General features: G+C 37.7%; 1 protein-coding gene across 6 annotated transcripts; it reads right to left on the reverse strand.

Annotated features, from left to right (window-relative positions):
• Positions 1-26,341: 26,341 nt before the first annotated feature.
• On the reverse strand, positions 26,342-52,288 carry LOC131158129 (pentatricopeptide repeat-containing protein At1g79490, mitochondrial). Of its 6 annotated transcripts, none has more exons than XM_058112752.1 (5): positions 49,654-52,288; positions 41,480-41,615; positions 41,362-41,389; positions 40,895-40,977; positions 26,342-26,829 (listed from the first exon to the last, which is right to left on the reverse strand). In XM_058112752.1, exons 1-2 carry the CDS (start codon positions 52,107-52,109, stop codon positions 41,576-41,578), a joined length of 2,496 nt encoding a protein of 831 aa, XP_057968735.1. In that variant the 5' UTR covers positions 52,110-52,288; the 3' UTR covers positions 26,342-26,829; positions 40,895-40,977; positions 41,362-41,389; positions 41,480-41,575. The 6 variants fall into 6 exon arrangements, with proteins under 6 accessions (XP_057968735.1, XP_057968739.1, XP_057968738.1 ...); XM_058112756.1 differs by having other exon boundaries at positions 26,342-26,797; positions 49,654-52,276; XM_058112755.1 differs by lacking the exon at positions 41,362-41,389 and adding an exon at positions 41,141-41,264 and having other exon boundaries at positions 41,467-41,615; positions 49,654-52,276.
• Between the last annotated feature and the right edge of the window lie 19,801 nt (positions 52,289-72,089).

Genomic DNA, 72,089 nt, shown 5'->3' on the forward strand with positions numbered 1-72,089 from the left:
CTTCTCGCCTTACTCTTAAACAAGAAATTGAGTTATTGCAGGTATTAGGGAAACATCGAGGAGTGATAGGATGGACCATTGCAAACATCAAGGGCATCGACCCTTTGATTTGTACTCACAACATCTTCCTGGAAGAAGACGCTACACCAGTTCATGATGCATAGTAGAGACTAAATCCAACCATGAAGGAGGTGGTAAAAAAAGAAGTACTGAAATTATTAGCTGCCGACATCATCTATTTGATCTCCGATAGCAAGTGGGTAAGCCCGACACAAGTTGTTCCAAAAAAAATATGGTTTAACTGTCATTGAAAATACTAATGGAGATTTGATCCCATATAGGAAAGTATCGGGTTGGAGAATGTGCATTGATTATCGTAAATTGAATTCACTTAGCTGAAAAGATCACTTCTTGTTACCCTTCCTAAATGAGATACTCGTAAAAGTAGCTGGTAATACCTTTTACTATTTTTTGGATGGATTTTCTAGTTATTATCAAATTGCTATAGCACTTGAGGATCAAGAGAAGACTACCTTCACTTGTCCCATCAGTACTTTCATTTTTCGTAGAATGTCATTCGGTCTATGTAATGCACCTGCTACCTTCCAGCGCTGCATGATGAGTATTTTCTCTTATATGTTAGATGATATGTGTGAAATTTTCATGGATGACTTTTCTGTGTTGGTAAGTCCTTTGATATTTGTCTAAAAAATTTGACTGTTATTCTAAAAAGATGTGAAGAAAAGAATTTGCTTTTGAATTGGGAAAAGTGTCAATTTATGGTAAGAAGTGGTTTAGTATTTGGTCATTTGATTTCTGAGCATGGTATAGAGGTTGACAGGGCCAAGGTAGAGCTGATTTCCCAGTTACTTGTCCCTAAGACAGTTAGGGATATCCATTCTTTCCTTGGTCATGTCGGCTTCTATAGGTGTTTCATTGAGGGCTTTAGTAGTATTACTAAACCATTGTGTACTTCATTGCAAAATGAGACTGAATTTTTGTGGCCTGATGAATGTCAATAGGCTTTTGAGACACTAAAGAAATATTTGACTATTGCACCCATTATGCAACCTTTTCGGTGGGACTTGCCATTTAAAATCATGACTGATGCTAGTGACTTCGCTCTTGGTGTCGTTCTAGGTCAAAGAGTCGATAACAAGCCGTTTGTCATCTATTACGCAAGTCGTACTTTGAATGATGCTTAGAAAAATTATACCACCACTAAGAAGGAATTGTTGGCTAGTGTTTGCATTAGAAAATTTTCGTTCTTATGTCATTAGATCACCTGTCATTATTTTTACTGATCACTCTGCTTTGAAATATTTTTTGGCAAAGAAGGATGCTAAACCCAGGTTAATTAGATGGATTCTACTTCTTCAGGAATTTGACATCACCATTCGAGATAAAAATAGAGTAGAAAATGTTGTAATGACCATCTCTCTCATTTGCAGCTACTTGATGTGTCTCTATATTTCTCTCCCTTAAATGATGATTTTCTTAATGAGCGTCTTTTTGCTTGCAGTGTCACGCACTCCGTAGTTTGCTGATATTGTGAACTACCTTCTCACCGATCGAATGCTAAAACATTAGTTAACTCAGGATAAGCGTAAGTTCCTTGCAGAGGTACGACATTATTATTTTTACAACTCATATCTGTTTAAATACTGCTCTGATTAGTTGGTTCATAGATGTGTGCCTGATGATGAATTTACTTCTGTAATGCATTTTTGTCATAGTGGAGCATGTGGAGGCCACTTTACTGCAAAGAAAATTGTTTCAAAAATTTTGCAAAGTGGACTCTACTGGCCTACTATGTTCAAAGATGTTAAGATTTTTTGTAAAACTTATGAGGTCTGTCAGAAACTAAGGAAAATCACAGCAAAGAATGAAATGCCTATTTCTCCCATTTTGACTCTTGAAATCTTTGACTGTTGGGGATTTGACTTTATGGGAACTTTCCCAAACTCTTTTGGGAATTCTTATATTCGAGTTGTTGTGGATCATGTTTCAAAATGGGTGGAAGCTATACCTTGTAATACAAATGACCACAGGGTTGTCATCCAGTTTCTCAAGGAGTTATTTGCACGTTTTGGCATGCCAAAGCGATCATTAGTGATGGCGGGTTGCACTTTTGTAACAAAACATTTGAAAAACTAATGCAAAAATATGGAGTTAACCATAAATTCTTTGCTCCATACCACCTTCAAACTAATGGTCAAGTCAAGCTAGCCAGCAGAGAGATCAATATCATACTTAAGAAAATGATTCGTCCTAATCGAAAAGGCTGGTTAGAAAAGCTAATTGATGCACTCTGGGCCTACCGAACTGCTTTCAAGACAAATTTAGGGATGTCTCCCTATAGGTTAGTGTACAATAACGCATGTCATTTACCTATTGAGATTTAACATCGTGCATTATAGGCTATTAAACAAATTAACTTTTCACTTGATGATGCCAAAGGTTTGAGAAAGTTGTAGGTATGTGAGCTTGAAGAATCTAGGGGGAAGCCTATGAAAATGCTCGCTTAGCGAATGAATGAATGAAGTTGTTGTATGACAAGAAAATCAGGGATAAACATCTTTTCCCGAATTAGCAAGTTCTTCACTACGACTCTAGATTACATCTGTTTCCTAAGAAGCTGAAGTCCGGGTGGCCCGTACATCGTTAAACACGTTCATCCTCACAGCGCAATAGAAATTATGGATCCAAATAATGGTAATGACTTCATAGTCAATGGACAGCGGCTCAAGCCTTTCATGACTCCCTTCGATCCAAATGAAGAGGTTTTACTTCTGCAAAACCCTAGGGGAGTTTTGTGACCTTTCTCTCCTATTACTTTTCTTTTTCTTTTCACTTTATTTGTTTCTTTATTTGCATTTTTATTTTCTTTTTCTGTTGCCTTAGTTGGTAGTGATTTTCTGTGTTTTTTTCATTAGCTTGTTTCCCTCATGCATAGTTTTTTCCCCCTATGCTTTTACATTGAGGACAATGTTCCACTTTAGTTAGGGGAGGGGTGAGAATTTGCATGTGACACTGTGCACTTCCACTTGCTGAGTTTTTTATTAATTAAAAAAATAAAAATAAAAAGTATTGAAGATGGATGATTATGTCATGATTAGCACTGACTTATACCCTTCACATACTTGCATATAATCTAATATTTACACACTCGAGTTATTTATGTGTAGTTTCTCTTTATATGGCTTTGTAACTCCATGAAGGTTGACTGGTAGTTCATTCGTGTTAATCTGACTATATAAACTCTTGTATTTACATGGTATCTCATGAGGTAGAATATACACATTCACGTGATTCGTAGTACTTAGGGTTCTTTGTGAGCACTGAGAGAACACCTGTGACGACTATGACACCTTGTGAGGTATTCTTGAGCTATTTATCATTCTTTAGACTGTTAACATCAAATCAAAGTTCATGAAACTCAGTTCTCTTTTCTTCTAGACAATTCTTTGTACAGTAGTCTCTGTTTTTGACTTGCTAGCCTAGAGGTGACATCTAGTGGGGAGATAGAAACCTAGGTCATGTAGCCTAATCAAGATGTGAAGGCTGAGTCACCCCTAGAAATGGACTTAGTTCATGGATTACTATTAGAGTTTAATTCACATGGGTGGTATAAAGATAACAAAAGAAGTGTAATGATTGTCCTAATTGACAATGAAAAGGAAGAAATTGAAAAATGAGCAGAAAATAAAAAATAGAAATAGAAATGCATACGAATGAAGTGAAAGATTAATACCTACTCCACACAACTACCACAAAAATTCAGGGACACGACACATGTTCTTCATATATGAAGACTCTTAAACCGCCTAATGCCTCAGAAATATTCATGTCTGGTTTGTGAATAAGTTGATCTATGGTGGTCTTGGTTTGATATAGCGAGTAGGTGAGAATATGCTAGGGTGAAGGACCCGACACCTCATGAATAGGCTGGATCCATTTTAGACTAGTCCACTCTGTACATTTAGCATTGTTTCTTACAATATGTGGGATGTTTGATCACAACACTCCTCCTCACATATGACAAGTGAACTCATCCTTTTTAAGTGTTTTTTAGGATATATTAGTTAGGCTGAGTCAAAATGACCGTTCTGTAGGTGTCCACTGGTATCTTGGGTGTAACAAGTCATACACATTACACATGCCCCAAGATTTCGCCTATTTATACTCGAATTTATATGGCTACATTAACTCTGAATTGTAATTGCTGGCTAACTTTATGTGAGTGTACTGTTCTTAATGGCAATGTAATGATGAAACTTGCATGAGTGACTTGCTTCAGAGTTACATGAATTATGTATAAATGAGCTCGTGTGTAATCTGGTTACATTCCTATACGTTAAATGGTATGGTTGTGTTGCATGTGCATTCGTTGGAATTGGTATCTGTGGGTATTGCTTTGAATTGCATTCACCTTATTTACTAAAGACTAGCAAAACGTTAGTTGAGGGGTGTGATTATACATCAAAGTTGCATAATTAGGCATTTAAATTCATTCATAAAAGGTTATAATTTTAATTAAATGCCTAATTATGTTCAATATTTTAACATTGAGGTCGAATTACAATATTTGGATCTTTACTCCATATTTTATGAATTTTTGGTAACTTATTATTACAGGATAGTTTTTGGACATTAAAGTCAAGATTAAAAATGTACGTGCGTGTAAGTGAGCCGTGTATGTGAGTTGGAGTTCAAATCAAGGTCATGTGCATGAAGCCAAATATCAAAAACTGGACCGTGAGCCACATGCATGCAAATGACGAGCCATGCACGCAATTGTTTGAAGTCGTGTGTATGTGTTAAAAAAAAAAGAGACCGAGCCATTCACGAGAAGCATGGGGGGATAGAAGAATTTGAAGAAGAAGAGTGCAACTGGGTCGTGTTGTGAATGGATGTGATTACGTGAAGACCCATGTGTGAACCGGTCCATGCGTACGTGAAGAACTTAAGAGGGCGGCTGGAAAGGGAATAAAAGGAGCCATGCGTACGTCGGCTAGCTGGACTGGCCATGCAAGAGTCACGTGAGTTGGTAGATGAATTGGAGTGGGCTGAGAAGAGAGGCTGGGCTAGGAAAGAAAAAAAAAATAAGAAACAAGAAAGAAAGAAAAAAAAGAGCTAGATGTGACGCAGCCATGCAAAGGAGCACTGGGCTGTGTCTGGAGGGGGCAAGAGGGTAATTTAATTTAAATGGGGAGGAGCAGCCTTAAGGGAAAAAAAAGTAGGGTTTGGGGAGTGTTTTTTTTTAAGTCTCTCTTCCTTGGGAAGCCGTGTGGCAGTAGGGTGCTTAGAGGAAAGCAGCAGTCTCAGTTTGATCCCTCTTTCCTTCTCATCCCTTTCAGCTCTCTTGTCTTCCTCTTCTCTTAGCTCTCAGTTTTTCTCTGTGCTGCTGGTGTGCCGTTGTTGCTGCTGCTGCATGGAGGAGGACCCAAGCAGCACTGTTTTTGCAGTTTTCCACACCAACCCAACAACGGCTCTCTCTCTCTCTCTCTCTCTCTCTCTCTCTCTCTCTCTCTCTCTCTCTCTCTCTCTCTCTCTCTCTCTCTACTCTCTTCATCTCTCTTTACTTTCTCTTTCTTTAGCATTTAATTACTTGTTCAAGTTTCAATATTGTTACTTTTAGTTTTTTTTTTTAATTTAAAGTTTTTTATTTAAATTTTAAATTCTGTTTGGGTTATTCGCATTATTAAATTCAGTTTGCCTTTTTTTTTTTTTTTATTTAATATCATCTTCGAAATGAGTTTTGATTTGAGTTATTTTCCAGTGTCAAGCTCGGTTTGCTTTTTTTAAATCTTAAGTTTGGTTGGATTTAGTTTAATTTTGGTTTGCGTTCTTGATTGTGTTAAAGTTTAGTTTTTGTTTGAGTTAGTATCTGATTGAGGTTTTTAAGGTTAAATGTTTCAATTACGTGATAAAGTTTTCGTTTTTATGCGTTGTCCAAAATTTCATACGTAGGATTTATTTATTATCTGAATAGGATTTAATTAGTGTCATTCATTTCGAGTTATTTTATGCGTATTAGGTTCTTATTTTAAGTTTTAATTTTAGGTTCATAAATAAAATTTCACGTTGTTTTAATTTCATTTATCAAACATCTTAGGAAACCAAATCTGAACTGTGTTCAGTAAACTTTACTCTTCTTATTTTCTTTTGGAATTACACAAAATTTAGAACTAAACTGCATTTTCTAAGGAGACGATCTGGCTCTTGGGCTAATTATTACACAACTGAACTCCTATACGTGGGATAGCTTTTGCACTGCTCATTTTTAGAGTGAGTCACTTAATTCTGTGCGTACTCTTATTTCTTATGCAGTCAATTGAGGTTGGGTCTTTATTTAGCTTGATATCAAGAATGCATTTTTACATGGAGATTTGTAGGAAGAAGTTTATATGGAGATTCCAATTGGTTTTTCTAGCCCTTCTACTGCTAGCAAAATTTGCAGGCTACACCACTCTTTGTATGACTTAACGAAATCTCTAAGGGCTTGGTTTGATCATTTTAGGCTTTAAGTAATCTCCAAGGGCTTGGTTTGATCATTTTAGACGAGTTATCCTTTCCATGAATTACTAATAGAGTAATGTTAATCATACTCTATTCTTTCGACACAACTAGGGGAAGGTATCTATCTTGATCATGTATGTATATGATATTGTGGTAACAGGTGATGATCTCACTGAGATCACATGTTTGAAGAAGAGGTTGTCAAAAGAATTTGAAGTGAAGGACCTTGTAAAACTCCATTATGTTACTGGAATTGAAGTTGCTAGGTCTTCACAAGGTATTTTCTTATCCTAGACGAAGTATATGTCAGATCTTCGAGCTAAGAATAGTATGTTGGATTTTCGCCTTGTTGCTACACCAGTTAAATATAATCATCACACTATTGCTGATATTGGCACCCTAGTTGATCATGAGCAGTACCAACGTCTAGTAGGGAGATTAATTTATCTTTCCTATACTTAGCCTGGCATTGCTTATATGGTTAGTGTTGTTAGCCAATATATGCATGATCCACATACACGTTGCTAGAGAGCAGTTTATCGTATCTTAAGATTTCTAAAGGGCTTACTAGGACAAGGTTTATTGTTCTCCAAGAATAGTCACTAGAAGGTGGGTGGAAGCATACATTGATGCTGACTGGTATGGATTATTGGATGTTCGTAGATCCACCTATGGTTACTATACTTATGTTGGTAGTAACTTGGTTACTTGGCATAGAAAAAAATAAGATGCTATTATGCATTCCAATGCTGAAGCTGAATACCAAGCCATGGCTCAAGGTGTGTGTGAGTTGTTGTGGTTACAATAATTGCTCAGCAAATTACAACTTCTCCTACCTTCTCCTTTACTCTTGTTTTGTAAAAATAAGGCGGCAATTAACATTTCTAATAATCCAGAACAAAGCATATTGAGATTGATCAGCACTTCATCAAAAATAAGTTGGATAGGCAAAAAATTTGCATTCCTTTTATTAGCTCCTGTGACCAATTTGCTAATATCTTGACCAAAGGACTTAGTTATACTGTGTTTTCTTCTATTTGTAGCAAGATGAGTCTGTGTAATATATTTTTCCCATCTTGAGGGGGAGTGTTGGATGAATAGTTAGATAGTTAGTGTGTATAGTTAGTCCCACATTGGTTAGGATTTAGAAATCCTCCTCATTCCATCACTTATAAATAAGGTCTTATGTTGTATAGAAGAGGCAAGGAAGAAATATTAAGAAATTTGATATTTCTCTTTCAAAATCATCTAACTTGTACATCATTTGCTTCCACTTAGTTGAGATGCACCTGTTAAAGAATAACTTCAATCTCGATATATCTTAGTTAAACATACATAACTTTGACCTTATATTTGAAGTTAACTTGATAAAAAAGAAGAAAAAATAAGGGGAACAATGTTAGGGATTTTTTGTCTCAATCTGAAATGTTGGGGGTTGGAGGTTGTGGATCTCTAAACATGATCCCACTATTCTCAAGTTAACTTATGCAACTTATGCTTTGGTTAATATCAAAACCACATAGCTAGATCCAAACCACTAAACAAATCCTTGACAAATTAGTTTATTATATATGTATAAACAAAAAAATTAAGCTCTTTGTGCTTTGGGGAATTACACAAAGCAAAAAATTTAATGAATTCTACGCACTAGAAATTCAACCTTCTTCTGTGTCTATAAATAGATGCTTCGATGTTGTACACACAATTAATTAGTTTTAGTTGTGAAAGAAACTACAAATTAGTCTCCTCCAATCCTAATACCCATCCCTATGTCAAGAATAGTATTTGCAAATGCCTTCTCTAGTTTTATTTATAGTTGATTTTGGAGTAGGAAATAGGAATAAGTCTTTGTCAGTTCTTTTTAACATTAAGCTTGCGAGTAGGAACTAGGGATATGCCTTTTCTTGTTCCTTTTACCATTAGCATGAGTTAACTAATCAATGTAAATATCTTGATGAAAGTATGTGCTCCAATTTTTACAAACTAAATGTAAACAACACCAAGATCTGCTAAAAGAAATAATTGAAGAGACAACACAAAGTTTTATTCCAACAATCAGATTACAACAATATGTCCAACCATGCACTCACCAGATGAGCTTCAATGGTGAAAGGACAACAAGTAGAGAACCAGAAGATAACACGCCTCGCAATTGAGGTTGTGTATTTAGCTTCAGTGGGGGGGTCATATTTATAGCCTTTGCCTTATGGAAGAATCACATGGGTGGCTCACCTACCATGGTAGGTGGCAGAGGTTCACTAACCATGGTAGGTGGCAGTGGCTTAACAACTATGGACAGTGGTTGTCTTTGCCAACCATGGAGGGTAGCTTCCATTCACACTACATAGGCTATACCGTAATTCTCGCACCTACCTGCAGTTCCCAGACCTCGCTGTCTAGGGGGACGTTAGCCCCAAACCCCCCACCAGTGGCGCTGCTTAGGTGATATGTATGTATAAACAGGTAAATCCCTAGTACCTATGGGTCCGAGTTGACTTTGACTATAGATTATGGTATCAAAGATTTATTAGAGTAATAATATTTTTTAAAAATGGTTCAAAAATCAGGGCGTTACAGGCGGTCCACCATCTCCCAAGTATTATTGTTAATGATACTCATATTCATCTTCCATCGTTGTTCTCCTTTTTTGGATTAGTCAAAGCCTCTTCTAGGCTACTTGGTTCCTTAACTGTGCTGATTATTTCAGCCATTAAGGTCATATTTACCAAGTGTTGCACTAATCATCGTTGCTCCTCTATTCTCTTTGACCTTTGAGCTCCATCAGGTTGTGAACTTTGACTCATAGGTTGTGGATTTCATTATTCAAGGATTTGTTGCACCCACCTGTAGTGTGGCTTCTAAGCAGGCGCTACTAATGCAATAGGCTAGTCTTGAATTCCTTGAGTTCCTTCCAATCTACTACTCTATCTCCCACTGAGTATTGTCCTTTATCAAATACAACATCTCGGCTGGTGACAATCTACTTTCCCTCTACATTATATAGACGACATACCTTTGAATATGTACTATATCCTATGAAGATGCACTTTCAACTCACGTTTACTAACTTCCTTCATCTTTCATTAGGAACATGCACAAAACAGCTGCAACCACATGTTCTACAATGAGATACCAAGGGTTTCTTACCAAAGTAGGCCTCATAAGGTGTTACATTCCCCAAAGCTCTAGTGAAGCATTGATTGAGAATATATACAATTGTATTAGTAGCTTCTTCCCAAAACGAATTTGGGAGTTATCGTGCCTTCATCAGCACTCTGGCCATCTCCATCACAGTGCAATTTTGGCATTTCACAACACCATTTTGTTGTGGACTATTTGGTGCCATCAATTGATATCTAATGCCAAACACATTGCAATACCTGTTGAACTCCTCTGAGATGAACTCGCCTCCTCAATTTGCTCGAAGTTTCTTTAGCTACAGCTTGTCTCATTTTCAACAAGTTAACCACACCATAAATAAGAGCCTCAACCTTATCACGAAGAAAATACACCCACATCTTTCTACTATAATCATCGACTACCAACATAAAGTAAAAAGATCCTCCTAGTGCAGGAGTAGACATTTTACCACAGAGATCTCCATGTTCCAGCTATAGAGGAAACCTTGACATATTGTTGCTCTCTTGTGTAAATGTCATATGTCAATGTTTGCCCATCATATAAGCTTCGCAAGGCTCTATAGTATCAACTACTACAGGAAGATCAACCACCATTTCCTTTTTCTGTATCTCCCTCAAAATTTCTTAGGACATGGTTCCAAACCTTTGGTGCCAAAACCTGCTAGTTCAATTGCTAGCAGATGCAGTGAGTGCCACAAACTCATACAAGTTATTCTTTCGAATATCTTCGCCCACTACGCTGCCATTGCTATCAATGATCTCTGCTTTTGTTTTCATGAATCGTACTTCATAGTCATTGTCAGTGATAGTAGCTACAGAAAACAAATTCCTCCCAATTCGAGGAACATATAGCACATTCAAAAGGGTTTTACCTTAACCATTTGTGTTCTTAAAGGAAATGGATCTAGTGCCCTCCACTGGACACTTTGCATCATTCCCAACAATCACGTTCATAGGTTCATGTTAAGGCATAAGGGAACTATACCATTCTTTTTTGCTGATCATGTGTTGGGCAGATCCACTATTTAGTGCCCATAAGTTCTCTTCTAGTACTGTATGAGCAGTTGAGCTCATCTCTTCTATCACCATGAAGAGATCTAATTCTGGTTCAACACAATTTTCTACATCTCTGAAATTCCATGTGGGCTTCGGAGTGCCATTCTTTTCATCATGGAATGGCTTTCTACAATCCTTGGCCACATGCCCTTGTTTGTTGCAGTAGTAGCATGAACCAAAAAACTCTTCTTCTTTCTATCATTGTTGTCCTTGCCTTTCATCGTCACAGTGAAAGCACTACTACTTTCATGTTCTTTTGTTCTCAACCTCATCTCCTCCTCTAGCAGTAAGGCACAAAATTTTTCAAAGGTTAGTGCAAGCGTTCTAATCAGCGTGTTAAGTGCAGTTACCAGACTGCCATATTTTGATGTCAGCACTCGAATACATCTTCGAGCTAACTCCTCACTAGTCTTTCCTATGCCAACTGCTGCCATTTGATCACACATATTTTATGATTTTGGTGATGAATACTTCTGCCAGTTCTCCGTCATATAGCTTTTCTGCAGCAAGTTGATTCTCCAAGTTATGGATGCGTGTCTAGTTCCTTATTTCATATAGATTCTTCAGACCACTCCATGCATCTACAGCCTTGGATATGTGTTGGATCAACAAAAATACAGAATTGGATACACTTGTGACAATAGCACAAAGTGCATCAACATCCTGCCTCTTCTATGCTTTCATGAGGGCAGCTTCTGGAGGGATGATTACCTTAGAATTGGTGGGATCAGGTGTGCCAACTGGTTTTGGATCCATACCTTGAGTAGTATCAAGTAGTTCATATGAATACAGAATTGCACTCATCTTGAACTTCCACAAAGTAAAGTTCGTGCCGTCTAGCTTTCCTTCTGTGAATGCTAGTGGATGTATGCGAAGTGCTGGTGGAGATGCAATAACTAAAGATGATGCTCTTGCCATTGCAATGTCTTAATAGTTATAGTCATTTCTTTTTACTAGCCCTCATCTCTGATACCATGTAAACAACACCAATATCTGCTAGAAGAAACAATTGAAGAGACAACAAAAAGTTTTATTCCAACAAACATATTACAACAATCTGTCCAACCAGGCACTCACTAGATGAGCTTCAATAGCGAAAGGACAACAAGTAGAGAAATAGAAGATGACACACCTCGCGATTGAGGTTGTGTATTTAGCTCTAGTGGGGGGGTCATATTTATAGCCTTTTTCTTGTGGAAGAATCACATAGGTGGCCCACCTACCATGGTAAGTGGTGGCGACTCACCTACCATCACCTACCATGGTAGGTGGCGGCCACTCAACAACCATGGACAGTGGTTATCTTCACCAACCATGGAGGATAGCTTCAATTCACATTGCATAGGCCATACAATCCCAATACCTCACCGTCTATGGGGCATTACCCCCCAAACCTCCCATCAATGGTGCTGCCCCCAGACCCCCATGTCTCGGGTGCGCTGTCCCTAAACTATCTGGAGGGGAAGTCTTCTGTCTTCACTGTAACGACCTGCTTAATTTGCTATATAATTTATTACATAAACATCCTGATACCACTAAATAGCCATAAAATCAACCCAAACCTATGGGTAGCGGGGATACACATGTCATACACAGCGGAAACCTAAGTAGCAGTAAAAATAAAATTACAATCTCCAAACCATAAAGTGCATAATACCAGAGTTATCTACAGTCCATCATAATACTGCATGTATACACATATGCAATCACCAAAAACATCAAAAGATACATCTAGGGTCTGATATCAAAACCCACGACCCTAGTTCAAAAGACTCCCTCCTAGTGGGGTGATAAATAATTCCTCAGTGGCAACCTCGGTCCGCCGGTCTATTTGGATTCCCTGAAATGATTTAAGTTAGGGTGAGACACCTCTCAGTAAGGGAAATAAACTAAATACGTTTGTGTGAGAACATGAATATTTAATGCTATAATAAATATACTATACATGTTACATACTTGAAAACACTGTTAATAACATAACTGAGTAAACATATAAGTTCATAATTCTACTAAATCATACAATTCATAAATCGTCTGATATAACTAGTAATTTTGAAATTTACTCAGGATGAGTAGTTAGCTGATCTCATATATTACCCCCCATGACAGGTTGTGCAGCCCAAAAGCGGGACCCGACAATGGCTGGCCGACCTTTGCCGAGTCAAAAATGTCTGTAAGTACGATGGGCCCACCACACCCTGGTTCGGACTACCAAGTGGATTTCTACAACTCTAAACTGAAAGCCACATCGACTATCCATCTCCCACCCCCTCTACTAGCAGGGGCAGTTAGCACAAGTCGAGACTAAGCTGAACTTTCATATATAGCTATGGTATCGTGCTCCTTTAACTGATCTAAACTATCATCTGGGTTCTGATAACATATAATACATGATAATGTACTATTTAACGTAAATAGATTGATAGCATATTCTGATTTTTGTAATAACGTAAATAAATACGGCCTTGCGCCGATTACATTCATATATGTGGCCTTGCGCCAAAACATTCATAATTACAGCCTTGTGCCGAAAACATACATAATCCACGGCCTTACGTCGGCTATCAATCACGGCCTTGCGCCAAACATAACATACATACTGATCTGAATAAATATATCATTTGTCATGTATTCTGAAATCTTAATGTACTGTATTATACTAAAATAACTACAAATATGCTTTTCTTGTAAACTTGATTAACATAATACAATTTGAGTAAAATAATATTCATGCCATACAATGTTGAATAAAACCATAACTTCCATTCCAAAAATTATATTTCCTGTATAACAGCAGTATTTTCCCAAATATGCATTTTTCTATCAATATACTCATAAATATAATACAAGCTTTCTGAAAATTAATTTTCTAATAATTAATAATAATTTTCATGGAAAATAACTGTTTTAGTTTATTCCCTTACTTAGCTTCTGAAAAGCCCCTAAAATAAACCAGTCATGCACCAGCAAGGTTTTCCGTTCAACAACCTGAAATCAACATCTCCCAGAACAAAACTTCAATATTTTCTTAACTACTACAATTTCTACAACTATAGGAAAGTCAAATATTGAATATAAAACCTTACCCTAAAATTGGGATGAAATCCAAGGCAGCCCCACCAACGATCCACTCTAATAGATTTGAAGAGAACTTTCCCAGGAGTGTCATGGTGGCCTCGTATCATCAAACCAGCAAGAATTCGGCCCGAAAACTTAGTGGGAAAAAGGATGGGTCGAATAGGAGAGAGGAGAGAGAGAGAGAGAGAGAGAGAGAGAGAGAGAGAGAGGAATTTGTGCGTGAATTTCGGCCAAAATTGAAGTTTAGGCTTATTTATACACTGGCCTTCGTCGACGAGCCACGTCACTTCGTCAACGAGGTCAAAAAGGAAATTCGTCGACGAATGCTTACTCCTTATCAATGAAATTCAGAACTAAAATATAGTCTCTCAGTATCTTCTTGTCGACGAGACATGTCCCCGTCGACGAGCCCCTCATGTGTGCTCATCGACGAATCCCTTGTGTTCGTCAACGAGACCCTGTTTAATTTCCTTCTTTAATTCCTTCTTCCTTCTCCTCTCCTATTATTAAATTATCATAATTATTCAAGTCTCTAAATTCTCCCTTCCTTATAAAAATTTCGTCATCGAAATTTACTATCTATATGATTCATCATCCCTTAAAGATAAACGGTCTACTTATTTTATTACTTACCCTCACTTATGGCGGAGGAATACCATGGTTACATTCCAAGCTCTGGAAGATTACATATATAAAATAATTTCTCCTAAAACTAAAATACTACTCACTAACTAAACTATTACATGTACCTGCAAAAGAAATTTTACATAATCACTTACATTTTTCCTAGTTATAATTGAACTTCCTGGAACAATTGTGAGTATTTTTGCCTTATCTGTTCCTTAAGCTCCCAAGAAGTTTCTTTTATTGCATGATTTCTCCATAGAACCTTTACTAGAGGAATCTTCTTATTGCGCAATTCTTGCTCCTTCCTGTCCAGAATCTGTATTGGTACCTCCTCATAAACTAGTGAATCACTGAACTCTAATTCACCATAACTGATTACATGAGAAGGATCTGGGACTTATTTCCTCAACATGGAAATATGGAATACGTTGTGTATCCTGGACAACACAGGTGGTAAAGCTAACCTGTAGGCAACTAGCCCCACTTTCTCAAGAATCTCAAATGGGCCAATAAACTTAGGGCTAAGTTTACCCTTCCTTTCGAATCTCATAACCCCTTTTAACTCTTCTGTCAGCTCTAAGCTGCACTGATTCTATCTTTGATGAGTCGAACCTTATCACATGCTTTTTGTACTAGCTCTGGTCCCACAACTCACCACTCATCCATCTCATCCCAATATAAATGAGAACGACATCTCCTACCATAAAGTGCCTCAAATGGGGCCATGCCAATGCTGGCCTGATAACTATTATTATACGCAAACTCCACCAGTGGCAAAAACTGGGTCCAACTACCCCCAAAGTCTACCATGCATGCTTGAAGCATATCTTCTAATATCTGTATCGTCTTCTCGGTATGCCCGTCTGACTAAGGATGGAATATCGTGCTAAAAGATAATTGAGATCCTAGAGCATCCTGCAAGCTCCTCCAAAATCGTGACGTGAAATGCGGGTCTCAATCTGACACTATAGACACTGGTACTCCGTGAGAATGGACTATCTCCTGGATATAAATCTCTGCCAAACGGCTAAGGGAGTAGCTGATATTGATAGGAAGGAAATGGGCAGTTTTAGTCAAATGGTCTATAATCACCCAAATCGCATTCTAGTCATACAACGCCGACGGTAGCCCTGAAACAAAGTCCATAGATATGTGATCCCATTTCCACTCTGGGATGAAAAGTGGCTGCAACTAACCCGTCGGCCTCTGGTGCTCAGCTTTTACCTACTGGCACGTCAGACACTGTGCTACATACTTGGTAATCTCTTTCTTCATACCACTCCACCAATACGACTCTCGTAGATCCCTATACATTTTCGCACTACCAGAATGAACTATGTACAAAGATATGTGAGCCTCCTCTAAGATGGTCTTCCTAATGTCAGCATCAGTAGAAACACTTAATCTGGAATGGAACCGCAAAGCTCTGTCATGTATAATACAGAATTCCTCTTCCTGACCATCATGTACTCTAATCATTACCTTTACTAATTCTTGATCTTCCTTCTGAGTAGCTTTCATCCTTTCTTGCAGTGTAGGCTATACCACTAAACTGGAAATACGTGCCTAGGGATCACTCTTAACCAATTCTATGCTAAGTCTCTCCAGATCCGTCAAAATCGGACACTGAATTTCCATAGCTGCCAATGCTGGTCCCACGGACTTCTTGCTCAACACATCAGCTACCACATTCACTTTCCCTGGGTGATAATTGATGGTCTAATAGAAATCTTTAATAAGCTCCAACCACCTTCTCTACCTCATATTCAGTTCCTTCTAAGTGAAGAAGTACTTTAAACTCTTATGGTTAGAGAAAATTTCACATCACTCGCCGTACAGGTAATGCCTCCAAATCTTCAATGCATGTACTACTATAGCCAATTCAAGATTATAGGTAGGGTACTTCTTTTCATATTCTTTCAACTGCCTAGAAACATACGCTACCACTCTACCATGCTGCATCAATACACAGCCAAATCCCTTCAGAACGCATCACTGTAAATAACATAACCCTCACCCCCTGATGGGATTATCAGCACTGGTGCCGTGACAAAACTCTACTTTAATTCCTAAAAACTCTACTCACAGCTATCGTCCCATTCAAACCTAATGTTCTTCCTAGTCAGTCATGTTAGAGGCCCTGATAACGCTGAGAATCCCTCAACAAAATTACGGTAATAACCATCTAATCCCAAGAAACTCCTAATCTCTTAGACGTTCCTCGATCTAGCCCAATTCACTACCGCATCAATCTTATTAGGATCCACAGAAATTTCATCCCTAGAGATGACGTGCCCCAAAAACACAACCTTATTGAGCCAAAATTCACATTTATTGAACTTGGCTTACAACTTCTTTTCCCTGAGCATCTGCAAAACCTGCCTCAGCTGCGTCTCGTGCTCCTTATAGCTACTCGATTAGACCAGTACATCATCAATAAAAACAACAAACTGGTCTAAATATGGTTGAAAAATCCTATTTATCAAATTCATGAATATCGTAGGAGCATTTGTCAGACCAAACGGCATAACAAGAAACTCATAATGCCCGTACCTAGTTCTGAAGGCCGTCTTTGATACGTCTTCTGCCCTTATCTTCACTTGATTATAGCTTGATTTGAGCTCAATCTTAAAATACACCTGTGTATCCTAGAGCTGATCAAATAAATCATCTATACGGGGTAGAGGATACTTATTCTTAATTGTCACCTTATTAATTTTCCTATAATCTATACACATCCTCATAATCTCGTCTTTCCTCTACACAAATAATACTGGATCTCCCCACAGAGATACACTAGGCTGTATAAATCCCTTATCAAGCAAATCTTGCAACTGATCTTTTAATTCTACCAACTCTACTGGCGCCATTCAGTAAGGTGCTTTAGAAATCGGCGCTGTACCTGGAAGTAGATCAATAGGAAAATCTACCTCACGATCAAGTGGCAAACCTGTTAATTCATCTAAAAACACATCTGCAAATTCTTTTACTACTAGTGTACCAGTGAGATTCAATCCATTCCCTGAAATTTCCTTCATAAAGTCCACGAACCCCTGACAACCACTCAGGAGCAATTTCCTCGCCTAAATAGCTGAAACCAACTGAGGTAAGGATTGCACTCACGACCGTATGAATCTGAATTCTGGTCATCCTGGAGGTCTGAATATCACTTCTCTTGAATGGCAATCTATATTGGAAAAATTAGCTGCTAGCCAATCCATGCCAAATATGACATCAAACCCATGCATGTCCAGTACTATCAAATTAGCAAATAATTTTTTTTCCTGAATGTCAACTAGACAACCTCAGAGCACCCTACTACATCTCACTGCTAACCTAGTCGATGTAGTCACTAATAGTTTAGTGTCTAATAAATGTGTTTCTTCCCCACATAATTTAGTGCACTCCATAGACACAAACGAGTGTGTAGCTCCTGAATCAAATAATGCAATAACTTTAAATGAAAGCATACTAACCATACCTGTCACCACGTCGCCAGTTATCTCAGCATCACCCGGCATCAAAGCAAAAACTTTGGTTGGAGCCATATTTCTCTGCTGGCCTCCACGTGGCGTCTAATAGCCTCCTCAAGTAGGTCTAGGATCAGGAGCAGCACCAATATGAGCCTAACAATCTCTCATCACATGCCCTGGTTCCCTAAGTCGAGCAAGTTGGAAGTGGTTGCATACCTTGAAAACCACGATTCCCTATCTCCTGCCTCCGATCTCTGTAGTAGCCACCTTTCTTCCACGAACCACAACTGAACCCTGTTAGGAACTAGAAAGCGCAGATCTCTTCTTTTGTCTTTACTCCTCAACTTCCAATCGCTCTTCAACCTCTACTATAGTTGCTCGGTCTACTAGCTCAGTAAAATCTTGCAATTTCAGTATCGATACCTGCTTATATATCTCTCTCCTTAGACCTTTTTCAAACTGTCTTACCTTCTTCGTCTCATCTGTGATAATGTATGGAGCGAAGCGAGATAGTTTAATGAACCTCGCCACGTATTACTGCATTGTCTGCTGTCCCTGCTTCAAATTTAGGAGCTCCTCTATCTTAGCTTCATTGGACAAGGCTGGAAAATACCTTTTGAAAAATATCTCCTTAAATTGCTCCTATGTCATCTCTATAGGCACTATCCTTTACTGCTCCAGGAGTTTCACTACCTTCTACTATCTTTCGACCTCTCTAGTCAATTTATATATGGCGAACAACACCCTCTGCTCTTCAATACACTGCAGCACCACAAACACTTTTTCAATCTCCTGCACCTAGTTTTCAGTGATAGCAGGATCAGTTCCTCCTAATAAAACTAGAGGATTCATCTTAATAAACTTCTCAATCGAGCTGTCGTGGCCTGCAGACGGACCACTATGCTCTCTAGAGTTCCTTGCAATTTCAGGCATAACTTGTTGAGCCACGCTACGCAGTACTGCATCTGAATCGCCACTCGCAGCGCCTAAGGGCCCATCTCCCTCATTACCACTGGCATAGGCGCTACTACCTCCAGGGTCCATCCTGAAAAGACAATAAACTTAATTTAGGACCCTATCTCCATAACATATCATCTAACTAATATATATTATATCCTTAATTGACTCATCATCGTTGATCTTAATTCAAGGTTCAATCCTGCAACCTAGATACCCAACCCGACAATAGTTTACCATGGCTTTCCTGAAGTCATCACCCCAAGAAAATCACACAAACCATCAGGGAAATCCTGCATCTAGATCACAAAACTAGACCTCGAATTTCTTTATCCTATACTTTGGTAATATTACTGTTGCACTCTAAAATCTACAGAACCTAGCATCCTAGGCTCTGATACCAAACTGTAATGACCTGCTTAATTTGTTATATAATTAATTACATAAACATCTTGTTACCACTAAATAGCCATAAAATCAACCCAAACCCATGGGTAGGGGCGATACACATGTCATTTACAGCAGAAACCTAAGTAGCAGTAAAAATAAAATTACAATCTCCAAACCATAAAGTGCATAATACCAGAGTTATCTACAATCCATCATAATACTACATGTATAAACATATACAGTCCCCAAAAATATCAAAAGATACATCTAGGGTCTGATATCAAAAGCCACTGACCCTAGTTCAAAAGACTCACCCTCCTAGCAGGGTGATAAATACTACCTTAGCGGCGACCTTGGTCCGCCGGTCTATCTAGGTTCCCTTAAATATTTTAAGCTGGGGTGAGACACCTCTCAGTAAGGGAAATAAATTAAATACAACTGTGTGACAACATGAATATTTAATGTTATAATAGATATACAATACATGTCATATACTTGAAAACGCTGTTAATAACATAACTGAGTAAACATATAAGTTCATAATTTTACTAAATCATATAGTTCATAAATCGTTTGATATAACTAGTAATTCTAAAATTTACCCAAGATGAATAGCTAACTGATGTCATGTATTACCCCCCCATGACGGGTTGTGCAGCCTGAAGGTGGGACTCGACAATGGCTAGCCGACCACTGCCGAGTCAAAAATATTTGTAAGTATGATGGGCTTGCCACACCCTGGTCTAGACTACAATGTGGACATCTACAACTCTACACTGAAAGCCACATCGACTACCCATCTCCCACCCCCTCTACTAGCAGGAGCAGTTAGCACAAGTCTGAACTAAACTGAACTTTCATATATAGCTATGGTTTCGTGCTCCTATAACTGATCTAAACTATCATTCGTGTTATGATAACATATAATACATGATAATATACTGTTTAACGTAAATAGATTGATAGCATATTCTGATTTCTGTAATAACGTAAATAAATATGTCCTTGCGCCGATTACATTCATATCTGCAGCCTTACACCGAAACATTCATAATTACAGCCTTGCGCCGAAAACATACATAATCCACGGCCTCGGCCAGCTATCAATCACAGCCTTGCATATAACATAACATACATACTGATCTGAATAAATATATCATTTATCATATATTCTGAAATCTTAATGTGCTGTATTATACTGAAATAACTGCAAATATGCTTTTCGTGTAAACTTGATTAACATAATACAATTTGAGTAAAATAATATTCATGTCACACGGTGCTGAATAAAACCATAACTTCCATTCCAAAAATCATATTTCCTGCATAACAGCAGTATTTTCTCAAATATGCATTTTTCTATCAATATACTCATACATATAATACATGCTTTATGAAAATTAATTTTCTAATAAGTAATAATAATTTTCATGAAAAATAGCTGCTTTAGTTTATTACATTACCTGGCTTCTGAAAAGCCCCTAAAATAAATCAGTCCTACACTAATAGGGTATTCCGTTCAACACCCTGAAATCAACATCTCTTAGAACAAAACTTCAGTATTTTCTTGACTACTACAATTTCTACAAGTATAGAAAAATCAAATACTGAATATAAATCCTTACCCTAAACTTGGGATGAAATCCAAGGCAGCCCCACCAACGATCCACTCCAGTATATTTGAAGATAACTTTCCCAGGAGTGTTGTGGTGGCCTCGGATCATCGAACCGGCAAGAATCTGGCTCGAAAACTTAGTGAGAAGAAGGATGGGTCGAATAAGAGAGAGAGAGAGAGAGAGAGAGAGAGGAATTTGTGTGTGAATTTCGGCCAAAAATGAAGTTTAGGCTTATTTATACACTGGTCTTCGTCGACAAGGTCAAGAAGGAAATTCGTCAACGAATGCCTACTCCTCGTCAACGAAATTCAGAACTGAAATATGGTCTCTCGATATATCTTCTCATCGACGAGACATGTCCCCATCGACGAGCTCCTCATGTGTGCTTGTCGACAAATCCCCTGTGTTTGTCGACGAGACCCTATTTAATTTCCTTCTTTAATTCCTTCTTCCTTCTCCTCTCCTATTATTAAATTACAATAATTATTCGACTCTCTACATTCACAGTACCACTACGGTCTACCACTTCAACCTCATCTGAGTCATATGTCAGGTAAGTGTGCCTATCAACTCCTGGGAGATGGGCATTGCACACACATATACCAAAACTAAATAGATGCTAACATAAATAGGATTTCATTAATCCTACGACAAATGAATGATAAAATTTTAGACATAATACTTTAAAATTTTATAATCCCAAGTTCTAGGATTGGCATTGCCCAACATATCCTTTGGTTAGTAGGTCGGTGAGCTTATTTATAACCTATCTTCTTTTTTTTTAGCTATTTTAGCTTTTCAAACTACTAGGTCTGCTAAAGAAGTTAACTTTGTGATACCCATTCACTCGTTATTAGTACTAGAAAATCCATGACCCCACTATTTGTCTATTTTCTTCTAGGAAGTCCAAGTTCATGAAGGAGATCCTTCTTGTGCTTTAGGATAATGATATAGTACTAGTGTGTAGGCCAACCTCCATAAGGGCAATAACTTCTATTCCAAATACAACACAAGAGGAGATTCGCGGCAAATAATCTATGAGTAGTCCTACAACCCAAAAAATGCTTACTACTCTGTCCATCTATATGGTCTGAAGTTGATCAGTTTGACGATGCAATACTTATATATTAACTTATTAGTGACTTCTATCTATCCATTTCCTTGGGCCGTCAACTAATTAGAACTAGAGCCTTATGTTGAGCTTCTTATAGAAGTCCTTGAATATATTACTATTGAATTATGTATTTTTGTTAATTATTATTATATATGACACATTATGATAATTCATTTCCAATTGAAATCTTCTACTACTTTTGCAATTATAGTTGCCAAAGGTTCAAATTCCTCCCATTATGTAAATTTGTCCACTAGAGCAATTAGATAAATCTTTCTACCATTTTCCTTTTAGGGTCTAAATAAACCCATTCCCTCTAAAATAAAGGACTAAGGATCCTTTATAGCACTAGTATTTGTGTGCGGCTTCTAATGGATGCTTATAACTTGCTGAAAGCAATCTTATCTCCTTACAATCAATGCAAAGTGAATAAATTTACTAGTGCATGACATGCTACAAATTTGATAGAGGGTTACCTCCAAGAATATGGATATAGGTGGTGCATGGATGCCATTAGATCATTCTACAAGATATTGTCATTTCGACAAGTCACCCCTTATAAAATCAATGGCATCACGATGCATGGTAGCCAATAGTATCCTTGCCACAATGAGTTCATGGAGAAGGCTTTGCCGTTCAAATGATTTCCATTGAAAACATTATGAATCTCCCTTAGGGAATACTTGGCCTTTTCTGGTCTTAAGAACAAGTATGGAAGGTCATAGGACCGCTTATAGAGAATCTCCTAGTGATTACATATCTAGACAACCTCTTTCGATGTTTCAAAGCTTCTTTTTTTATCCTTAAGGAGATACTCATCTCATAGGTAAGAAGTCATGGGATCCATCCATCAAGGTGCCACTCCCATACTATTAAGTTTGTTCGATTCATCTATATTCCTTTGAGCCACTGTTTCAACCTTTACCTACCTATGTAAGTTAGAAAAAGGCATAGTGTGAAGCTTCAAATTGATCTATGAATTGTTTTCTTGAAGTATTTGAAGGATTAAAAATGATTGCAAGGACAAAATTAGGGCTTTGAACATAGGTAAGTAACTCTATATTTTTTCTTATTATGACTCATTAGCTCTACTAACTTGGTAAATTACAAGTTGAGAATTATTGTATGCTTTGAGGTGTGAAACCTGCAAGCCAAATGCTAATCTCAAGCTTGAGCCTAGGGCATCATACTTAGCTTCATTTTTTGTGGCTATTGATGTCGGGCTTTGGGGCCCATTAACCAACAATATTGTGGCTAAATTTTAAAAATTAATTAATTAATTAAAGAGGCTAAGCAAAGGAAACCATTTTACTAAACCGCCTATTCTATTTTAAAATAAAAATGGAGTCGCCACCTTATTTTTATTTTATAAAAGGTAAAAAGTAAAGTAAAAACCTTTTTTTCAAAAAAAATGTTTGAGTTTAGGAGTAGATTTGTCAATAATGAAGGAAATTAATTAATTTCTCAAAAGAAAAATTAATCAATTATGCACCTTATTAACTCCCATTCGAAGAATGGTTGCTCAATTATATGTGTCTAAAATATTTTTAAAAAAATAATCTTTAAAAAATAAACAAGAATAAGGAAGAAACAAGAAGTGATTGGCTACCTATAGGGTCTAATAAACCGTTCATGCTCTTAGGAAAACCTAGCTAACCAGCATCATAAGGGCAGTCGACCACCTGCAAAAAAGTGTAGAATCTTATTTATTTTCAAAAAATTAATTGTTTTTTGTTGTCCTGACTTATAATGAACTATCTCATAGGATTTATACAGGGGAAGGAATCTCATGAAGACTACTAATTTGTTATTCTTCATTTCCTTTACAAACATGAACACAAAATTTTTATAAAAAAAAAAATATTTAAATACATAAAAGGGAAAATGTTGTGTTCTAAAATTTGGGCTAAACTTATTCCTTTTCAAATAATTGAGTACCTCCATACCTTTATCAAGAATCAAGCCTCATGCAGTCCCAAAAAAATAAATAAATAAATAATTTTTTTTAGAATTTTGGAAAAGAAAAATTGATTTTGAAAACCAAAACTAAAGGGCCCATTTAGTCGTGGAAAATATTTTCTGTTTTCTAATTTTTAATTTTCCAAAGAGTTATAAAAATTTTTAGCTTATTTTTTTAACTCTTTAGGTTTCATACTAAAATTGTAGCAAATAAAGAATTTGTTAAATGTACAAAATAATTTTTCATCTTTCATTTTTAGATTTCAAAATAATCACAAAAAAGATAACTTGTTTTTCAATTTTTCAAAATTTATATAAGGTAATATTTGGAATCATAGATTTTGGGATAGAAGAAACTTCTCTATACATAACTCAAATAAATGAAAGTCAAATATTTGAATTCTATACTCCCAAATGCAAAGCACGAGTTAAAAAATTAGAAAAATAATAAGATGTTTTCCAAATTTTAAAATAATGTAGCATTTTTGTAATTATTTAAAAAATTAAAAATTAAAAATAGAACTATTTTCACAAGAAAAATAGAGCGAAAAAATGTTTACTTTTGTTCATTTAATTCATACGAATGTTGTAAAAATGAAAAATTAGCTAATTTTTTGTGATTTTTTCAGAAAACTAAAATGAAAAATGAGAATTATTTTCCACAACTAAATGAGTTCTAAATTTCTTTTGAAAAACATAATTCTATGAAATTCTCAAAAATGGAAAACTTTGATTTGGAATTAACCAAAATCATCTTGGAAAACACCCTTGAAAATACAAATAGATTTAGAAAACAAAACTTAAGTTCTTTTTTGGAATAGTCCAAAATTTAGAAAGAACTATTTTGATTTCTAAATTATAAAATTCGGACTTACAATTAACCAAAATCAACTTAGAACACCCACTGCAAAACACAACCTTTAATTTAGAAAAACCAAATCCTTAAGTGGTCCAATTTAGGAAAACTTTTCGACATTTGAATTTCTAAATTAAAAGAGAACTCTGATTTTGTAGAAGCAAAATTAGCCTGAAAAATATCCCCAAAAATCACTCTAGGAAACTTTAATATATTTTTTTTTTTAAATAATGAAGTTTCAAAAGCCCAATTCAAAACCAATTTTTTCCTTAAAAAAATAATTTGTTTTTTAAGAAAAAATTACAAAACCGGAAAAATTCAATATCCAAAAGACTTGATCCAATCATATATATAATTTAACAAAAGGTTAAAAATAATACCAGGGTGTGATTCAGGTGGTAGTGCGGGCTGCGAGAGTGCCTCTCACGAGGTCAGGTGTTCAAACCTTCTCGGGTTCGTTTCCGCTCCTGAACTCCTGAATTTACCCTCCCTTTGGAGTTGTGGGGTCAACTTCAAAAAGTGCGGGATTAATCACGTGGACCGTAAAACGGATACGTGGATACCCGGTGCGTAATCCAAAAAAACGAAAACAAAACAAAAACAAAAACAAAAGGTTAAAATAGAACAAAATATTTGAAAAAATCTTGGAAAACACAAAAACTCAAAATTCGGTTTGGCCGATCAACCATCCATCAAACGGCAATCAACTACCGAACCTCACTTAACACCAGTTGACCATCCACTCGTGAGTGATCGACCATCTATAATCAAATTCGCGAGAGGCAAAATAAGACCTAAAGTTTTATTTTCTCTTCTTTTCTAGCACAAAACTGACATAAATGGTAAAACTAAAAGCAATAAAGAAAAGAAATGTTGTTTTATGATAGGTCTAGAATCATGTGAAAAATGGATTTGATTCGTTAAATTCCTGAGGTGAATACATGCAGCATCAACTCAATTGTTTTTAGATTCACAGTTTTGAAGTGGAATTGATACAAATCATATGAATGGAATTGCAAATGGTAAGATTCTAACAACTACGATTATGATACATAGCCAACACCAGACTACAAATGATAACCATAAACAAGCTGGTCTACAATCATGGTTTCAAAAATTGGTCATGGCTGATGCATAACAGTACTGATGCTCATCAGTGTCCTGATCACCTGACATGGTCTGTGACATTATCATAGCAGCCGTTATGGTCCACTACAGGTTTTTACCCTCCGCTATACGCTGTTAATGCCTTCAAAACCGATTGTCAATTAATTTAACAATAACTTTGTCCCTTGTAAAAGCATATCAAGCTTTTAAGACCTGAAACATAATTAATAAACTATATTCATCATGAATTTAACTAAAATCAATTGAAGATAAACTATCTGTTCTGTAGGAGAGCAAAATTCATACTTTAGAAACCATTTTTCTTCTATGGTTAGTAATTATATTTGTAAGGTACATCCACATCCTTCAATTGCCAAAAATATTGGATGAAAACATAAATTAGGTAGTGTTTAGTTTTTCTTTGATTAAACCTGTGAATGTAAAAGTTTAACAAGTTTGTAATCTCATAAACAAATCCATAAATGTAGCATCCAAATAATCTCAACACTACCTTTACATAGACAGCCACTGTTTCATAAAACTACGTCTACAACTCAATAAAGTTTATCCATTGAATCGGGGCACGGCTATGTCAAAAACGACGACGGCTATAGGAAATACAAACCCGAGGAGCATGAGATTAAAAACACAACTTGAACACCATAGGGAACAGCTAAACATTAAACGGTCACTAAAAGCTTATTGTTAATTCCTTACGCTACCAAAACTACCTAAAACTTATTAGCAGGAAATATGTTAAGTCTTCGTAATCGTTTTTGAGGATATTTCAACTCTACATCATGCTTTTATCTCCGAAAGTGATTCCAGAAAGCGTTGCAGGCAGATTTGGTTGTTCAGGACAACTGATTGGGATCAAAATCATCTGACTTTCCAGCTACCAGCTGAGCTTCAAATGAGAGGTGTGGTCTCAGAACTTAAAATAATTTAAAAAAAAATCAAATATTAGTCAAGCAGCAAAATCAAGAAAAAATAAAAATAATAAAACCTAAAGATCTTCAGGTGGCAAAATAATTCGCCTGCCAAGGCTTCAAATCTTAGGGTCACTGCAGTTAGAAAAATAGAAAAAGAAAGAGGAAGGGATACAAAGAATTTGGCAGGTCTCAATAAAATTTAGTCACATCATGCTTGAGGAAATATATTTATCAAGTTTATGGCAGAAGCAAACTCATGTTAAAAATCACCACTTTAGTAAATTAGTTCATATTTATCCCAAAAGAAGATGAAGAAAAAAGGTTGCAATTCTCCATAGAGCATTAAATAAAGACTATTGGAAAAGTCATATATAAATAAAATAGAATAAGATCAAAAAGACAACAATCAACATCACCCATCAGCATGATAATAAAAATACAATTTAGAAAAGTGAATTCTCTACATGTGAAGTTCTTATTTACTCTCTTTATCTTTTCATGTGCTCAAGCTATAATTAGGATTCCTCATCAAATAAACAAGGAAAAAAAAAATCCCTACAATCATAATCTCTTCCCCATGAGTAGCAAAACGAGTCGATGGGCCAAGTAACTAGTGGGTGTTAAACAACAAAAAACCAAGCCTCAAGTCTCACCATGCGGGGTGAGCTACATGAATTTTTACGACAAATTTACAACTAGTGAGTGTTACAAATGTTCATTTTTTGCGAGGGCTAAGAAAAAAAGATGAATTAAGAAAAAGGGCATCCCCGAGCCACAAGGCTCCCTGCTTTGCACAGTAGTGTATGCAACCTTACCCGTGCTTTTATGTAGATAGCACGGTCAGAAAAGAGCAGCCTTACAGTTGATCCAGGCCCACCCTCAATGTTAAGAAATAAAAAGAGAAATTACAACTTAGGCAACAACAGATTTCCTCCAAAAATTAAAAAATAAAAACAAAAAAAAATGTAAAAGTATAACCATAAATAACCAAGAAAAACACTATTTAAACCCTTTCAATCGTAGTTCACAAAGCACTCAAATTTGCTAGCTCCCCTTCTCCTCCTTCACATTATTTTACCACAGTTGAATCAAACTTTGTTTCCTATAGGAGCAGACTGCCATAAACCTATTTTACCCATCAATTGCAGAGCTTCTAAATCCTTTCAGAAATCTCCTCCACAAGGGTTGGCAGAATTCCATCCTTGCACTGTTGCTGCTTATCCATTCCATCATCCTCAAAAAAAGAAATCCCCTCCAATCCTTTCATCAACAATGGCACCACAAATGATATATCCACAGGTAAATCAGAAGTGTCATAATCATATCCATACTGTTTCCAAATCTCATCCAAAAGCAACCCCCCTTCACAATCAAACGTACTAATGACTTCAATTTCCATATCCAAGAGATCCCCCCACGTCTTATTTTCCTTAACCTTTGCTAACCCTCTCGCTTGTAGCACCTTCTGAATATTTTGATCTTCCACAATTCATAAATTTCCTTTTTTTCTTCCCTCCTATAAATCTTTGGCATTATCCCCCAAAATCAGCTTGCTTTGCTTTAAATCATTTCTCATTTCTACACACATATGTACCAACTTCCAAATAGCATAAACCTTATGACCCCTAAACTTATCAGATTTAGTTCCTATACCAGAAGACTTTCCTCCCAAAACATCAATTTTCCCTTGAATGTCCTTTGCCAAACCACCCCCCCCCCCCCCCCTCCCCTCAGCCATCACTAGAGACTCTGATGGTTTCCTCCTCTACGCAAGTCTCCTCTACCACTACAGATGCAAAAACATCAACCATAGTCCCTAGGTTCTTTGATTTGAATCTAGATTATTGACCCTTGTCCTTTAAAAGAAGTTCAATTAATATCTGTTCTCAGTGAAGTTGTACTCAGTGACTGCAATTTCTCCAGCTGCGAAACAGAAGATGGGAAATGGACCCACTTCAGAGAAAGGAATGAGTCCATAGGCTGCCCATTAAAAAATTATGATCCGAACTTTGGGTCGGATTGCCAGCAGGACCAACTTGTGAAGCATAACATGGGAAACGAGCCTGCATTGGAGAACCCTTCCTCACCTTAAAAGAGAGCTTAGTACCTTGGTTACATCAGTCTGAATTTTGGGCTTGAATAGGAGGCCCACTTAACTCTAACTCATCTTGGGCGCAACAAGCCTCATTTAACTCCCAAACTCACACTTCCCAATCGAGACGAACCAGCCCTAAACCAGAAGAAACCAGACTACTCAACAAATTACCCAAATCTAACACAACAGTAGGAGACCAGGCCCAGACCATCTCACCTTCAACCCCTGGATTGCCTCCTGTGAAACGCCACCCGCATCTTCTGTAGGCTGGATACCAACCTCCTCAGTTTGCCATATCCAGATAGTCTCATATAGTTCTCTCTGCCAACAGGACTTACTTTCAAGATTGAGTTGCTCTCAGCCCTGTAGCAGTAGTTCCATTCACTGTATAGTGTATGTCAATCTTCATTACCTGAATCCACCACCAATGGATGAAGCTCCCTCAAAAGCTCTGCCAACCTTCATCACAAGCACCACCTAGGGTTAGGGCTGTGCAAAATTCGGACCAAACCAAAATAAACCAATTCAGTCTATACAGTTCGGTTCTGTTCAAAATATGGCCCCTAAAATAACTTGGTTCAGTTTTTGGTCATGCTAAGAAAATTTGAGAACCATGTCCCAGCCAAGCCCAACCCAGACCAGCCCCCTGCCCCCAGTCCCAGCACAGTTGCCCAGCCAGCCCCAGCCTTTAGTCTAAACCCTTGGGAGTTAGGGTTAGTCTTCAGACTCTCCACTCTTCAATCTTCTTCATTGATGGCTGCTCCACTTGCGCCTCCCATCCCTTCAGTCTCCGCTGTCTCTGCTGAGGGATGATCACCCCTGATGAGTCTGATGATGACATTGACTGCTCCTCTTCCTCTGTGCAGCCGCACCCCCCCATCCCAAATGAAGACTCACAGGTCCAACTCTCCTTCCACAGGCCATGATTCTGATTGCAGGTAACAGAAACAACTCCATGAATATTACCCATGCATAAGAAACAGAATGTAACAATAAGCCGCACCATACCCACATGCATGATTATTACCATGCATATATGCATCTATAAGTTGGTTAACATATTAACCAAAAAAACAAAGAAATAATCAACAGGTCTGGTGCGACTTGCATGCAGAGATTTGATTGGCTCAATGGCTGCCTGAGAAGAAATTTTAAAGAGGTTCAGTTTGGTTCGGTTCGGTTCTTCCTCCCTCAACCAAAAAATTTCAGTTTTTCATTTTTTTGCTTTTACTCCCAAACCAACTGATTCCACAGCCCTACCTGAGGTAAATAGAAAACCTTTTCCAATTCCACCCCAACCCTAATTCCAAGTACTTAACCTTCCTCATCAACCTAACCATCATCCAATAATCCACCTTTGAATATCTTGTTTTACAACAGAATCTCCCTATTAGCCCAAGCACTGAAGACAGATCAAAGCAGACCACAGCACTACCTCCAAGAAACCCTACTCCACTGATGGCAAAGAGGGTTTCTTTCAAATAACAAAAATGAACTCACGCTCCCTACACTCTCTAAATGCAGATTAAAGAATTTCCCTTCAATCTGAACAGTCTGATAAGAGCCACAGATAACATAAGCGATGATTGACAAACCAAAAAAATCCAAAGATTTCAAGAGGGGAAGATGGGAGAAGGGTAGATGGTGTCCATCAGTAATCCCTTTATACACAAGTAAATAAAATAAATGTCCATGCCCGTCCACTTAAGTAAGGGATTGCAAATGGGTGCTCGTGCTAAAATTTTAAAGAGTGAGTATGACTGCACCATATTACACCACATGTCAAGACTTTTTTTCCCACTCATTTTCACTATCCATGTTATATTTTAGGACTCAGCATCAAAGGATATTTTATTCCTGAAATTTTACTCTCTTTTTCTATGAGCGGTAAAAATGGTTAACGGGCAAAGTAGCTAACAAATGGCTGTTAAATGGATTATTTAAGTTAAATAATTTATAAGCATGTCAATAAAAATCAAATGCAAGTATATTTATTGGGGGCAGGGGGGGGGGGGGAAGTTGAACCCTTCTTTGTTATGGGATAAGATCCATTACTTAGTGTCATGGTCCCACATCAAATGTGTACTAAGGGGATCTTCGGCTTATAACGATGGTTTGGACTTCAATCATGTGAGGTGCCTTTTATAGGACAAATCCATGAGGCCAGTGGGCCAAAACAAACAATATCTCACCAGAGTTGAACCCATGACCATTACATTTTGTATCATAGCCACCCTAGGGGTACTATCATGTGAGTGGATCCTACACAGAGGTGTAAGCCATTCTAACAAGGACGTTAGAGATCAGACGGGACAGCCTGTCACAGTCTCATATCGTATGTGTACTGGAAGATCACTCTGACGAGGACATCAAAGATTGGACGGAAGAGCCTGTCACGGTCTCACATCAGATGTGTACTTAGGAGATCTTGGGCTTATAAATATGGTTTGGACTCCAACTATGCGAGGCGCCTTAATAGGACAAATTCATGAGGCCAATGGGCCAAAGCAGACAATACCTCACCAGAGTTAAGCCCGAGACTGTTATACTTAGCCTCTCCTTGGTGTGCTGCTGCTGGCTGCTTTAAACAAGAGATTTTTTTATAAACAACAGAATTGGCCAGCTTTGTCAATTTGATTGTTGCTTTTTATCTTACAATTTTTCTCTTTTTGTTTACGATGATTTCTTATTCTCCTTTTCTTTTGTTATCAAACATAAAAAAACAGTCAATAAAACAAATGTCCCTACCCGTCCAATATATTTAACAAATCAAAAATGGGTACGGGTGAAATTATTATTCAGTTTGAATTTTGGGGAGGCGGGGGAGGAGGAAGTCATGGTTGTGCATAAGGCTTTGACCAATAAGAGGAAAAAGGATTTACATTATTCATTGCTTTAGCGACATAAACCAAAAGGAAACAATAAAGAAATGCTACATGTCATGGGTCACACTTGTGCTCACTAAGGAAAAATAAGGGGGCTGGCCACCCTTAATGGACCCCCTACCCTGCCAAGCCAAACCTCTCTACGACATCTTGAGACCCAATGTTTCATGCAAAAATTATGGAATTAAAGTTAGTAAAGCAAGCAATTGATATTTAATTGCAGAGTAAAATTTAATATAATATCATGTGATAGGAGACCGAGATGAAAGGTGTCTACACTCTCTTTAAACCCTAGAACTCTCTTTACTTTGTTGAGAATAAGGACAGATTAAAGCACCAAAATATCACCAGAGACAACCGAGGACTAGGAATGCAAACAGGCCAAGCCGAGCCGAGCCAAGCTTCACAATGCTCAAGCTCGGCTTGGAAGGGTAGGAGCTCGGCTCGAGAATAAAAATATTGGCTTGGTGATGGGGATCAACATGCACCTCGAGTATCTTTTGTAGATATTGTGACACATGGACGACCACCTGAAGTCCACCATTGATGTGAACTTCATTTGCAGCAATTGAAGCTTCTCTTAGAAGCTAGCTTGGAAAGAGGATGACAACTTGCAGGTCAAAGAGTCTTGATTTTTCAAGAAGCATGACAACTTGCAAGTCAAAGAGTTTTGAGTTTTCAAGAAGCATTTATTTCAATTTAAGTTCCTAGACTCCACTATCATAATTATTCTAGTTCCTAGGCACCTATTTCCTAAGACAAACTATTTCCTAGGAACCTCATTGCCTATGTTTTAAATGTTTTATTTTACTTTTGTATTTTCTTTAATCTTTTAAGAAGTCATGTGCAAGTCATGTGCATGTAAGGCTATAAATATGTCATCACTTGTATTGTAAAAGGCATCTTGCATTATCAATTAAAAAAAAGAAGCTTTTGCTTGAACTTGTGAATCTTGTTTCTCTCCTTGTGAGTGAGTAGTGTGAGGCTACATTCTGTCTCCCCAAAGATTGGATGGTGAGAGACCACGACAACATCAATGTCATCATCAACACTACACACCCACACCTCTTTCATAGCTCACAGCCACAACCACCTCAAGCTTCATTCTTGTCTCAAGATTCCTAAGGATCAACAAGCTTGTTTGTGGTGCGATCGAGTACTCACGTGTCTTGGTGTTTGACATTCCGAATCTTTTGGTAAGCTCATTTCAATTCCTTGTTTGTGACCATTTAAAACAGCCCCTAAAAGTACCTTGTAAGCCTTGAAACTCTACCCGAAGCCTTGATTGAAAAACGTTGTTCATTCTCTTTGAATATTCCTAAAGTTTCAAAACGAACATGCTTGCTAGTACCATGCTTAGGGATATTTGATTTGTATGCTAGGACTTGTGATCTAAGACTTCAAACATAAAATCTTTTAAAGTGAACTTGATTACTTGAATGAAATGATCAAACTAAGGGATTTGAACCAAATCATATATGTTTTCAAAATCTCAACAACTTGTGATCATTAGAATAAGTTTGTGATGTTCATACTTGGTTAATTCAATTCTTCTCATAGATTGTGATATTGTGTGTGTGTGCTAAAAAGAGGGTCAACCATAGGACTAGGGCTACTTAGAACCGTCCTACATCATATTGGTATAAGAGCCTAGCTTAGGTTCACATTTGACCCTACTTTGTGTGACCAAACACCATTCCAAAGGGCTGCCCTAGTGTTGGCCAAATCCTTCCCCAACCCCTACGATGTCTACTCAAGCCAAGAATCCTTACCGAGGTCGTAGGACTGATGTTGAGAGAGATTCCTCAATAGATAAGCTTCAAGATCAAGTTTGTGACTTGAATCAAGAGCTAGTTGAGACCCACCAAAGACTAGACAGGTTGGAAGTCCAACTAGTCCATAACCCACACCAAGACAATTTAGAGCCGCACCTTGAGCGAGGCAATGATGATGAACAGCCTAGGGAGCCACCTATGCCTCCTAGAGAAAGACCTCCTCTTCCTCCACAAAGGCGAGTGAATCGCCAAGATGACTTTGTTAGGAGACCCCCAAGTCATGAGCCCTATGACCAACATTGGGGTGATGAGGACTATGACGTTGATGACTTTCAAGGTAGGAGACCTTACCGTAGGGACCATCGTGATCCTTAAGAGGATGTGATGAGGGAAGTGACAGGCCCCCACCTATGCTGGACAGATGGACCCCAAAGTCTTCCAAGATTGGTTGATTGTGATGGATTCCTATTTTGACTAGTATAGGTAGACCTAGCAAAACGGGTCCAGACCCGTCGAGTCACCCGTGACCTACCCAGTTAAAACGGGTCCAGGTTTATGGAAGCCAACCCGTTTATAAATGGGTCAACCCGTGATCCGCCCATTTATAAATGGGTCAACCCAGGTTCGGGTCGGGCCACTCGACGTTTATTTGGGTCCTATTCATATATATAAACCCCGAAACCCATTACATTAACCCACTAGCCCAGGTTCCCATCTCCCAACTCCCATGATCCCATTCCCATCTCCCGACTCTCCGATTCTCCCTCAGCCTCAAGGCCCTCACCGCCTCAGAAAAGTTAGAAGTCGGGACCCTCACCAGCTCACCGTCTCACAAACCTACCTGCGAGAAGAGACGACAACGGAGGCACCCTCCAGACTGAGCCGCTCGACAATGCTGAAATTGATTCCCTGAGTGGAAGTTGTGACAATCGCCACCTTCCTAAGAAACCTCTTTCCCATCTTCTCCATTCTCTACTTCTGCAAGAGCTTTGGAGAGAAAATTAAAGAAGCCGCTAGCTTGGGTTTTAGTCGCAGAGAAGTCATGTGAGAAGATGAAGAAGTAGAAAGACGATCCGTCATTGTAAGAAAAATTGCCTATAAATTAATTATGAACATTATGATTTTAACAGCTTTTTCTCGGGTTTCTTGTCATGGACAGTGCTTGGTTTATGGAGTTCATGTGTCGCCGTGTCGAAAGAGTGATCGCCATCTCAGATCTGCCATTTGAATGTTTGAGACAAGCTTGTAATGTTTTGTGTTTATTGTTCGTGTAATCGTGTTTGGGTTTGGGCTGATGCTGAAGATGCTGCGACATGGCCACATGGGTCTCTGCGAGGATCTACATTTTATGTTTTTTTATTTAAATATTAATAAATAAAATGGAGGAGTGTTGTTTGTTTTTTTTTTTATTGTCATAAAAATTTAAAATAAGTAAATTATTTTTTTTAAACAGGTGACCCATTTATAAACGAACAAGTTAGGGTTTACATGGTTGTGACCCGTTTAACCTCGATTTGTTTATGACCCAACCCGTTTACAACCCATCCAGACCCGGCCCGTGAACCTGTTTTGCCACCCCTAGGTGTTGAGAATTGACAAGCACCACTAAAGGATCCATTGCAAGTTTCAGATGGGTCAATCACAAGGTCAAGAGCTAAGAAGATCAAGGAAGCGATGTAAGGATTGGTGCAATCCATTACAACAAGTGACGACATAGCCTAGTGTTTAGTGTAGACTTTTTATTTCAATAAGTATAGGCATGTGGGCCTATTTTATGTTTATTAGTTATAGGTGTTTAGGGTTACGTTATTTGAATTTGAATTTAAATTTAAATTTGAATTTGAATTTGAATTTGAATTTAAATTTAAATTTGATTTTGAATTTGAATTTAAATTTAATTGGAGGGGTTTATAAATAGACTTGTAGCCACATTCTACAAAAAAAAGACATGGAATAAAAATGTGAGGCTTTGAGGCTTTGTTTCTTCTTGGTTCTTTTGAAGAACTTTTCGAACTTATCGGGATTTCCCGTGGCGTTCACCAACGACTTATCAAACGACTTTCCACCACCGTTTGTGGCGTCTTCCTTATACCAAGGTTCTTGTTTGTCGTAAACAACGGGTCGAGGTCTTCCATTCATATCTATCCAAAAATCTAAATTTTAGCTTTCTTGGGCAAGCATTCCAATATTGGTTGTTGGGTCTCAATGCGTGTCGATTGAGGTTCGCATCACTAGGTACAGGGTGATTGACCCTCATCGGGTTAAGTTTGCAAAAATGAGGTTGACGGGACAAGCCAAGCTCCATTGATTGAATGTTGAGAGGCAAGAGGCGAGGTTCGATCATAGGCCCATTGAGCATTGGGACCTAATGAAGGATAGGTTGAGGGAGTAGTATGTACCCCTTAGCTATAGAGAGCGCCTTATGGATTAGCTCTACAGTTTGCGTCAGGGTAGCATAACCGTGTCAGAATACAAGAGTCAATTCAATGAATTGTCTATATCTATAAGATGTGATGTCTATAAGACTGTTAGTCAGCAGATCTCTTGATTTCACATAGGATTAAAGCTTGAACTGAGGAGAGAACTGTTTTCCCATCACATTGAGTCCCTTGAACAGGCCTATAATTTAGCTATTGACTTTGAGCAAATGAATAAAGGGCCCATGGGAAAACGGTTTGGTGCCTCTTCAAAATAGTCATACTCTCGAAAGGTACAGAGTTATGACTCAAGTATTAAGGCCTTTCATTAGACACTTCCTTATAGTCTACTTTGATGATATATTGATCTATAGCCAGACTAAGAAGGAGCACCTAGTCCATATGAGGAGAGTGTTTGAGGTTTTGAGGGAGCAGAAGTTGTATGCCAATTTAAAGAAGTGTACTTTCATGACTACACACGTCATCTTCCTTGGTTTTGTTGTGTCTGAGCATGGCGCTTATGTTGATCCTGATAAGGTCAAAGCCATTAGAGATTGGCCTACTCCCCAGAGCATACATGATGCGAGGAGTTATCATGCATTAGCCACATTCTATAGGAGGTTCACTAGGAACTTTAGCACCACCATGGCCCCCATTACAAACTGCCTCAAGAAAGGAGAATTTACATGGTTGAAATTTATGACAAAAGCCTTTTTGGATATAAAAGATTTGATGACTAAGTCACCATTGGTACACCTCCCAGATTTCCAAAAATTATTTGAGGTTGCATGCGACGCCTCAGGTGTAGGCATTGGAGGAGTACTTAGTCAGGAGGGACACCCCATAGCCTTCTTTAGTGAGAAGTTGAATGAGGCAAAACAGCGGTATTCTACATATGACAGGGAATTTTATGCTATAGTACAGTCACTGCGACACTGGAGACACTACCTCCTTCCTCAAGAGTTTGTCTTGTACTCAGACGACCAGACCCTTAGGTATTTCCATACTCAAAAGAAGTTAGGGCATAGACATATGAAATGGGTTGAGTACATACAATAGTACACCTTCGTACTCAAACGCCGAGCTAGTGTTGAGAACAAGGCTGCTGATGCTTTGACCCAAATTGTAATCACCATACAAACTCTTCAGGTGAAAGTTGTTGGCTTCGATACATCAAGCAACAGTACTTGCAGTGCAAAGACTTCTATGATATCTTTTCTGATTTGCTTCAGGGAGTTCCTACATCTCACCCAGACTTTGTGATTCATGATGGATTTCTTTTTAGAGGAGCTACAATGTGTATCCCATCCACATCTCTACATGACCAGCTGATCTGGGAATTACATGCTGGAGGTGTTGCGGGTCACTTCAGTAAAGATAAGACCATAGCTATGATTGAGGATAGGTTCTACTGGCCTAGTCTGAAGAGAGATGTTGCTAGGATTGTTTCACAATGTCACACTTGTCAGACAACGAAGGGTAGGAAACAGAACTCAAGATTGTATACCCCTTTGCCCGTGCCACACATTCCATGGCAAGATATCAGTATGGACTTTGTGTTAGGTCTCCCCAAGATTGTCAGGGGAAATGATTCAGTGTTTGTTATTGTGGACAGATTTTCAAAAATGTCACATTTTATTCCATGCAATAAAACACATGATGCCTACAAGATTGCCACTATATTTTTTAGGGAAGTAGTGAGACTTCATGATCTTCCCAAAACCATTGTTTCTAATAGGGATGTGAAGTTTGTGAGCTACTTCTGGAAAACTTTATGGGCATTACTAGGTACCAAACTCAAATTTTCTAGTGCATATCACCCACAGACTGATGGGCAGACTGAAGTGGTAAATAGGAGCCTTGGGGACCTATTGAAAAGTTTGGTAGGTGAGAACATCATAGCTTGGGATTTATGTCTTCCAAAGCCGAGTTTGCATTCAATAGTTCAGTGAATTCACAGGACTTAGCCCATTTCAGGTTGTTATAGGATATAATCCTAGGAAGCCTGTAGATCTCATTCCATTACCACCTGAGTCTAGAGTGACTGAGCAGGCTGATGCATTAGCAAAGCACATACATGATTTACACTCTCAGATAAGAATGAAAATTAATTTAAGCAATGAGCATTATAAATATATTGCTAATGTACATCGCAGGTTGCAGGATTTTTTAGAAGGTGATATGGTTATGGTTCAAATTCGCCCCGAATGGATTCTTTCAGGAAAGGTAAGAAAGCTTCATGCCAAAAAGATGGGGCCATTCAAAGGTCTCAAGAAACTAAGTTCTAATGATTACATGTTAGATATTCCTGATGATTATGGTATAAGCAATGTATTTAATGTTGAAGATCTAACGCCCTTTCCCGGAAGCTAATTCTTTTGCAGAACCTAGCCCTACTAACCCTGCAGATGAAACTACCCCATTCATAACTCCAATTGCACCAGAAAAGCCAAATTTACATTTGCCACGACCATTAGTCCCACCAAAGAAACTTGAGCAAATTGAAGACATTCTAGATGTTAAAACAACAAACAAACGAGCTGAAACGTACCAAAAGTTTCTGGTCAAATGGAAAGGGAAGCCGCTATCAAAAAGCAGTTGAATTCTTAAAGATTATGTCCTTCGTCTCAACCCAGAGCTGTATACCGAGTATTTTCCACAAAATTCTCTGGAGGAGAATTCTTTTCGGTTGGGGAGAGATGATGGGGATCAACATGCACCTTGAGTATCTTTTGCAGATTTTGTGACATATGGACGACCACCCGAAGTCCACCATTGATGTGAACTTTATTTGCAACAATTGAAACTTCTCTTAGAAGCTAGCTTGGAAAGAGGATGACAACTTGCAAGTCAAAGAGTCCTGGTTTTTCAAGAAACATGACAACTTGCAAGTCAAAGAGTCTTGGGTTTTCAAGAAGCAATTATTTCATTTTAAGTTCCTAGACTCCACTATCATAATTATTCTAGTTCTTAGGCACCTATTTCCTATGACAAACTATTTCCTAGGAACCTCATTACCTATGTTTTAAATGTTTTATTTTACTTTTTTATTTTCTTTAATTTTTTTAAGAAGCCATGTGCAAGTCATGTGCACGTAAGGCTATAAATATCTCATCACTTGTATTGTAAAAGGCATCTTGCATTATCAATTAAAAAGAATAAGTTTTTTCTTGAACTTGTGAATCTTGTTCCTCTCCTTGTGAGTGAGTAGTGTGAGGCTACATTCCGTCTCCCCGAAGATTGGGTGGTGAGAGACCACGACAATATCAACGTCATCATCAACACTACACACCCACACCTCTTTCATAGCTCACAGCCACAACCACCTCAAGCTTCATTCTTGTCTCAAGATTCCTAAGGATCAACAAACTTGTTCATGGTGCGATCGAGTACTCGTGTGTCTTGTTGTTTGACATTCCGATCCTTTTAGTAAACTCGTTTTAATTCCTTGTTTGTGACCATCTAGAACAGCCCCTAAAAGTACCTTGTAAGCCTTGAAACCCTACCTAAAGCCTTGATTGAAAAACCTTGTTCATTCTCTTTGGATCTTCCTAGATTTTCAACATGAACATGCTTGCTAGTATTATGCTTAGGGATAATTAATTTGTACGCTAGGACTTGTGATCTAAGACTTCTAATATAACATCTTTTAAAGTGAACTTGATTACTTGAATTAAATGATCAACTAAGGGCTTTGAACCAAATCATATATGTCTTCACAATCTCAACAACTTGTGATCATTAGAATACGTTTGTGATGTTCATGCTTGGTTAATTCAATTCTTCTCATAGATTGTGATATTGGGGGTGTGCTACAAAGAGGGTCAACCGTGGCCAATCTATAGAGAGAGGACTGATGGATGGTCAGATTAAGACGCAATAGAGAGAGAGAGAGAGAGAGAATCTGATCTCCTTCGTGGTGGCCAATCTCCTTGGAGAGAAGGGGAAAAGTGATAAACAAAAGGAGAACTGCCGAAATGAAGAAGGCCAAAGGGCAAAGCCGTAGGCTGCGTGCTGCACTACTGCGTTCAGCATGCACAGCGCATAGAAGCCCTAGGCAGAACGCTGCGTGAATGGAGAAGAGGGCAGGAGGGGCATCTGGACAAACATTGAATGGAGGTACATTAAAACATTCATCTTCTAGCCTTCTAGGTTTCATAATTTGGGCCGAATTAATTTGGTTCAGTTTCATTAACTTGGGCCGAGATTTACTCTTTTATCTTTGGATGGTTGGTCCAATATTGGTCTCTTGGGATTGGGCTAATTTAACAAGCCTACTAATGAGCCCCTTACCGAGCTCCTTTACAAGCCTATTCGAGCCCATTATCGAGCCACTCATGAGCCAAAATGAGTTGAGCCCATCTGTGCTCATGCTCGGCTCATTTACAAACCGAGCCTAAAAATTGGGCTTGGGACTCACTCATTTAGGTAATAGATGAGCTCAAACGAGCCGTTACCGAGCCAAGTTCCCGAGCTGCTCATGAGCGGTTTGGTTCGTTTGCAGCCTTAACAAGGACCTACAAAGTGTTTTTTTTTTTTTTTTTTGTGAACTCTCTTTCCTATATGCCAAAACATTGCTTGACTTGGTTCCCATCTCTACTACCAATACAAAAGCTGTCCTAAGCACTAGAAAAATTACTAGAGACTACTGGGAACCTCCAGAGTGCTTTTGTTCTTTGTGAATGCTAGAGTAGCGGGTATTCAAGGATTGGAATCCAGCTTTATTAGAACAATTTTTGTACCCGCAGTAGAGATGGGAACCAAGTCAAGCAATGGTTTGGGCATAAGAGACAGTTTGCAATGGATAAGTGCAGGAGTGAACTTAAGTTTGTTTACACACACACATACACTCAGAGTGAGAGTAAGAAGAGAGACTTTAGCAATGAAACCAGTACCTTACGTATCACAACCCAGAAAAGATGAATCACACATCAATGCAATGGTGTTGAAAACATGTGGAAGCCACATTCTCTTTGCCCTGCAGAACAGACAGAACAAGCATCTCAAGGGGCATCTCCAGCATGCTACTGAGTACTAACATCCTGAGCTTTAAACCAGAATTAAAAAGGATACATGCAAAATATAATTCAAAAATTTAAGCAAAGAATCTAAATTCCTGGTAACCCATTTAGGCAATCCACCTTGGAATCCTGAATAATATGAAAGAAGCAGAAGGCATAAAACACCCTTTCAGTGGCATTTAGAGTTGGCTTAAGCTAGAGCATTACAAAAACCTTTGACTCCCATCCATAGCCTGCACAATTGCTCAATGTGTACATTGTTGGATAGTATTCAACCAACAGCTAGCAGGACAGAAGCCACATCTCATTTCAAGAAATTACTTAAAACTGCAACGACAAACCTGATCTTTGAATTTTCAAAAGCACGATCTGTTTCAAGAAAAGAGAGAAAAAGGATAATAAAATATGCATGCAACTGAAAATTTCACTTTTTAATCAAATCCTACAACACAACTATACCTTCCCATCAGCAGCTTTCCCAGTTTCATCATCCTCAAAAACACAGAAACCAACATCTGAAGAATGCCTTCTGATGCTTAAATAATAAATAAGCTTCTAGGCTAACCATAACCCTATCAATCTCCTCAGGAACTTTCTGCAAAACAATGTGATTGGTTACCTAACAGAAAGTTGCAGATTTATAAATCAATGCATTTAAACAAATGGCCATGGAAATGGATACAGATGTGAGATTCGAATCCAAAGGCAGAGGAATAAGAAAAATATAAACCCAACCACAGAATGACCATCATTGATTCCATGCACTCCAAATCAGTGATGCAGTCAAGATTCAAAAATCTAATAAACACTGATCATTGCACCAACACCTTTCATTGGGATGGAATTTTTTGTTTTTGATAAGTAAGCTTGTTTTCATTAGAAAGGGTCCAAAAGGAAAGCTACCTGCATACACTAGTCGTATACAAAACCAAGTAGCCCAAAAAGAACTATCAACAAAATTTAAGAAAGAAACACGATCTGAGTGGTAAGTACCAATCACCCAAAAGTGAAGTGTACAAAATCAATTCACTATAATCCTCACTAAATTATTCTTCAAAAGCCCTCCTTTTTCACTTTCACTCCTGCATTATCATGATAAAGCGGGGATTTATGTTGCCGTAAGTCTTCCAAAGAAACATGATGAAAGAGTCCACTTGCTGAGCAGCAAAGGATGCAAGGAACACCAATGAGCTCCAAAGCATGCAACTGGAACTGGTACACCTTTAAAGATTCAAGCATTTACTCCATATAAAATACACCAAATAATAGCCAGAACAGTACAATACCACAAGCGTCCCTCTCTTTCCTCTCACCAAAACCCCTGAACACTAAAACTCTCTAAAGAGGAAGGGCACACCCAGGTTTCACCAAAAATCCCAAACAAGTTGTTTACTTCAAAGAACCCAAGTGAGGGGGCTATGTAAAAACAAGTGAGATCACTTTTCCCCACTCATAAAGTAGAGTACGCAAATATCGGGTAACAAGGCCATGTTCAAGCTTCGCTTTTGAAGCTAGCCATCAGTATTAGTTTTCTCAAGGATCGCAGTCTGAGAAAAGGCCTTGACCTTTGGAGGAACTTCAGCTTTCCACGTTGAGGAAAAGGCCAGGGAGATTTCATCTGACACCTCTATATTCCAGGCTCAAAAATGCAATTGTCATCAAGCTCAAAGCTCCTTTACCAACTTTTCTGACATAAACACAATGAACCCCACAAGTTGCAAAAGCCAAACAACATAGCGTTCGCACTCAGATCAGATCAGATAATCAGTGCCAAATTGTACAGTTAGCAAATTACAATCCACATCCAAGTCAATTAAGTGGTGCTTTGGATCGGATAATCCGTGTTGGTTGGTGCATAATCCATCATTCCTCCTAAGATTTTTTTTTTTTTTTTTTTTTTTTTTTTTTTTTTGCAATATGGTGGATAACTTATTTCGTAACATAACTTTTATTTTAGTAAATTATAAAATATTTACTAAATTAAAAATATAAATATTCTTAAATCTACAATCATAAATAAAAAATCCATCTAAATTAAAATAGAAAATACAACTGTTCTTAAAACGCAATTCTCAAATATTACAAAAAACTCACAATTCAAAATGTTAAAAAAAAAAAATGCAGTCTGGTGCACAAAGGTCCCATATATGCGGGGTCCGGGGAGGGGGTGGAACACAATGGGTCTATAGTAAGCAACTTTACCTTGCATTTTTGCAAGAGGCTATTTCCATGCCTCAAACCCGTGACCTCCAGGTCACACAGCAACAACCTTATCGTTGCACCTAAGCTCCCCTTCTCACAATCCAAATGTAATTTTCCATATTAATTTAAATATAAAAAGCAAAATTATTTTTAAAAACTAAATTTTCAATGCTCCTTAATAACTTTAAACCATAAAAATCTCTATAATCAATTGTAGTACTTTGATTCGTTACATCACACTATCACAGCTTCCACCATAAGCCTGGCAAAGCGGATCAAATCAGATAATCCGGGGAAAATTAAACAGATAATAGAATGGCCAAATTGCAATCCATTATAAGACTTGTTTAACAAGCAGATCAGATTTGGTTCAGTAACAGATTTCCATTCATTTTCCCAGGTCTAGTTCGCACCCATTGACAATGGAGATGATGTCGTTTAACCAATTCCACTGGGTTATTACAAGGAAAGCACCTATTGATCAAGCAAAATTGCCACTTTTCATTGAATTCTCTACAGTTCAAAATCCTCGGCCATACAGGCTCCCACACAATCCCAATATCTTTTTCATGAAAATTTATACTAACAAAGAGCCATAAAGTACAATAGGGGAGAACAATACAACTTGCTTTCCAAGGAAAAGAATTCATTGCTTCCTACTCATGTTTTATTTACATCCAGCAGTGCTAGTAATAAAACTTGACAGTAAACACCCCCGTCATTTTTCTTTGGATAGGAGAAAAAAAAAATTTCATTGAGGGATAGGATAAATGAGATACCAAGTGAAGGATAATAAGTCATCTTAAAAAAAATGCAGAAGAAATGAAAAGTTGGAGAAGGAAAAGAACAGAGAACATCATACCAACATTGCGAGCCAATCTTTGAAAACTTGAAAAGCAAATCCCTTTGGAACAACTAGAAGACAAAGCTCAAAGTGACTTACGAAAATCAATTATATCCAAAATAAAGATGAAGTCAGTGAGCATGCATTACAAATAATTGCATTTTATTCCAACCAGATGCCCTCAAATGCATCAAAGAAAGCAGAAGTCCACAACACTTTAGCAAGCTTATCCTTAGCAAATTTTCTAACCCTATGTTTGGGAGAAGCCTTGGATTTGGATTTGGATAAAATTCATACAAAACTGTATTGAATTTTGTCTAAATCCACCTAAATCCAAATCCAAGACACTCCTAAACGCAGTGTAAAAGAATTTTAACTAGATAACTTTTCAATAAATTCAAGCACAGATTGCATATTTTTTCCAAATAAACCAAACAATCTATTTCACTAACTCCAAACCACCAGCTAGTACAAAAATGATGAGTGAGTCTCAGCACCATCAAAACACAAGCACGAACACAAATCATAGTAGTCAAACCCGCGCCTAAGTACGAGGCTTGCTGGGGTGAAAACACTGGCACTTCACAAGGGTAGAGGCAAGGTGACCTTCAAGAGACGCAAGGAGGCACTTCATGCATGTTTACCTTATACTGTGTGTTTCTTTTTTCCTCTTTTAATCTTAGCGACCAGATTTGTGTGTTTGACTATTAAAAAAAAAAAGTGAAAAGCAAAGATTATCTCGCATCTAATTTTTTTTTATCAGTAAAGAATATTCATTAAAGGGTATCAAGGGGATGCCACAGAAGTACAAAACTTTCCACCGTTCCTTGCTGGATCGGATATCTTTCCAAGTCCATAAACCTTCTTCCATCGTTCTGGCAGTAACTCACTTTCTTCCTGATCATAGAAGTCGCCAAGTTCGAAGAGTTCCTGGTCCAAGAGCAGTGCAAGAGGATGTAATCAACAGATACAGCATTAACCAAACACAAGAAGCACCTATTGACAAGGGACAGCCACCTTACTCCAGGATAACAAGGGTAATAATCTTCCCAAGGAATTGCCTTCCACACAAAGAAAGCAACTTTTTTGGGCGACACTGTTCTTTCTAACAAGGACAACCCCCCTTCTCTACAACTTATCAAGGGTAAGAATTTTACCAAGAGTTGCCTCGCAAGCAAAGAAAGCAATATTTGTGGGGGCCGCTGTTTTACAGATGATTTCCAAGAAAAGTTGTTGCTGGTTAAAGCAGAGAGAGTGAAATTCCTATAATAAGATCTGACCGTAATTCTACCATTCTTATCCATGCTCCACTTGGGGTCATCAGTGTGATGACCATTCCCTTTAAATCATGAAAATTTTTAGAGCGATTTCATAAATTGCATGATTGTTGCATTCCCTTTCTTGTGTTGAATGAATCCTTTAGCAAGACTGTTGGGCATTAATGAAGTTAATATACATTGGAATTTTATTTTATTTATTAGTGGTCGGAAGGGTTAAGATGACAGGAAATTAAGTGAGCCAAGGTAACAAAAATAACATTGGAGTTGGGCAGCAATTTAAAAAATATAAAAAAGAAAAACCAAAAAAACAAAAACAAAAACAAGAAACAAAACTAAAGGTGCAATCTGAAACCAGGAGGGGACACGCAGCTGGAGCACTGTAGAGCCCACTTGCTGCAAGCTGCTGCCGTCCTCATACATTCCCAGCCCAGCAGTGGACACCTGGCAGACAGCTGCAGCACAACAGAACCCACTTACTGTAAGCTGCAGCTGTCCTGATCTATTTCCAGCTATGGTACACCAGCAACGACAGTGTACAATTAACTTTGCTGTGAATCATAGTTCTAGACGGAGAAAACTCGACAGAAAATCAGGAAAATCATGAAAAAAAAAAACAGAAAATTCAAAGGAACCTCAAAATAAATTGGAGAAACTAATAATCAAGGTAGTTGTTCTTAATTTTCATTTATTCATCTAAGTATTTTGGGTAAAAATGGAAATTTTCAAGGGTAGATGTTGACTCTATGAGTCCAATCCTATTTTGATAATGACAAATCACTTGGTATTTGATCTGTGCATTGAGATTGTGAACAGGAACAATATTTAGCATGCACGGAAGGCTAGAAAGTCATGGAAGCCATGAAAATTAAAGTATATACACCTTGGCACAATCCATGGAACTAAAAGAGTTGAAGAATGAAGATGCAAGCGGCAAGTTCAAGATCGTCATGGGAATGGGTATTTAGAAGTGAATGTATTTACATATTTCATATGATTTAATTTGAAATTCAAAATATACATTAAACTAACCTTAGGACTCATGCATCTCATGAACATCTTTATGAGATATTTATGGATTTAGAGATTTTTTAAAACCCCAGAAAATATTTTATAAAAGAGCAAAGAAAGGGAGCAAAAACAGATTTTTGAAACTAAAAAGAAAAATTCAAAAAATACTCTATTCAAAAGACCGAACTCCCTGCCCAGAAGACTGAAGTGTCAACTTCAAAAGACTGAAGTGTACGCTCAGTCGTCTGAAAATTCAACTTCAGAAGACCAAAGTTTAAGCTCAATCGTCTGAAGAATTTCTTCAGAAGACCGAAGATTAAGTTCAGTCGTCTGAAGAATAATTAGAGAAACACAGAAACAGGCAGAAGCACACCAGAAGACTGAACCTTGACTTTAGTCGTCTGAACCCGTAACTTCAAAAGTTTGAACCCAAACTTCAGACATCTGACCCTGTGCCCAGGGTAATTTTTCGAAACTCTAAGGAACTTCAGTCGTCTAAGCCCTAATCCTCAGTCGTCTGAACCTACGGAAAGATTAAAAAAATTTAATCTTTAATGAGAGAACAAGCGAGTTATTTCTACATCAAGTTGATCCAACGGTTAGAAATCATCCTAAGGGCAAGGTTACCTATATAATCAACATCTAAACCCTAGTGCCCTCAAAACAAAAAAGAAAAAGAACGTTTGGCATACGATTGAGTGTTTTAAACGATTAGCACAACTTGGGAGAGCATTGAACACACTGCTGAAATTATTGCTTGGGATTTCAAAACTTATACTTCAAATCTGAGCGAAGGCTATATTGATCTTCAAAAGGCATTCTAGCAATCGTTGTGCATTCAACTTGGTATTGAGGTTTGGTAAATCGATTTGCTTGTTAATACTTATTCTCAAAGAGCTTTCCATTTAAATCGATTTGCTTGTTAATATTTATTGTCAAAGAGCTTTTCATCTCAAAATCTATTATTGCATATTATTTGAGAGATTGATCTTGAGTGTATTTATATACATATTAGATTATTTTGACAAGATCACTACTTGAGAAAAGTTTTTGCCATTGGTTAAATATTTTTGATTCAAGTGTGTATTCATTTAAAGACTTGATATTTTCGATATTACAAAACCACTTGATTAAATATCCATAGAGCTCGTAACTATATATATTCTTGAGGGATATTTTCTGAAAAATATTATATTAGGTTTTTGATCTTTGGAACTCATATCATATATACATATACATGTTCATAGACAAAGATCATATTGTGTTTTGGATATTTGGAAGAAAACTTATTGATCTAGATCTCTATAATATTCAAGACCATTTTTTTTTAATAAGATCAAATTTGATATTTGTGCATCTAGAAAGTTGAACTGGAACCCTAAGTCCTCCAAAGCATTTACGTATATAATTATTTTGGGAGATTTGATAAAAGGGAAATTTGGTGAATCATACCATTCATATAACGATTATATCGTTACATACATATTGAGCTTCAAGTTTCATCATATGGATATGTGTTAAGTTTTCAGTTGTACTCACTAACTTTGGTAGATGCAATATTGAGTTGTTTTGCAAATTTGAAATTCTATATTATAATCACGGTTCGGGTTGTGCACCGGGTGAGGAGAAAGTTGTGCATCTTATAAGCAGCGGATGTAAGGGAAGCTCCGTCCCGGTTAAAGGAGCAGGGATTTAGTGGAATCCTTGAGTGGGTTGCTCAAGGCGAGAACGTAAGCCAGGTTGGCTGAACCTCGTAAAAATTGTATTTCCCTTCTCTCTTCCTTTACTCTTTTTATTTTCCGCAATGCATTTCATTATCTATCTTGCATGTGTGTATGTTGAATAACCCCACACGCACTTGACAATTAATTGGATAAAAAGAATTCAATGATATAATAATTTAAATCAATTTCAAACCCCTACAAAAAATTTGTTAAATATAGAAATAGGGATTAAGTGGTAAATAACATTAAAGGTTTTTAAAAATACCCAATTCATCCCTCCTCTTGGGATTACACCTGAATTAACAGTAGAAACATGCATGTATTTGAACCTTACTAGGAAGGACTGTGAGTTGTTTACTTAGTGTAGATAAAAAGACATGTCCTGCATTATTTTTATGCGAATGGTAAATTTATTTACTACGACTATTTGCCTTTCCTATGATGTGGGGAATGATGAGACGTGCTGCGACACTGTGTGCTGTTTGTGCCTGTGATTTTGTCAAATTTGAGCAAGCAGGGATTGTGTCTCCCTAGGGTGAAAGGCACTAAACCTCCAAAGGGTATTTCACCTTTTAAGTAGTGCTTAGCCAAGCTGGAAATTGGCACTTGTTTGAGATGTTACCACTCTGTTGAAATGATGGTGAATTGTGTATTATTTGGATATTTGTGAGGGTAACTCTAGATACAGAGATTGCTTAAAATAAGACATGTATTTATGATAATACGATTATGCCTGCATGTATCACATCTTGAAATGGTGAAATACTTATATGAATAAGATAGGATTAAGGATGTCTATAGAGCTCGTGGTTGCTCACTGAACTTCTATCACAATTTATGGTTCAATTGGACTAAAGGAAAACCCCACTTCGAGTTTTCCAAGAGATTGTCACTTTTCGACATGTACTACTTGGCAAGAAAACACAAAAGCATGTGTTTTGTTGATGAACATATAGTGATTGGGGGAAAAAGCTTTAAAAGTCACAAAAGCATTTTTCAGCTAAGTGAAAAATGCATATCAAGTGATGCAGCTTGATTAAAATTATACCATTAATTAAATGCACCAACAATGACCAAACGGCAATGTCAAATCAATAGGTACAAGAAAATCTTTGCATGAGACCTTGCGCCAGTAGAAGATAATGAGATGATGATGATAAGAAATATTATAGTTCTATGTATCGCAGTTGGCTTCTGAAAAACTTAGAAAAACTCTGAATTCAGGTTTTGATAAAAGAAAATCCAGTAATAAGTGTGTATGGAAGAATATACACTATAGTCTTCAGAAATAACTTCAATCATCTAATGAAGATGGGCTTTTCCTTTTTATTGAAAAAGAAGATATATTAAAAAAAAAGGATACAAAGTAACACTGATGAAGATGGGCATATCGAGACAAAATAGATCAGGAGTTATGCATACATGTTAGGTTGTCCAATTTTGCACATCCAACAAATTAATCTTTGGAAATATAACAAGTGCAAGACATCCACATTCACAAGAAAAAGAAAATAAAATTAACTTACCATTCCAATTTCAGAAGGACAAAGTTTGTAACTCAAATAAATATCTTACATTGCCTTCCCTGCAACAAGAGGCTTAGGTGGGGAAAGAGATCTAATTTCCGGTGCAGAACTGGGAAAAAGTACATTCAATTTGTGCATGAGGATGTCAGCCCTTGACGGAATCTCATTTAGAAGAAACTGCTGAACAATTGGTTTCTTGAACCACTCCAGAACAGAGTCTCCTGGAGCCCTCAGAACAACCTTACTAACCTCAAATGGTGATTCTACTGAACTTAACATCTGTGCAACCACAATCTTCAGAGTAGGTCCAGTCACCAATTTGATCCTTCTTGGGACAACACCATAGTACAACATGCGCTTCCTAAACCTGTGGAGAGTATGCACAACTGCTATAAGAGCAGCTCCCACAGACAAGTTTCTGACATCAAGGGACCAAGCAATATGCTGATCAAAGACTATTGCCTTCGGGAAAAGCTTATTCTCATAAGCAACCTTCCACACACAGCGAGCACGGTTTATCTGCCCCATGAGAATGAGGTAGTTAAGGAGAACATTGACAAAGTACCTGGCAGCTCCCTCTTCCAATTCATAATCAATACTCTGAAAAAATTCCCTCACAAAAGATAACACTGGTTGTTTCCTCTGTTCTGGCCCAGTGAATAGTCCACACACGAAAGAATGTGCCTTATGTTTTGTGGTACTAAGAATTGACATTAGATGCCTCTCATTTTGCTCCTCCTGGCATCTAACAAGATGAGCTAAAATTGAAGTGTAAAGTATGAGATCAACTTTAGCAGCAGAATTAACATAAGTTTCAAGAAGAGGTTTGGCTGATTCATACAAGCCATTCTTCATAGATGACTCAAATAGCTGTCTAATTATAAAATTATTAGTCCTAATCCCGGACGAACCCATGAAACGTAACCACCTTAAAGCCAGCTCAACTGAACCGTTTTTGATATATACCATAAGAACGTCACTGGCAGTCACGTCAACAGAAAATCCCACAGCTTTCATTTCCAATAAAACTTTTGCTGCCACATCTACAAGCTTCTTATTTGCTAAGAGTGTCAAAAGCGCAGTGTAAGTGCTTAGACCCGGCCTCAAACCAGCATTGTTCATTGAGTTATACAACTTCATTGCAGAATCTACTTGTCCAGAGGCAGCATGGATTTCCAGGAGACAAGAATAGGTGGATGGAGTGGGCAGAAATCCAGCCTTCTCCATTTCTGTAAAAGCAGACATTGCAATCTCAAGTTTCCCTGATTTTGCATGGGACTCAACAATCATCGTGTACAGCCCAAAGTTAGGCCTAAACCCTGCTTTCTTCATCTCATCCCAAATCCTAAGAGCAGTGTCTAGCTTCCCAGCCTTTACAAATGACTCAATCAAGGAAACGTACATAGTTGCTGATGCCCTCAACCCAAAACTTTGCATTTCCATGTATATCTTCATTGATGTGTCTAACCTTCCAGCTTTCCCCATTGAGTCAACAAGTGATGCAAAGATTGTAAAGTTAGGCCGAAAATTCTTTTCTTTCATTTCTTGAAAGAGCTTGAATGCGGCATCAAGACGACCCGACCTCGCCAAGCTTGGTATCATCAACTCATAGGTCGACCCATCCAGTGAACAGCCAGCCTCTTCCATGCTTTCATATATCTCAAACGCCTTATGAGGCAAACCCTTGCTCAAAAACATTGTTATTAGTGAGTTATATGTCTGGGTGTCAATTTTACAACCCGAGTCTTGAATCTTCTTGAAACAACAAAATGACACTTCCAATTTCTCAGCTCTTGTCAAATATTGAATAACTTTGTTATGCGCACTAAAAGAAGAACCATTATTAGCCAAATCTAAAATCATCCCATCGAACAACGACTGAATCCCATTGTAGTTCCTGCTCTGATTTAGCCTATCAAGCAATAGGCCATAACAGTCATCATCTGGCAAATACCAAGACTGCCTTTTGGCCCACTGAAACAAACTCAACGATTCATGACTATCACCAACAACCTTCAAGGCCTGAACTATATGAGTCATGTTTGGCACGAATTGGAGGTTGTCCAATCGTGTCTCCAATTCAGGCCCCCATTTCCACCTCTTCACAACCTCAACAATCTTTGCAACTGCTGAGGCATTCAAAAATGGCTTCCTCAAACCACCTACCATAACATGGTCATCAATCCCCGGCTCAACTGACCGTATACCCTTACCTGTGAAAATCAAACTGCCCGATTCATCTAAGTACTCGACCTCCTCAGTCCACTCACTTGACCCAGCGCTGTCCTTCCCAGAACAAAAACTCCTGAGAGCATTTGGGTTTATGCGTTTTGGAATCAACGAATTGAAACCCTCCACAGAACCTAAAAGTTTAAACTTTTTGGAAATATCATTTCCGGCATTTATGCAATAATCAAAGTTCTGTCCCGAATCAAAGAATCGAAATGCAGGGTTTTTGCTGAGAAGATAGAGACTTCTAGGGTAGAAGAATCTGCGATGAATCATTTCACCTCTAGGGATTTCCGTTTGGACAGTAAAAATAATTAGGAATTCAGGTTCTAGTTCTCACCAAAAAATCATTGCAGATCGCAGAACCCACCCGTTTCATTTCGAAGTTAGGCTTTGTGCACCCCCTACGCACCTTCGACCTTCGAGACTTCGCAACAGAGTTTTTTTCCGATTTTAATTTTATTTTAATTAAAATTATTTAAAAACAATTCGTTGGAACATTAATTCCCAAATTGATGTCCAAAACACGGTGGATGGACCAATTTTAAAATCTGGGTGAGCCCCCCATCGGCTGACCCATGGCGAGTAAAAAGTGCTATCCCAATTAGCGTTTTCGCTTGCTTAAATAAAGTCTTCCTCTTTCATCTTTGTCTATAGTCGTAGAAGCTGAGAGACTCGAGAAACGCTAATGGAGGAGTAAAGTGCAAATGTTGCAGGCCACTTTTGCAAGTGAACATTGTAGTTCAGATTGTACAATCTGAAAGTGGGAAAGTAGTATAAAAGGAATGGAAATGAGGTTTTTTTTTCCATATCAAATTATTTAAAACCCAAGTTCTTGAGATTCTAAAATTTGAGTTTAAATTTTTATTAGTTTATAGTAGAAATTGGTATTTTGTTGTAGATGTGACTCATATTTTGAGTGGAACGCATGCACCGGGAAAAGTATCGTGAAGCAAGGAACAAGAGAGAAGTTTGTAAGAGGGCAACTGTCGCCGGTTTACTCGACGATTTAAGGGCTAACCATCAATCGTTTGGGTGTAACTGTCGGCGATTTCAGGCAATGCTACTAGGAATTCTTCTCGGCTTCAAATTGTCGATGGTTTGGCTGAAACTGTCAACGGTTACGCTCGCACACATCATGAAATTTCAAATCGAAGATCATTAGATTAGGAGGTTTTAGAGGATTTTCCTCTGAGGGATCGCTACAGAATTGTTTTAGATATAGGAAAAGTCTTTTGTATGCATAGAACTAGTATATAATCATATTATGTAATCCTAGTTTGATAAGTTTGGTGTAAGCTTCATTGTGATAGTGAAAAACAGTCGCTGCTCCCATGGACGTAGGCAAATTGTCGAATCATGTAAATCTTGTGTTTTTTTATCGTTGCTTTCATTGATTCTCTTTATTGAGTCATCGCTTGCTTCATATAGTTCATCATTGAGTGATTGCACTGCTTGTTTGTTGATCAATTTGTGAGTGTGTGAGACTTCCTTTGTGCATCCGCAAACAACAATTGGTATCAGAGCTATTGGTTCACAATGGTTGGGATTTCTTCTACAAGGTTCGATGTTAATAAGTTTGATGGAATAGAGAACTTCAGACTTTGGCAGAGGAGGGTGAAGGACTTGCTAGTGCAACAAGGTATGGTGAAAGCTCTATATAGGAAGAAGCCAAAAAGCATGGATGACACAAGTTGGAAGGAGCCGGAAGTGAAAGTTATGTCCACTATCAGGTTATGTCTAGTCGATGACTGTTGTATCATGTCATGGATGAGGAATCGCCGATAGCTATTTGGTTGAAATTGGAGCGTTGGTACATGTCCAAGTCTTTAACTAACAAGTTGTATCTTAAGCAAAAGCTTTATTGGCCTAAGATGGTAGAGGGTTCGGACTTGACTCGGCACTACAACATGTTCAATCAAATCATTAGTGATCTTATGCGAATTGATGTGAAGCTCGAGAAAGAAGACAAAGCATTGATGTTGTTGAATTCCCTACCTACATCGCCTACATACGAGAATCTGGTTACGACATTGACTTAGGGGAAGGAAACTCTAGAATTGGAGGACATCACGAGTGCATTGATGGGGTTCCATCAAAGTAAGAAGACCAGCGATGAGGGTTCACAAAGTGAAGGGCTCTTGGTGAGGGGTGATTAGGATTATGGGAGAGGCAAGTACTAGAACGGATTGAGTGGTAATAAAACTCAATTGCAGTTCAAGAGGAGGAAGGACATTCACTATTTTAAGTGCGGGAAAATAGGGCATATAAAATCAAAATGTTCTGAGTGGGAAGAGGGAAAAGCAAAAGCTCAAAAGGGTTTCATCAAAATCTGCTAATGAAGTGGAAGAAGGAAACTCATGAAGCAGTGATTGTGAGATGCTTTTTGTTTCATCAAGTTCAGAACGCCACACGAATTCTTGGATCCTAGACTCAAGATGTTATTTCCACATGATACTCAACAAAGCCTGGTTCACCTCTTATAGATTAGTGAGTTCTGGTCCCATTTTGATGGGAAACAATGTTATCTACAAATTTGTCGGAATTGGGGATATTAGAATCAAGATGTATGATGGTGTGGCAAGGACGTCATGTGGTGTAAGGCATGTACCTGATCTACCAAAGAATGTGATATCATTGGGCACTTTGGATTGTAACGAATATAGTTACAAGTCTGAAGGTGGGACAATGATGGTGTGTAAAGGCGTCTTGATGATGATAAAGGGACAGAGGTTAGCAGGGAATCTCTATGGACTGTTGGGTAACACAGTTATAGGTGGAACTACAGCTGAAAGTTTTGAGTCAAATAATACCGTTTTGTGTAAACCAACCACACACAAAGCGGAGGGTATTCTTAACTACATTGATTTGGATATATGGGGATTGGTGAGGGTAACATCACGGGTTGGACATGGGTATTTCGTGAGTTTATCACGAAAGGTCTGGGGTATCTCATGTGGCACAAGTTGGAGATATTTGCCAAGTTTAACTTGTGGCTAAGGTGGAGTACTAGATTGGGAGAGAGTTCCTTAGCTTAGACATTGGAGTTGAGTACGCTAGTGTTCAAGGAGTTTTGCGAGCATGGCATAGTGTATGTAGGGCTTGCAAGGAACTGCTTGGTAAAGTCAGTGAGTATGATGGGTTTCTTGATTAATCGATTGCCAAGGGTATCACTAGATGGGAGAGTTGCAGAAGAGGCTTGGACAGGTTATGTGGTGGACTTCTCTGGATTGAAAGAGTTTGGAGGTCTAGTCATGCATGTTTCTAGTGAGGTGGGATCTCATCTTGGTGTAATGTTCGAATGATACATCTTTTTGGTGTATAAGAAAGATAGGTTCAAGTTAGGTGATCCAATGACAAACGGGGTGGTGATCGATGGAGACATGGCTTTTGGTGTTAAAGCCATGGTGCAGCGTACTCAAGTAGACGAAAAGAAACGGGTGCCAAAAAGTTGTAGCAACAATGAGCATGTTGTGCAAGTGGAGTTGGAGACTCAGGGCAGACGTGTAGGGAGTTCTAGCTTAGAAAACTTGAAATATCACAATATAAATTGGAGCAAAAAGGAGATTGTGATGCAAGTGGTGTTACAGACTTAGGGCAGAAATGACATTGGTCATAATGCAGGAAGTTCAAGCTGCTCAAAAGACCAGCAAGATCATAATGGGCTCAGATGCACTATCAAGCTACTTCCCAGGTATAAATATATGATGTCTTATGCATTCATTACCATCAGAAAGGATCCTACTACCTTTCAGGAGGCGGTGCACGACTAGGATAAGGGTAGGTATATAGGTGTCATGGTGGAGGAGATGAGTTACTATAGGGGTTGGTGGAGCTCCCATAGGGGGAGAGGGAGATAGGCTGCAAGTGGACAATTATTCTATTGTTGTGTGCAAGTAATGGAGAATCAAAGTAAACAGTCTACTACTCAGTACTCAATGATGGATGGTGATGTTCGGGACATGTCAAAGGTTTCCTACGCAAGTGCAATGGGGTGTTTCAGCAGACAATAGAGTAATCCATTGGTTGTGAGGTTCGTAAATGCAGACTACACAGAGGACTTGGGTGATAGGATGCGTACAATGGGGTATGTTGTCGGATGGCCTAATTGTTGGAAGTCCAAGGTACAATCATAGGTTGCAATAGTTACAAATGGATCGGAGTACTTGGTAGTGGCTGAGGCTACCAAGATAACATTGTGGTTTAAAGGATCATCCAAGGAGTTGAGTGTTCAGTTAGGTGGAGTTCCTGTTACCATGGATAACTTCAAGCGTCACTTGGACTTGGTTTACATCTCCAGGTGCTAGACGAGAGGCAGCCCCAATCTAATGTGTTGACTTTTTGGTCAGATCCCTATTTTGATTATGACAAACCATAGTATCTCATCTGTGTGCTTTGAGTATTTAAGCAAGTTGATGTTTTAGTTAGCACAAATGATAATGCAATTTGGAAGACATACCCCGACATTTTCCATAGAATTACAAAGGAATGGCACATGAAAACCGATCTTAGTTTCAAGTTGTATTATATTTTCTTTTTTTCATTTCGGGTCTGTGATAATTAATGCATGACATGCATGGTAGGGACTATAAGTTCAAAGACCATAGAATGACCGTAGGGATGGTCAATCGATGCTGGATTTTTGGGCTTAATTTAAAAGCCTAGGCCATAGTTTGACCTTAGGTCCCTAAGCACATCATAACAAATCCCCTATAACTCAAAAGTTATAATTATGTGAACATGGGTGACTTCAAATAAAAATCAGGACCTAAATGCACACTTTAAGTAGTTTCGGTCGACCGAACCCGAAGCTATATAGAAGCTTTAGTCAACCGAGCTTACCAGAGTCAACACTTTGACTTTGCTCAGTCGACCATCACAAAATAAATATGACACTTACGGTCGACCGAATCCCCACATGCCTAAAACCCCCATACACTCGATCGACCAAATTTGTTAGTTCATTTGGATATAGTCGACTGAACCTGTGAAAATGGTTAACCGAACCTGCCTTGGTTGACTGAACCATGAACGGTTCAAAATCGCCTGAATACGGTCGACCATATTCTCTATTCAAAAACTCCACGATCTACCAAGGCTCATAAAGTGGTCGACCAAATCTTTAGTATGGTCGACCGAAACTCTTGGGTTGGCCAAAATTTACTGCAGATTAATTAGGATAAATCATGGTTATTTTTGTTAAACTTATTTAAAATACTTTTAATAACTCCCCTGATGTCCTCAACGGTCAAAATATTTGACATGTCTATATATATGGCCTCATTTGCAAGATTAAGCTAGGATTGCCAATTTGATTAGCTGAAAAATCCTCTAAATTTTTGAGAGCCTATTTTACTCATCCAAGCCCAAAATACTCTTCCGTTGAGCATTCCTTTGAAAAACATCTTAAGTGAGAGTATCCTACATCTTCCCACATAGCTCACCATTGCTAAAACTCTCATTGTTGTGATTGGGTGATTGATTTTTTTGATTGAGAGTTTAGCTAAGGTTTTTCCCCCCGGTTTAATTAATAATCATTGTGTGGGGAAAACTTTGTAGCTTTTGAGTCTTAGCACTTGTGTTGCAAGAATTGTAAGCTTGTATTGTGATTGTGCAAAAATCTTTTCAACAAGCTTATTTTTCAAATATCTCTTGTGCTAGAATTTTGAGAAAATCATTTTAGAGATATTTTGATTACATTTTTTGGAAATCTTTAAAACTCCACTTTTGATTGATATATATTGATAAAGTGTTTCAAAGTTTGATTGAGAATACACTCTTGCTCTTGATTGAATATTGACATTAGATTAAGTGTTATTGCACATGTATTGCACTGATCTTATTGTTCCTATATGCTTAAGGTGCATTGGTTATTGCTTGTGCGTATTGGTACAAATCTGCTTGTATTAGAAATATCCTTATTTGTACACAATTTGCATTGTGAATTGGTTGTATTCTACGCGTGGCCTGAGGGGGCATTAATCTAGCCCATAAGGATCAGTAAGGCCTTCTTTGCCCCGTAAAGAGAGTGTGTAAAGGTTAAGGTCAGCCCTAGTAATTTGACCAGGTATTGTAACTGGTGTCGCTCCACCCGTTAAGTGAGCATTAGTGGAATCCTTGGGCTTGCGAGCTGAGGTGGGGACATAGGCAATATTGGCTGAACCCCGATAACATTTCTTATGCCTACTTTTAAAATTCACAATTTAAATTTCAACACTTGAATGTTTGTGATTTATTATTGTGAATGATTGGGTTTATAATTGCATAGACAGACCCTAGGTTGCGTAATACTGCTGATTTTGATAAACCTAGGAGGAGAAATTTTTAAATACCCAATTCACCCCCCCTCTTGGGAATACACCAATTCCAACTTACTATCCCAGGTGGAGCAGTGGCTATGTTTTCATTTTTCTCCTAGATAGTGAATATTAACCAAGGTAGAGATTGTTGGGGATGTGGATCATAGTTTGAGTGGAACGCATGCACCGGGGAAAGCATCATGAAGCGAGGAACAAGTGAGAACTTTGTAGGAAGGCAACCGTCGGGGATTTACTTGACGGTTTAAGGGCTAACCATCAACAATTTGTGTAAGTTAAGGTGTAATCCCAAGAGGGGAGTTGTAACATCCTGCTTAACTTATCACATAATAAACATAAATAATAATAACATCAACCCGAACCTGTGGGTAGCGGGGATAGCCCTACATAAAAAACGGAAACCTAAGCAACAGTAAAAATAAATTACATCCATCAAACCATTAATTACATAATACCAAAGTCTACTACATTCCCAAAATATAGTATTTCAATACATTCTCCAAAACATCAAAATAGACCTAGGATCTTACAACAAAAATTTCCTGATTCTAGATCAAAGCTTACCCTTCTAGCAGGGAAGCTCAACTCACTCAATCGCGGCCACGACTCGCCGGTCTCTCAGGGTCTCTTGAAAAATTTATTAAGTTTGGGGGTGAGACACATCTAAGTAAGGGAAAATAAACTAAATGTAGTTGTGTGACAACATGAATATATAATGCAGTCATACATATACAATACATTTCATATATCTATAAGCATTCGTCATAACATACTGAATTATCATATGCTTTCACATTTTTCTAATAACTCATATCATTCATAAATCGTATGTTATATCTGATAATACTGAAAACATACCCAGGATGAATAGCTAGCTGATGTCATGTATTACCCCCCATGACGGGTTGTGCAGCCCGAAGGCGGGACCCGACAATGGCTGGCCGACCACTGCCGAGTAAAAAATGTCTATAAGTACGATGGGCCCGCCACACCCTGGTCCGGACTGCCAGGTGTACATCCACACTCTACTAAAAGCCACATGACTATTCATCTCCCACCCCCTCGTGGGGTGGTTAGCACCAATCTGATCATAGATATCTTATTTATAAGCTACGGTACCGTGCTCCTGAACTAAACTAAACTAACATCCGGGTTCTGATAACATATAATACATGATATTATAGCATTTTCATCATTTCATAAATACGGCCTCGTGCCAAAATCATTTCATATATACGGCCTCGCGCCGAACATTTCATAAATACGGCCTCGTGCCGAAATCATTTCATATATATCATTCTGAAAATAAATCAATTATCATGTATCTCAAAATCATCATATACTGCATTATTACGTAATTCCTGAAAACATGTTTATTCATAAAATTGCCGTAACATAATACTTTTCATGAAAAATAGTACTCATGACACAATGCTGAATTAAATCATACGTTCCATCTAAAATCATAATCCTTGTATATAGCAGTATTTTCCCAATATACATTTACTCAATAATATTCTTATATAATACATGTTTTTCTGAAAATCAATTTGCTAAGAAATAATGGTAATTTGCGTGGAAAAATAACTGTTTTAGTTTATTCCCTTACCTAACTACTGAGAAAGCCTCTAAAATATCCTGGTCTAACACCCGTAGGATTTCCTACTTAATACCCTGAAAATGAAAATTCCCAATACTAAACTTCAGTATTTTCACGTGTATATCATTTCCTATAACTACCGTAAGACCACATTTGGTTCAAAAAGCCTTACCTCAACTTAAGGATGAATTCCAACTTACTTTCACCAACGATCTGCTTCGGCAGATTTGGAGAGAACTTCCTCAGGAGCGTCGTGGTGGCTTCAAATAGTTGAACCGACTGAAATCCGGCCCGAAATCGAAAAGAGAAGAGAGAGAAACCATAGGGAGAGAGAGAGAGAGAGATTTTATTAATTTTCACATTTAATTTCGGATTTCTACTATTTATAGGGTCAGATTCGTCGACGAGACACATCACCTTGCCGACGAGCCTGCTCCCTCGTCGACGAATTTTAGACTTCCAGAAATTCTCTCTCGGTATCTTCTTGTTGACGAATCTTGTCTTCGTCGACGAGGCCCTCTTATACCCTCATCAACGAATCTCCTGTGTATGTCGACGAGGCCCTGATAATTTCCCCCTTCCTCTTTATTTAATTTACATTATTATTATTTGGGTTATCACAGGAGTGTCGCGACGTCCCAGGAGCGAGGGTGCCCCGAGTAGGTGAATAAAAATAACATGTTTGAATTTTGGGGAAAATTGTAGGTTTGGAGTTGCCATTAACCTTTTTTCTTTGGGTGGTTAGAACACCTACTTACTACTAAATTAAGAATAGTATCGATCTACATATGCCAGGATCGGGATCAGGAGTTCAGTTATGCGAAGGGAAAATACTAGCACCCCCTACACACCCGTTATATGAATAGTACCTAATTAACTAAAAATTATCCCAAATTAAATTTCAATAGCCTTTTACTTTACTTCTTTTAAACACACATTGCTTAAGTATATACAATTAAGTAAGTAAACAAGTATGTACATCTTTAGAGAGTATATTTAAAACAAGGTGTGATTTAAGAATTGTCTAATAAAATCCTCGGAAGCGGGGATCTCATTAAAAATACCCCCTCAGAGCTAGCATAGGTGAGGCTTGAAAAGCTCATTACCCTTTTTTAAATCATAGGGAATACCCCTTTTAAAAATCAAGAAAATATTTTAAGAAAATAGCTCCTAAATTTATTTCAAAATTTTGTAGGAATTTTTCTAAGTAATTTATAATATTTTCAAAATTTTTGGGAGGTTTTTGGAGCTTTTTTTTATTTTCCCCAAGTGAAAAAAAAATGAATTAAAACATTTTCCTAACCTTAAAAAATTTTTCCAACAATTTATCCTTATTTGTTGTGATTTTTATACCATTTTCCCAATTTTAAAATCAAATAAATAATATAATAACAAAATAATTAAAAATAAATAAAGAAACCAGTTTGAAACGGTTCAAATGGGTCAACCGGTTCGGGAGAAGCAGGGTCGGGTCAACGAATGGGCCATGTGTCATTATTGGGTGAAGACACGCGACCTTCCTCGGCTATTTATATTAGTTTACGGGGAAAGGAATGGTGACGTTGCAGAGACGTCACCCAGCCACGTGTTGGCGCACGACTGGCGATGAGGGGGTGTGTGAGGATTAGTGATGTGGCATGATCCAAACCGTCCCGAGGAAACACAGATCCAGCGACTGGGAATTGGTCACGCCTGTTTGACATGTGTGGTTGCTGTTCTTCCACGTGTCACCCATCGGTGGTGACACGTGGCTTTCAAGACATATCATATAAAAGCTTCATTTTTCCTTTTTTGCCCATTTTCACGTTTCTATTCTCTCTTCTGCTATAGCCTCTAAAACCCTAACTCTCTTCCTCCCTCTATTCTCTCTTTTTCGAAAGCCTCTGAAACCCCAAGCTCTCTGTTCTTTTCTCTCTCCTGACCTAAGAAGGTTTTTGAAAACCCTAAGCCCTTTTTCTATTCTCTCTCTTAACCTACGAGGGTTCCTGAAAACCCTAAGATCTCTGTTATGTTCTCTCCATTCTTACGATCCCCCCTTTTGAGATCCTCAAGCTCTCACTCTCTATCTACAAATGCAGACCTCTAAAAACCCTAACCTCTTTCTGTTCTTTCTCTCACCCACTTTGAGAAGGCTCTTGAGGTTTTCTGATTTCTATGTTGGTGACTTGATCTGAGATCCAAGAGGGACCCAATTGAGGGCCTCGTGATGGTGATTATCCTTTCTTGGGGTATGAGCATGAAGCTCACAGAAGATAAGTACCCCCCTTTAATTTCTTTCTACTTTGTGTGATTGTGTGCATGTGATTCAAGTGCTATTGTTTTATGATATTGTTATTTAAGTGTTGTTGTCCTTGCATTTGTGATTCAAGTGTTGTTGTTGTATTTTTTTTGTGATTCAAGTGCTCTTGTTTGCGATGTTGTGAGTCTAGGGTTCTGGTTTCCTCTATAACTCGGTTGAGTGATCTCAGGGTTCAAGGACGAATTAAATCATCCGAACCCCCACAGAGTCTTTCCTGGGTTGACTCAAATAAGTCAACCCATGGACCTATGTGGGCTCAGATGTGTTTCGGGTTGGGCTTGGGTTTGGCTCCTTTTTAGAAATGGACTGGTTCGGGGTTGTTTTTAAAAATGAGTTGGGCCTAAGTCATTTTAAAAATAAGATTGGGCATGGTTGTTTTGAAAATGATTTGGGCCTAGTTGTTTTAAAAATGATTTGGGCTTGGTTGTTTTAAAAAGGGGTTGGGCTCGGGTTTTTTAAAAATAGGGTTAGGTTCGGTTGTTTAAAAAAATGGACTGGGTCTGGGTGGTTTTATAAAAGGATTGGACCTAGGTCATTTTAAAAATAAGATAGGGCCTAGTTGTTTTGAAAAGAAGGTTGGGCCCGATTATTTAAAAATAAGGTTGGGCTTGGGGTCTTTGGTTTGTTTCTTCGTGGTCTGGGTCATTTTAAAAATAAGATAGTGTAGTGACCTGGAAATTATAATAATAAAGGAAATGGAAAAATGGATTTTTGGCTAAGGTAGAAGAAAACCGGCGACGGTTTTCTGAAGGAGCCAGAAAACCAGTGACAGTTTTGGGTTTTAACCGTAGCCGAGTAAAGGTAAAACAGTAATTTTGGAGCTGGTTAATAGAAAATTGGTGACGGTTTTCAGAGAAGCATAGAAAATCAGTGACGATTTTTTGGCCAGTGCTGAAAGTTATAAAGAACCAAGAGCTTCATTTTGTTAAATAAATCAAATTATTCTCTCTCTCTCTCTCTCTCTCTCTCTCTCTCTCTCTCTCTCTCTCTCTCTCTTTAGAAACCCACGAGCCCTCTCCCTTCTCTCTACAATTTCTACTCCAATAAGCCTCATTTCGACGATCAGGAACCACCACGGGGTTTATGGGAAGATTCTCTACAACGTAGGCAAAGTAGAATTTCAATTTGGGGTTTTGGGGCACCATCCTAAAACTGAGGTAAGGATGTTATTTGGGTATTTTTGGATTGATTGTTAATTTATTTAAGGTATAGGCCTAGATGTGAATGTATTTATGAGGTTAAATTGAGAAATTAGGATTTTGTAAAATTCAGGGTTGGTGTATACACGACTGGCAAGCTAGGATTTTCAGTAGGTGCTTTCCTCAGGGACCCAAGTAAATGATAAATAGTTTATAATTTAGGAAATGTGAGTATGAAACTATTCTGGGAAATTTAGTTGATTGACAAGGAAATATATATATATATATATATATATATATATATATATATACATATATGTGTGTGTGTGTGTGTGCGCGCGTGCGTGTGTGTGTGTGTGTAATTTCAAGATTATGGGATTATAAACGTCGTGGGCGTGAGTTAGAATCAGTAGGTGATTCAGTTAGCCAGGTAAGGGAAATATGCTATGCTAGTAAATTCAGAAATTCTATCAATAAATTATAATATTATTTTATTAAGATACATGGTATAAATTATACAGTTTTATAGATTTTAGAATATGAGTTTTACTAATTGTGTGGCATGAGTAGGTATTTGTTCAGTACAGAGTTCATATAGTTTTTTAGAGTACCATGATTTACAGTATTTTTGTACAGAAATATGTTTTACCAGATTTTATAGAATTATAAATTACAGTGTATATACAGATAGATATTTTACAGTATTTACAAAATACCATGATTTCCAGAATTTCAAAACCATAACACTCAAATATTACAGTTTATTTAGTCAAACATTACATATTCGATATTACAATTATTTTAGTTCAGATATTATAGTATTTTCATATCAGTTTTATAGTATTATGGTTATTTTGGAATCATGATGAAACAGTAAGATAATTATATATATTAGTATTATATAGTATTAGACCCTGATGAATTATTTTAATCAGATTCAGTAAGCAGAGCACAATATCATAGCTATTTTAGATCAGAGTGCAACCACATATCTCAGATAAAGTGTGAATTTCCGTCACCCGTACCTTTGAGGGATTGCAAGCTACCCAATTTTCTAGGTAGAGGTGGCCGGTTTGACGAGGGAGAGATCGGATATCAAGCCTTTGGAGGGATTGTAGTATGGCCGACCTGGTGATTGATAGAGTTTCAGTTAACTTATCATAGTGGGCCAACTAGAGTTAAGTCCCGCCTACGGGCCGCACAACCCTTTCATGAGGGGTTAAATCATGACATACAATTTTTTAAGGTAGTTTTCACAAATATATATATATATATATATATATATATATATATATATATAGGATAACATCAGATATATTATAATACTAGAAGTATGATTAAATAGAAAGCTCAGATATTATAGACATATTTTAAGCCACATAGGTGTGAGTTATACTGTGTATAATTTTATAGGCTATCTCAGTTTCAGTTATTTATCAGTAAATTATTTGAATAAACTCAGTTGCCCCACACTGGTAATAGCATATTTCATCTTACTGAGCGTTGTCTCATCCTAGTAATTTAACATTCTTCAGGTGATCCAACTAGACGAGTAGATTAGGCTTAGAGATAGGGAGGTCGGTTGCACTGCAATGTTTCTAGGGTAAGTATTTCCAAAGGAAAAGTATTTTTGGGTAGATATCAGGAGTTTTGATAGATGATACTAGAAAGTTATGTTTTTGTGTGTATATTTTGGGGAGATATTGAATTCTAGTATTGTGTATATGGTTGTACAGTTTTATGTTTTCCGCTGTATAGGTGTAGTTCAGTAGTCATTACAGAGGTATCAAAGTAAAATGATTATCATTCTATTTATAGTTTATATTTTAAAAAAATGGTATGAATTTTGAGGTCGTTACATTTTAGAATTAGAACCTAGGTTGCTAAGTTCTGTAGACTCTAGAGTATAACGGAAAACAATATTAGAATATAGGAATGAAAATTTTTAGAAGGATAGAATAGAATATCAGTAAGATAATGTTGGAAAACTAGGGTGAGGATTTAGGGTTCTATTTTGCAGTCTGGAAGTGGCTTCTGTGTTTTTCCTAGGGTGACGATTTCAGGAAAATCATAGTAAACTATCGTCGGTTTCTATTTCTATACGGTAGGACTAGACCTTAAATTAGTGATAGGAGGCATGAGAGATATTTTAGTTAGAATAGTATTATGAGGTTTGGATTCTTAGAATAATTTGGTGTTATTAGGATGGACCTTAGAGGTAGTAGTGCTCACGCTAGTGGCGATGATGGAGCAAGGCCCTCTAATATGGGCGGCGAGGACTCAAATGCTATTTTACGCAGCGTAGCTCAATAGGTCATGACTGAGATTGCACTGTGCTCCAGGGAGCAGGGAGGCCCGTCTGCAACCCAGGGGTGTACCATAGAAAAATTCATGAAGATGAATCCTCTAACATTTTTAGGAGCAGATGATCTTGCAATTGCTGAGAACTAGATGCAAGAGATCGAGAAAGTACTGGTGGTGCTCCATTGCATCGCCGAGTAGAGGGTCATTTATGCTACGTATAAGTTGACAGGAGAGGCTGAGAGATAGTGGACGACCATGAAATTATTGGAGGAATATAGACCCATACCAGAGCCTATGACTTGGATTCAGTTCAGAGAGATATTCTTTGATGGATATTTTCCCTCCACTATTAGAGAGGCTAAAGTACAGGAGTTTCTAAGTTTGACTTAGGGTTCATTGACAGTCTAGCAGTATGCGACAAAGTTTATAGAGCTATCATGATTTGCCCCATACATAGTGCTGGATGAAACTAAGAAGGCCAGGAAGCTTGAAAAAGGTTTGAGGCAAAATATATATAAGCAGGTGGAAGTTCTAAAGACACAGGACTTCTCTGAGTTAGTAGCCAGAGCTACAGTAGCAGAGGAGAGCGAGCAAATGATGTGGGAGTATATCGGTACAGAGGAAGCCAGGGGCAGATGATAGGACACCGAGAGTTTCTGGGTGAGCAGACTTATCCCATCTACTCCAGATGTGGTTGGAGGCATCCAAGTGAGTGAAGGATAGGAGAGAGTGTTTGCTATTGGTGTGGGAGACCAGGACATAGGGCTTGGTCATGTCAGGGACCTCCGGCCCTTGCACCTATTCACAGACTGTTTCTAGGTGGTTACCATACACCCCATGGAGGCCAGCAGAGGAACATAGCACCGGTGAGGGTCTATGCATTGATGCCGAGAGACGTTAAGGCTGCAAGAGACATCATGACAAGTATTCTTACTGCTTTACCATATAAAGTTGTTGTTTTTTTTGACACAAGTGCCACTCATTCTTTCATGTCGTCGAGGTATGCTAAGTTATCTGGGATTGAGGCACAACAGTTAGATGTTGAATTGTTAGTAGTCGCGCCGACTGAATCAGTAATGAGATGTAGAAGAGTACTTAAAAATTTTCTAGTGGGCATTTAGGAGAAAGTACTACCAACCAATCTTGTGGTACTAGACATGCAGGGGTTTGATATGGTATTGGGCATGGACTGGCTAGCAGCTAATCATGCCAGCATAGATTGTCATCGAAAAGTAGTGATTTTCAGACCCCTAGGTGAGCAAGAATTCATATTCATGGGTTAAAGTGTGTGCGTCTCGCCACAGTTAGTATCAATTATTCAGGCGAGGAGACTACTTTAGGGTGGTTGCCAGGGGTATATTACTTACATAAAAGAGTTGCCAAGGGAAGAACTGAAACAGTCTGATATTCCAGTAGTTAGAGAATTTTCAGATGTATTTCTAGAGGAATTGCCTGGTTTACCACCAGATCGAGAGATTGAATTTATTGTGGATCTACTACTATGGTCGAAACTGATATCTAAAGAACTGTACAAAATAGCTTCAGCCGAACTGAAAAAATTAAAAGACCAGTTGTAGAAATTGATGGATCTTTGGTTTATCAAGCCTAGTGTGTCGCCTTGGGGAGTGCCAGTTTTGTTTGTGAAAAATAAAGATGGGACTATAAGGATGTGCATAAATTATAGAGAAATAAATAAACTGACAGCCAAGAATAAATATCCTCTTCCCAGAATTGACGGTCTATTTGATCAGCTCCAGAGGACCCACGTCTACTCCAAGATTGACCTTCGGTCAAGATACCACAAGGTGAAAGCTAGAGCAGAGGACGTCTTAAAGGCATCTTTACGAACCAGGTATGGGCATTATAAGTTCTTAGTAATGCCGTTCGGATTAACTAATGCACTGGCAGTATTTATGGACCTAATGAATCGGGTGTTCCATCAGTACTTAGATAAGTTTGTTGTGGTATTTATTGATGATATACTGGTCTACTTGAAGAGTTTTAAGGAGCATAAATGTAACGACCTAATTTTTCATGCCATTTTTTTTAATAATATACATAATACTGACTAGTAATTATATCTTGTTCTCTGATACCCAAAAACACATTCATACCTAGGCAGCTGCAAACATAATTGTATAACCAGAAACACAATACCAGAATTTCCACCACTTATGTACATCACTCTAGTTTAAAAGTCTAGATCTCCTAGGATCTATACAAAAATACATCTCTTCCAAAAACTACTTACCCCATAAACAGGGCAGGACTGATATCTCCTTTATCTACGAGCCTGGTATGCCCGTCTAATTGGATCACTTGAAAATATTAAATTACTGGAATGAGACAACACTCAATAAGACAAAACATGCTATTACCAGTGTGTGGCATATGAGTTTCTGCAAACTATATACATATACTGTAGTTAACTGAATCTAAAATAATATGTAATAATATTATACAGTGTAACTCACACCTGTGTTTCTTAAAATACATCTGTTACTGAACTTTCTATTTGAATATACGTTTAATAACTATAAGTAATTCTGATGTTTCCTATACTTCTATAATAGCTGTGAAAAACTTCCCTTGATGGATAATTGTATGTCATGATTCAGATCCCTTCATTACAGGGTTGTGCGGTCCGAAGGCGGGACTTAAATCCTGGTCGGTCCTCCAGGATAAGTCAACTATAACTCCACTAAGGTACGATTGGACCCTCAACCTGGGTCCGTCTAGGGAGCACTGCAATCGCTCCCCTCCACCTGGGTTAGATTACCAAGGAGTCTGTAATCTCTCCAATGGCACAATCGACCATAAAATGCCACACTCTAATTGAGATGTGTGGTTGCACTCTCTCCACTATATAGCTACGGTACTGTGCTCTGTAATATGATCTGTAATGGTCCATCAGGGTCTAATACTATATATAATACTGATCAACTTCACTTCATTCAGCCAGCAGCTTGGATGTATTGAAAGCTTCATGGAAGGCTCTTCTTCTTCATGAGGGAAGGCTCCTATAGAGACAAGCTCAAGATATGATGATGATGATGAAGAGAGCACGGAAATTGAGGGTGGCAATGAAGCTTAATTTTATTTCTTATCTCACTAAACAAATTTGGGTTGTAATATGTGTGTTTGATACAGCTTTTGACAATTTTTTTCTTTTGTTGTTTTCTCTTAGTGTTTTTTCTGGTTATTTTGTATTATATGCTGATTTCGGATTATCTTGAATATATTTTGCATGTTGAATGTTGGATATTTGGATTGGACATTTTGAAGGATCATTGCCTTAAGAAATGCATATAATTGTGAATTGAATGCTAATTTTAGGTCCTCAATTGATTTGCATGTTATTTTTCTTCGTTAATTCTTTTTGTTGATGTCAAAAGGGGGAGAAGTATTAGCAAAATGAACAAGATATTATATTGCACATAACTTATACATGACGTTTGAGATGTGACCTTATTGAACATTCAAATAGTTAAACATTGAAATAGTACAATTAAGGGGACTTGTACTCATTAAAGCATGATATGAAAGCATGATATATGTTGACATTGCTGAAAGCTTGATATATTCTGATATGAGTTTTGAAAATTCTACAATTCATGTTATCACTTGTTAAGGATATGCTTATTCTAAGGGGGAGCCTTATTAAGGCTTTCTCATTTTTACTCCTTATTTGTCATTATAAAAAACGGGGGAGATTGTTGACCTAATAAGGCTTAATCTCGTTTAGATGATAACAAATCATGGTTACTTTGTAACAACCCAAATTTTCTAACCATTTTTCTTTTTTTTACCTTCAAGTTATAAATCATAACTCTGATACCCTGTATATAAAAATATTTGTCATCATCACAGCCCAGAGTGGATGTCGTGGTAACTTGTGCATTCGTTATATATTACCTATGCAGCGGAAAACATAAATATCCATACCGTATCCCAAAATACACAATACCAAAGTACTATTGATCCACCTATAAATATTTATACACATGTACATAATTTCCCAAAAATCCCAAAATACTAAGGGCTCCACTACTCAGCCCAAGACTCACCCTAAAACTATGCCGACTCAGCCACCTCCTCCATCTTTGAGCCAACCCTACACGTCTCTTTGGGTTACCTAAAATGTTCATAATGCTGGGGTGAGACACCTCTCAGTAAGGAGAAGCATGTTTTTACCAGTGTGTGGCATATGAGTCTGAATACAAAACATAATGTTTAATTAAACTATAAATGAGAAATCATGTAAAAGTATCTGTATAATAACCCACACCTATGTCATTTAAAATACAGAATTTCTGAGTTAATAATTAAATCATACTTCTAACTATAATAGGTAATCTCTGTTTTCTGAGTATATTATATATGTACATAATTATGAAAACTTCCCTGAATGGTTGTATGTCATGATTTAACCCCTCATGGTAGGGTTGTGCTGCCCGTAGGCGGGGTTGAACACTAGTTGGCCTACCAGGGCTAGCCTAACTGTATTTATCTGTATCTATAGCACGAAAGGCCCGCTCCACTTGGTTCGGACACCAAGGAGCCCTCTACTCTACCTGTGGCACAATCAACAATATCATACTCTATCTGAGACGTATGGTTGCGCTGTCTATACTGTATAGTTATGTTACCGTACTCTGTAAACTACTTTGTTCCATCAGGATCTGATATTATATAATACTATTTCTATATAATATCTATCTATTTTACCATGATTCTGTATCAACTATATTAACTATGATTTTGTAATTCTCTGTATATCATGGTTCTGTAAAATACTATATATTCATAATTCTGTGAAATACTGTATATTCATGGTTCTGTAATCTGAATATCATGGTACTGTATAAATTGTATATTGTAGTTTTGTATAACGATGTAAACTATAACTATATAAAACACCGTAAATAAAACTGTATAAGCTATATATTATAATTCTATAAAAACTATATGACCATAATTCTGTAAATCTATATAAAATTATGTAATATTTCAGTATTTTTCATACCACATAATTAAATAAAATTCATTAAATATAATCTGCAAGTCTGTATAATTTCCATGCTCTAATATATTCAAAATCATACTCTGAAAACTCATGATCTAATATTATACTTTACTGATAAAGTTTCTAATTTAACTAGCATAACATATTTCCCTTACCCAACTGATTGGGAAACCTGACCCAACGTAATCCTTACGCCCACAACATACCAAACTCAAAATCCTGTAAAAATATACATTTCCTAATTCAATTAACCCAAACTCAGAATAATAATTATACTCATATTTTCCCCAGGCTCACATATCTCATTATATCCATAAAATTCTAATCTACTAATCATTTATCAATGTTACCTGATTCCCTAAGGAACACCTGCTGGGATATTCAACCCATGCCTGAGATGTTTGGAAACTCAAACCTTGAAATAGTTTAATCAATCCAAACAGCAATATATTTCCATCTTATACAAAATTTGAGTTCAGGAAAGCTTGATAATCATGAAAATCCTGAAATACCCTACTTATCCTAATTTTGGGATGGTGACTAAACTTCTCCAACTAAAATTCTACTCCAACTAAGTTGTAGAGAATCTCCCCAGGATCATTGTGGTAACTTCTGATTGTAGAATAGAGGAAAAACAGGGCTAGAATCTTAGAGAGAAGGTGGGAGAACCGAAAATGTAGAGAGAGAAAGAGAAGCCAGTTGAAATCCTCGCCCAAAAATATGATTTTTCCATATTTATAGGTGGCTGGCCATGTGGCTTCTTCGACGAGACACGTGGACTCGTCGATGAACCGAAGAGGGGATTTCATTGATGAAAGTGAAGAGCTCGTCGATGAACCAATCGGTCTGAAATATCCCCTTCTCAGTATCTCTTCATTAACCAAACACCTGAACTCGTCGACGAACACTACATAGGAGCTCGTCGACGAAACCAGGGCGTTCATCGACAAACTCTGCTTTCTCCCCTTTTAATTTTCCTTTCTCTCTATTATTTAATTATTATAATTTTTGGGTCTCTGCATACTTAACATGTTTTTTTTAGTTAAGTTTCAAGGCGTAAGTGTTTTAATGAAGTCAAGTGATTATGTTTGAAGAGCTTGAATGAAGTTTACGCTTAAAGATTTGAGCCATAATGGATATAAAGTTTCAAGTCATGAGGGACATGAAATTTATTGAAGTAATGAGTAAAGCTCAAAAGTATACTGGAAGCTTCACAACATGAAGACTTAGGAACTTAGATAGATTCATCTTGTTAAAGTTTCATGTAAGTATTTCAAATTTCAATATTGATGATTGAAGCTCTTAAGAATTATTATAGACTTAGAGACCTATTTTATACATGGAAAATATTTTCATAAAGCCTAAATTAAGTTTTTCAAGTTACAAATTTAAGTTTTGGAACCAAACTTTGAAAAACAAAGTGTGGCTAAATGGTTAGGGAACTGATGATATATCATCAGGCAACTGATATGCTACTGACTTTGTTAATGAGAAAATAGAACAAGAACAGGTGACTGAACCATCATGACCAGTCGACTGACCCAGTACTGACTTTCAAAATGTGCTAACTT

This window comes from Malania oleifera, chromosome 6 (assembly GCF_029873635.1).
Source record: "Malania oleifera isolate guangnan ecotype guangnan chromosome 6, ASM2987363v1, whole genome shotgun sequence".
NCBI classification, from domain to species: Eukaryota; Viridiplantae; Streptophyta; class Magnoliopsida; order Santalales; family Ximeniaceae; genus Malania; species Malania oleifera.

Coding starts and splice junctions, on each gene's coding strand:
- LOC131158129 (XM_058112752.1), bottom strand. CDS start 52,109: ATGATTCATCGCAGATTCTTCTACCCTAGAAGTCTCTATCTTCTCAGC. Junction 41,616..49,653: donor CTTGTTGCAGGGAAGGCAAT/GTAAGATATTTA, acceptor ATTGTTTTGCAG/AAAGTTCCTGAGGAGATTGA.